The 72,089-nt window shown below is 35.5% G+C and overlaps 1 pseudogene; it reads right to left on the bottom strand.

The window, feature by feature from the left end:
* Positions 1-23,351: 23,351 nt before the first annotated feature.
* Positions 23,352-64,291, bottom strand: LOC111161335 (annotated as a pseudogene).
* Positions 64,292-72,089: the final 7,798 nt, after the last annotated feature.

The raw sequence follows: 72,089 nt of genomic DNA, 5'->3' as shown, positions 1-72,089 counted from the left end.
CCATTATAGTGAACCAGGAGGCGCTGATGATCCCCTAAGTCAAGGGGGGTTACATTAGGGATGGGTAGAATGGTCAGATCTGACAGATGTAAAGAATGATTTACTAATTATAATCTTTGGGGAATGACTGAATTTGGAGGTTGATGGAAAACAAGAATATGGTAGGATTTCTAGATTCCCATCTTGTTTTATAGGTGCTGGTGAAAGTAGGTGTGGATACCAACTGCTGAGGTATAAGATACTGAGGAATGAGCAGATTTGAAGGAAAAGCTAGTAAGTTTAGTTTTGGACATGTTAGTTTGAGATTTGTAAATGACAACTGAGTGGGAATCAAGTAGTTAGTTGAGTCTGAAATTTGGGAGAAAGATTTGAAGAAAAATCTGTTTAGGGACAGGGATCTTTCATTGTTAATATTTTTAACTAAAAGTACTTGGCATATGACTGTAATCAATGACTATTGGTTGGATGAGTGAATAAACATTACATTTTTACTTTGATAAGAAAAGAAATCTTAAGAAAATAATATGACTGGAATTTGTATTTGTCTTAAGTCAAAAGTAGATTTTAAACAGGAGTCCTGCAGCTGGCATAAGAATGATCCAGGATTAATTGTGTAAGGAAGAAAAAGTTGTGATCTTTGCTCACCCAGGCTTGCATCCTCTTTGTGTTACTGTTCATCTCCTCACTTCCAATACTGCCATGTGTCTACCTGCATTTTCTCTGGAGACTGAGTCATAGTAATCAGATGTAGAGTAGATAAGTGAATGAATGAAAAAATGGTGAAAAAAATAAATAACTAAATTGCTTAAGACCCCAAATCACATAAATTTTAGAATTGGAAGATTGTTAAACCACTTATTCATATTTCCATATGCTAAACTAAGATACCAACTCTAGGTTGACATTCTGTCTTTGGGTATTTAGTATATAAGATATTATACTGTATTCAACAAGTGGAAAAGATTTTTTTTTAACACAATTAAGGTTGTTTTACTTTTGAGATAGCATTGGTTTTCCAGACAGTACAATGCAGTGTTGCACAAAACAGGTCAAGAGCCCTGGACTCATTGAGCTTGGAATAACCATTAACTAAAGAATAACCCAACACAATATGTAGACATAGCTGTGCTTTGAAGGAGAGGCACATAGTCATAGGAAAGTGAATGTTGGTGAGAGCTATGGTGTAGAAAGCAAAACTGAGCCTTCCTTACACCATTACAACAAATGACAAATGTATTTCAAGACAGATCACTTTGCATTTCAAGATAAATCACACACACACACACACACACACACACACACACACACATACACACACACGCACATGCACACGTACACACAGGATGCCTATTTAATACCAGTTCCCCAAGTAAACAAAGCCTTGGTCCCCTTTGCAGTAAGTTGCTTACTCCTTAATAAAAACAACTTAATCACTGTCCTTTTCATTATTAACATATATGGAAGTGTTGCCTCTTGCAGGTATTATTATGTAAGGAAACATCTTTGGGGAACAATGAGAATAATTAATAAACTAGACTTTTTTCCTCTAAGTATTTGCTATATTATTTTTTATGAAGTCTGGTTCTCCTAATGGTTAGACTCTCTTATAAGCATTACAAGTCAAAATGCTTTTCTTAATATTCATATTAATCTCTGAGGTTTCTTTTGGTATGATCTAGTAAAAAATGTGAAGGAACTCTTTCTGTTTCAGAGATGTTTAAGCCAAGATCTGAAGGATAAGTAAGAGTTAACTTGAGAAAAGGGGTTGTGGAAAATTTTTGAACAGACTAAGACATTGAAGTTATGATTTAAACTGGACTTGACTTTTTAATACCTGAAAATGTAATAGTTCTAGTATCTGAAAATGATCAGAAAGATATGGATTTGGAAGAGGTATCACCTAGAGATAATCAAGAAATGGAGATTTGACATAGTATATTTGAAAGCAGATGTGGGAAAAAATGTTGATCATATTTTAGAGTTCACTTTATTCAATAAGCAAATTTCATAACAATAAAATTTCTCTTAAATCTAATAGGAAGATCTTGTTTATCCCAAAATATTTACACATGCAAATAGAACTATATTTAAATAATGTTTAATTGGATTAGTTTGAAGCATCAGATTTATTCCTAGAACTTTACCTCTGTTTAGGAATTGAAGACACTAGAGTATTTTATACCAAAGAGTTAAAGACCCAGAAAGCTTTCTACCAACCAATATGTATTTTGGGCATAGAGGATTACATTATCAGAAGAATTAGTGAAGCATTCCCGTGTGTGTGTGTGTGTGTGTGTATATATATATGTATATGCACACACATATATGTAAACAATATATTTTGTATATATATTTTATATATAAGTGTAGCTCTTTGCAGGAACTGGCATGACATTTTCATATTTGTGCACAAGAGTAGTGAAATTGTAATAATGTGCTTTTGTTAAAGCTTGTGAAAAATCTAGATTTGTTTCAATATCAATATGAACAGATTAAAAAGTGGTTATAGAATTTTTATATTGCAAAATGGCCCCATTATGGAAAACTTTAAATAGGAAATTGCACACATTAATTTAAAATGGGATTGAATTTACAAAAGATTTGTCAAGGATACTTCCAATTATTTGAAGTGAAATGTACTGTCCAGTGAGTAGGAAGAGTAAGGCCATGCTTCGTTTCTTTATGACTTAGAAGGGAGAGAATGCATCCATCTAGGCACTTAACTGCTTTCAATAGAGACATTTGAGTATGCCTTTGTCCTAAACAAAGGTTCAAATTAACTTTCAGAAAGATGCTAGTAAATGAATCAGAGTACTATTTTCTCCTATTGATCAGTTTCTCTTACTAATCAGATGCTCTTATAACCAGTTGCCTGTCTATATCACAACAGTGTTAATGCACAACATTTAACTATCATAGAATTTCATATAATTTACATTTCATAGAAACCTCCTTCCTGTTTTGGTGTTTTATTTTGTTCATAAGTAAAACTGTAATTTAATTAAACAAATTCATGATTATCTGTGATAAGGAAAAATGTTTTTCTTACCTGTCAAGCAATAAATTGATTGGTAAAGAATTCTATAACCAAACTAGGTGTTTTTTATAGTCACATATCTGCTATTATGTAGAAAAGGAACAGTAGAGACTGGTTGAATTGTGTTTCACATTTTATTCAGGCACAGTGACTTAATATATTTATTATTATTATTGAAGTATTATTGACATACAACATTATATTAGATTTCAGTGCTGACCACAAGTGAAGTCACCATTTGTCACCCATACAACATTACTACAATATTATTGACTGTCATTCCTATTCGGCACATTTTGTCTCTTGTGACTTACGTATTTCATAACTGGAAGTTTGTACTTCTTTATCCCCATCACCTATTTCACCTATCCCACCACACATCTCTCCTCTGGTAACCACTGGTTTATTCTATATATTTGTGAGTCTGTTTATGTTTGTTTGTTTTGTTTTGTTTTTAAGATTCCACGTATAAGTGAAATCAGATGATAGTTGTCTTTCTCTGTCTGATTTATTTCACTTAATGGTTTTTCTTTGTACTGTTCGGCACAGGAGGGAATCAGATTCAATACATGGTTTTTAACTTGACTAATTTAGAAATTGTCAAAGTTTCTGTCTTCCACTAGAAAAATCAGATGATGAACTTAAACAACTGTTCAAATAACTAGTTTCAAACACATTTTTATTGAAGACAAAATGACTTTAGGCCTGAATGGTCATGTTTGCAGCTCTTAAATCACTAGGTAAAACTCAAAATCCCATTCCATATTTCTTTTCAGTGTATGCTGGGAAATGACTATTGACTTTTGAAATATCATATAATACTACATCATATGTCAACAACCAAAATATTCCTAGAACTTTTATTAAAATACATTGCTTTAGAAAAATTCAAATTTTTGAGGTGGTGAAATGTAGTGAATAGCTCAGTATCTTCCCCAAATGTGTATAGTTGAAAATATAATCTATCAAGGATGACAGGGCAATTAACTGTGGAAACACAAAAGTGCTAAAATTAAGAACACTCAAGATATAAACAAACGTGAAAGCACAGGAGAAACAGTTTTGTTCAAAACATATTTTTATATAGATTTTCTATATTTTTTAAAAGATGAATGGTTTAGTTGTTATTTGCAGAGTTCAACCTAGCTATTCACAGAAGTTTTTGTTAAAGTCTGTTCTTTCTCATTCTCATTCCCTCTGGTCTGCCCCCTGTTTATTCAATGAAAAATAAGCTCAAGTTCCAAATCTCAAAAATATGCTTCCCTTATTTCTCCCTAAACTTCCACTCTCTATCCTCTCTCAAGCCTTGGAAGAATATTATATGTACATACATTTCCTCCAATTTCTAATCCCAGATAATTTTGTTAACCTCCACTAGCCTAATCTCTGCCCTCACATGTCACTTTAATTACTCTTTGAAAGTCAGAAGGACATTTTAGTTAATAGAGCTAATTGCTTCTTTGCAGCCCTGGTCTTTAAAGACCATACTTCACATACCCAATCCTTCCTCCTTGGTTTTCATACAATGCACTTTTGGACTTCTTTCTACCTTTTTGACTTCTCTGTCATTATTTCCTCTTCCTATTGCCTATCAAATTGACAAAGTTAATAAAATTTAATTATGATGCCAAGTGATGTAGTGGGCACTCTCATACACTTTGTGTTTTCAAGAAGAAAAATAATGGTGCTGACAACTTGGCCACTGAATTGGATGACAGTAGGAATTCGTGCCCTTCATCAATCATATTTTTACTGGAAGTATGCTTTAATGCAAAATTATGCCTGTGAAATATTACCTTTTATATTATTTATAATTTTGAAAAATTAGAAATTAAAATCTAGGAAGAAGACAATGATTTATGAATGTGTGGAATTTATTATATTTGATGGAATATTATTTTATCATTAAGAGTATTTGTGAAAGTATAAGATATGAAAACTGTTTAAAATATATAGTGTACAAGGCACAGAAATGACTTTCACACACATAATTATCATTACCATACAAAAATAAATAGATTGAATTAAGAATGGAAATATAGATCAACATGTAAAAATGACTGATGGTGAATACAGTTACATGGTGAGCCTTGAGTAATGTATAGAATTCTTGAATAACTATGTTGCACACATGAAACTAATATATTATGTGTGTCAGCTATACTTCAATAATAAAAAAGAAGTGACATTTGAGGACCTCTAAAATATTAAATAATAAACTATAAACCAGAATCTTCTTCCTGTTAATGTTTACCACTTACTAAATGTATACATTGGCAGTTTATTTAACCTCCCTGAGCCTCAGTTTCCCCATCTGTAATTTAGTGACAATAATACCTTCCTCAGGAAACTGACCAGAGAGTCAATGAAGTAATTCTTGAGAAATGTTTAGAACAGTACCTAATATAGTAAGTGCTAAATAACTGTTTCTTTTCTTCCAAACTTAGTACAAGAAGCCATAGTCATGATCCTTCCACTTTGTTCTAAAAGTAAGTGAACTCCTAAATCAAATAATTCCTCTAAAAGAATGAGCCATTGAACTACAACCTATGTAATTTAAATAATTTGCTGAACTTTTATCAAACAATGAAACAATGAACAGTGAAATAATTGATTTATGTAATTATTTATTAAGTATATTCCCTGGTTATTTTGTTAGCTTGGGGAAAAAAAAAACCTTCAGGATATAGCATAATGCATGCTTAAAAAATAATTGCAGAGTATAAAATGTTACTAAAATACATTTAGTTTAGCTAAAACATATATCACTTTCTTATGCACAAACCATTTTCATTAATGCTCGGTCCTTTTGTAATAATCCTCATTTACAGATGAGAAAATGAAAATTTAAAGAAGTTGGCAGTTGGTGGATGAAAGAATCTAAATTTGAGTCCAGGCTAAATTTTGTAGAAACTTTTTCTGATGAAGATCATAGAAATACACTGAATTTTAGAGATGAAGCTATAATCATATAGAAAGTAAAGTGTACTTAGAAGTATTAAATTACAAACCTAAGTCAGCATTTGAATAAAGAAAGACAAGATGTGATCTTGCTTACCAGAATTTTCTTTAACTTAATGTAACATAGATTCGTACAGTGTCTGTTACATGGGAGAACCTCTTAGATATTGACAATTAGTTAATAATTCTAAAAAGCTTTATAAGACTTTCCTAACTTTGGATTAATATCATTTGAGCAAATATTTTACATGACTGTATTTTTTACTCTTACCAGTGTCATATTCGTCTCCTTTCTGTGATGCCTGGTATAATGGGTAAATAAATGTGATGTATTTTTTTAAGTGAAAATTTAAGGAGCAGGATTTTCAATTAATTGTAATTTTAAAAGTCAGAACACTCAAGAGTGAACAAGTTCTCAGTTTATTTTCATTTCTTTTATAAATAAAAACAATAATTTAAAAAAAGATTTATTTTTTTAAATCAGGAAAAAATACAATGTTAATTTTTCAAAGTGGTTCTTAGAAGAATGGTGGATCTTTTTCAACACTTTCTTCAAAAAGAAGCTTTGAGGTTTTTCCCATTCAGAAACAAAGTAAACAAGAAAAAATGATAACCATCATGAGAGAACTATTATTTGAGGAAATAACTTGCTGGAGTCCATTGAATTGCAATAAAGTTACGTTATTACATTCTTTCCGTCTCTGGGTTAACAGCGGTTGTGGAAGTTGAAAATCAGGTTTTAAGAGCTGGGTCAGTGTAATTCATTTATTAAAACATTTTTTATCTGTGACTATTAGTTTTCGTTTTCTTTTTTTAACCATTGCTCCAGAGAACATAATTTAATGGCCTTATATTTCCTTTATTTTTTTCCCTTCTACTTCAAAATGATTTCTTAATTCAGAAGCTGTGAAGAAACTGATGGAAGGAATGACCCAGGTCAGAGTAGCGATTTTAGAAGACTGCACTCTTAGTAGATTGGAGTAAACCAAAGTCTATCACTAGGCTTTGAGCAATCTACCAGGAGCTTAATTCAGCTCCAAGTTGAGATCTGATCATTTTAGACCTTCTCTCAGTTTATTACTCCTCAGTTCATCGTTAAAAGTCCGTCTGTCTTTTTCTGGTTCAGTTATCTGCTTCTAGGAGGAGAACATTATTCCAGTGTCTTCTGCCCTCATAGGTGTTTACAATATATTTGGCTTAATGAAACCTTATTCCTAAAAATAAAACAAAAATAAAACACCATTGCATATTAAATCAAAACTTAATGGTATTCAATTTAATGATCATTTGATCCCATTTGTTTTATATGTTTACCTTTCCAGGTTGCTTTCAGTATTTTGTTTAGCAGTGATTTGTATATATTCAGAAATATTTTCAATTTTAAAACTTAACTTTCCAAATTTTAGTGATTTGGTGTCTACTAACTACTCTTTTAAGAAAAAGATGTTTGAGGGGCGCCTGGGTGGCTCAGCAGGTTAAGCCTCTGCCTTCAGCTCAGGTCATGGTCTCAAGGTCCTGGGATTGGGTCCCGCATCCGGCTCTCTGCTCAGCAGGGAGCCTTCTTCCCCTTCTATCTACCTGTCTTTCTGCCTACTTGTGCTCTCTCTTTCTCTCTGTCAAATAAATAAATAAATAAATAAATCTTAAAAAAAATGATATTTGAAAATAAAAGTTATTTGAGGAAAATGTCTAGTTTCTACTGGTTCAATTTGTATATAATATCACGCTTTATATCATACTTTCAGTGTTTCTATTAATGAATATTGGTAAAAGTCTTATTGAAATATGACCTCTCAAGGCTAAAGTGCAGTTTTTCTAATATCTGATACCAAGACCAGTTATAGGGATATATAATGAAAGAAAAGGTAAACATCTTTCTACATACCAGTTATTCAATTATTATTAATGGAGGACCGACTATGCACAAGGCACTGTAATAAACACAGAGGTAGATGTGTTTGGACGTTTTCTCTTTAATTTAAAATATTTGGACTAAAAGTAATATAATAAATAAGGATCTTTTACTCAAGACAATACAATGCTTTTCACACATTTCATCAAAATCTCTATATCATAATTTTTCTATTGAGATTTTGTACAATAACAGGAGCCAGTTTTAGAAAGGAAGTAATAAGGGAAATTTGTCATGGTAACAAAGATGAGATGTTCTTTACTTGGATTTTCATCCCCTCGGTGCCATTGTAATATTTTCCTGGTTGTTGTTTTTCTTTTGTTTTGTTTTTGCATTGTTTTGCCACAGTAGATAATTTGTGCCTTTTGTTGTCAACCCAGATAGGCCTTGATTTTGAAAGGTTTATAATTGCTTTAGCTTACTCCTTATTCAAAAAAGTTAAATTAAGCAGCATATGGCACTTTATTATTTTTTTTTGTCATCAAAAGACGTTTATTAACTGCCTGAACAGAACTTGGTACAGTATTTTAAATTGTAATCCTTTAAAATTTTAAGTTTAAATAAAGTTAAGTTGACTTGAAGATATGAATAGCAGTAAATGTAAGCAGTAGAATAACACCTTGACATTGAATGCAAACCAACAAAGGCACACCTTTTCGGGGGGCGGGGGCAAGATAAAGACAGCACTAAGTGGAGACAAACATAGAAACAGGGCAAATTCCACTCTGGAATAAGAAAAGAAAGGCAATAAAATATGTTTAAGTAATCCAGGAATACTACATGCAGTGATGTAGACTTCATGAGAGACTCTGTAGTGGTTAGGAACCCTACCCTATCACTTACTATTTGTGTTACCTTGGGTTTGTTACTTAATCTCTCAGTGACTCCGTTTCCCCATCTGAAAAATAAGGGTACTAGTGTTTACTGCACAAGGTAGATATGAAGATCAAATGGGCTGATACATGTAGAACAGTGCCTGGTACATAATAAATGTAATATAAATGTTAGCTTTTATCTTAATTATTAGATATAATGGTTTACCTATTGAAATTATTGCATAAGTAATACATGGTTTTGAGCATAAGTTAAATTAAATTAAGTTAAATTTTAGTTATATAAATTTATGATCTGTTTTTTTGATCTGTTATTTTGGCATTTAACTTTATTTTAAGCAACTTCTTATCCAGAAGTAAAGAAATGCCTCAGCATGAGAGGTCCCTCAACATTCTTTTTTTTTTTTTTCCAAATATATATTTATTCATTTGACAGAGAGAGGGATCACAATTAGGCAGAGAGGCATGTAAGGGCCTGCCCCTCCCCTAGAGGAACTGGCTTGTGGACCCCAGATGTAGGGGTGGTGCAGGCTGGGTGGAGATGTCCAATTGGTGGGGTGCGCGTATATCCACTGGGTGAATTGGGATTCAATTGGCCGCCTGTGTAGGGGTGGGGCTCAACCACCCCCATAAAGGTTGGTCTGTGAGGCTGTCGGAGAGGAAGGAGAGCTGTCGAAGGAAGAAGAGTCAGCGGGAGCAGAAGAAGAAGAGTCATCAGAGAGGGAAGAAGAAGAGCTCTAAGAGCTGTAGGAGCTGTAACAGCTCTTGTCAGAGCTATAAGCGCCGCCAGCGGCCCCGAGCCGCCAGCGGTCCCAGCGGCCCCAAGACGCCAGCAGTCCCGAGACGCCAGCGGCCTCACCACTACCGAGACACCAGCGGCCCCGAAGCCAGCAGCCCCGCCCACACACCGCGACCCTTGGCAGCGGCGCCTTGGGGAACGGCCTAGACGCCAGCAACCTCGCCTTGAACCCTGAGCCGCTGCCTCGCCAGAGCTGCGTCATTCCAGGGAGTGGCTTCGTCTGGGAAGAGGCCTCCTCGGTGAGCGGCCCTGCGGGAGCAGCATCATCAGAGAAGAGGCTTCCTCCAGAGCGGCCTCGCCAGAGCAGCCCTGTCCAGGGAGCAGCCCTGTCCGGGGAGCAGCCCTGTCCGGGGAGCAACCTCATTAGCAGCGGCCTCATCTGGAGCGGTGGCCTCCTCTGGGAAGCAACCTTGTCAGAGTGGCGTCACGGGGAGCAGAGTCTGTGTCATCGGTGTTGTCCTCCTTGTCATCGTCGCTGTCGTCATCGCCTCTTTGTTGTTGGGAGCAGCTTCCTCCAGAGTGGCTCTTCTTGGAAGTGGCCCTGTCTGGGTAGCGACCTCATCAGCAGCGGCCTTCTTGGGAGTGGCCTCTTCTTGGGAGCGGCTCCGACTGGGGAGCGGCCTCATCTACGGAGCAGCCTCGTCCGGAGCGGCCTTCTTGGGAGTGACCTTGTCGGGATCATTGTCGTCGTCTTTTCGTAAGAGACAGCCCTGACTGGTCAGTTTGATTCTTGATGCTTGGCGCGAAATAAAGCTTTGCTTGACCTTCACTTTGTATCAGTCTCGTTCCTTTGATCACGGACCCTAACAAGGCAGGCAGAGGGAGGGGGAAAGCAGGCTCCCTGCTGGGCAGGGAGCCCGACTCGGGCCTCGATCCCAGGACCCTGAGACTACAACCTGAGCTGAAAGCAGAGGCTTAACCCACTGAGCCACCCAGGCACCCTAGGTCCCTCAACATTCTTGAAAGGAGTATGTAGTCAACTAACATTAATGGAACTTTCTGAGCTGAGGCATTTTCCACAGACATTTAGTATTGTGTTTAATCCTTAAATTGTTTTTGAAGGAGGTGAAAAATGGCCCAGAAATGCCATTGGCACATTGCAAACTTCTAACACAACTAAGTCTCAATATGCTGGGTGAAATTTTGTCATGTGAAATTTCATTTTGCCATACTGAGTAAAGGTGTTGTCAAGAAAGTAGTTAAATGTGAAGCAAGTAATGGTTTGTTTTCATATATATTTTGTTCTGGTATTTTACATCTTTAGGGAAGTTGTTCATAAACTAACCTATTTTAGTTGCTAAAAAACTAAGTTTTCCGCATGTTTTTAATACATTTGTGTCTTTTTTCTTTTTATCAATCTGTCTAGAAGTTTACTAATTTTATTAATCTTTCAAAACAAATAATTTTGGTTTTATTTTCTTTTTCTCTGTTTATTTTCTATTTCATTAGTTTCTGTGTTTAACCTTATTGTGTTTTTTTCTATATTTTACATTTGGTTTAATTGGCCTTTCTTTAGCATCTTAAGGTACAAGTTTGATCATAAATTTGAGAACTTTCTTTGTTCTTATATAAGACTTTAATGCTATAAATTTCCCTCTAAGAACTGTGTTAGCAAGTTCCCAAATATTTTGGTGGGTTGTGTTTATTTTTACACAATTCAAAATAATTTCACTTGTAATTTCTTCTTTGATCTATGGTTTATTTAGAGGGTATTGCTTATATTTCAAACATTTTTGGAATTTTCCAGATAACTTTCTGATATTCATTTATAGTTCAGTACTATTGTGGTCAGGGAAAATACTTTGTATTGTTTTAATGCTCTTCAATTGAGTCTTGTTTTATGGCCCAGAATATGGTACATTTTGGTAATTTTTCGGTGTGTATCTAAAGGAATATGTAGTCTGCTATTGTTGATCCCAAAGTTTCATATGTTAGGTTAAGTTGTTTGATAATGTTGTTCAAGTCTCCTATATCCTAATGAATTTCTATTATAGGTGGTCCCTGATTTATGATGTTTCAACTTGTGATTTTTTTTTTTTTAATTTTATGGTGGTGCAAAAGGGATAACGTATCCAGTAGAAACCATACTTCAAGGTTGTTTTTTTTTTTTTTTTAAGATTTTATTTATTTATTTGACAGAGAGAGACACAGTGAGAGCGGGAACACAGCAGAGGGAATGGGGGAAGGAGAAGCAGGCTCCCCAGAGAGCAGAGAGTCTGATGCAGGGCTCCATCCCAGTACCCTGGGATCATGACTTGAGCCAAACTTAACAACTGACCCATCCAGGCGCCCTTATACTTCAAGTTTTAAATTTTGATCTCTTCTGGGCTAGTGATATACATTATAATACTTTCTCATGATACTGGTCAGCAGCAGCCACAGCTTCCATTCAGCCATGTGATCATGAGGGTAGACGACTGATACACTTATACAACCACTCTATACCCATACAACTATTTTTTTTAAGATTTTATTTATTTATTTGACAGACAGAGATCACAAGTAGGCAGAGAGGCAGGCAGAGAGAGTGAGAGAGAGGAGGAAGCAGGCTCCCCATGGAGCAGAGAGCCCGACATGGGGCTCAATCCCAGGACCCTGGGATCATGACCCGAGCCGAAGGCAGAGGCTTTAACCCACTGAGCCACCCAGGCGCCCCAACAACTATTTTGTTTTTCACTTTCAGTCTGTATTCAACAGTGAGATATTCAAAACTGTATTATAAAATGGGCTCTATGTTAAATGATTTTGTTCAGCTCTAGGCTAATGTAAATATTTCTAAGTATGTTTAACATAGACTAGGCTAAGCTAGGATATTTAGTAGGTTAGGTGTATTAAATGCTTTTTGACTTAGGATAATTTCAACTTACGATGAGTTCATAGGAACTTATCACTATTTTAAGTCAATGAAGATCTGTACTTGTTCTATTAATTGTGGAGAAAAGAGTGTTGAAATCTCTAACTGTAATTGTGGTTTTGTCCATCTCTCCTTTAGATACAGAAATAATCAGAGATGATGTCAAAGGATTAAGTAAAAAGTTGCTAAAGTCAGGGAGAAAGGAAGCAGAGTTCCTAGAAGTTTATATAAAGGAAACAGGAGGGTTATAATAGAAAGATGAAAATAATAGAAAAATAAGCAGATAATTAGAGCTTTCAAAAGAATAATAAGTAAAAGATCACTTAGTGCCAATGGCAAGACATTGATCCAAGAACAGAGTATGGAGAACTTTCCTCTTATTTCCATGAATTAGAGGAATAGTAGGAAGCTTGCCCACTCTTTACCCCTCACTTTTGGTAACTACTAATCTGTTTTCTGTTTCTGTGAGTTCTTCCTCTCCTCCTCCTCATCCCCCTCCTCCAGGATTCCACGTATAAGTGAGATCATCATATGGTATTGTCTTTCTCTGTCTGAATTATTTCACTTAACATAATGTTCTCAAGTTTCTTTCATGTTGTCACAAGATTTCCTTCTTTTTATGGCTGAATAATATTCCAATGTATATATGGAAACACATTTTCTTTATTGATTCATCCATCAGTGGACACTTAGGTTAATCTGTTTTTATATCTTGGCTATTGTAAATAGTTCTGCAATGAAAATGGAGGTATCTTTTGAAGTTAGTGTTTTCATTTTTTTTCAGATAAATACCGAGAAATAAAATTGCTGGGTCTTATGCTAGTTATATTTTTATATATAGTTACATTATATAAATATATATATAATTTACATATATTTATATATAGTTATATTTTTTATATACTTCATACTCTTTTTTATAGCGGGTGCACCAATTTATATTCCCATCAACAGGGGATGAGGGTTTCCTTTTCTCTACATCCTTGCCTTATTATCTCTTGTCTTTTTGATAATAGCTATTCTAACTGGTGTCAGGTGATATTCATTGTGGTTTTGATTTGCACTTCCCTGTTATTAGTGTTGTCGAACACTTTTTCATGTACCTTGTGGCCATCAGTATGTTTTCTTTGTAAACATGTCTATTTATATGCTTGGCCCATTTTCAAATCACATTGTTTGTTTGTTTGTTTGTTTGTTTTGCTCTTGAGTTGTATGAGTTCTTTATATATTTTGGGTATTAGCCCCTTATCAGGTATATGATTTGCAAATATTTTCTCCCATTCAGTAGGTTGCTTTTTCATTTTGTTGATGGTTTTTTGTTTTTTTTTTTGGTGTGCAGAAGTTTTTAGTTTGATGTAGTCGCACTTGGTTTCTTTTTACTTCTGTTGTCTAGCATGATTTTGATTTTTGATAGGGAAAATTTTGAACAATCTAAACATCCAAAGATAGAGAAATGCTATGTAATCTATGGCAAATTTTGATTCAGTGGAATCTCAAGCCATTACCAATGAGGTTTATGGAGACTATGGTAACAAGAACATGCTTAACATACAATGGGAAGTGATAAGATTTTCCCCCCAAATATCTTTTTTTCTCTTGCTATTGTGTACTGGCCATCCGTGTTTTGTTATTTTGTGAAGGTAAAATTGGTGAGTCACACTATTAAAAATTATTGTTGCAAGATATGAACCACTTTTTAAAAGGAATTAAGCATAATTTTTTTCTAATTTAAAAAAATTTATTATATACACAATGGGTAAAAGTAAAATGAAACACTATTTACTTATTTTTTCTAGACTTCTTAAGCTATAATTAACAAATAAAAATGATATATTTAAAGTATACAATGTGATGATTTGATTTATACATACATTGTGCAATGTCTTCCACAATCAAGTTAACTAAGACATTAATTTCCTCATACAGTTACTTTTGTTTGTGTGTGTGTGGGTGTGGTAAGAACATTTAAGATCAGCTCTCTGGGTTCCTGGGTGGCTCAGTTGGTTAAACGTCTGCCTTCACCTCAGGTCATGATCCCAGGGTCCTGGGAGCAAGCCTGGCACGGGCTCCCTGCTTAGCGGGAAGCCTGCTTCTCCCTATCCCTCTGCTCTTCTATCTGCTTGTGCATGTTCTCATTCTCTCTCAAATAAATAAATAAATAAATATTTAAAAAAATAAGAAGATCGGCTCTCTTAGCAAATTTTCACTATAAAATACAGTATTATGAACTTTAGGCACCATGTTGTTCATTAGCTCCCCAGAACTTACTCATTTTAAAGCTATTTACTTTTTTGTGTTGGGCTAATGATACATTTTCAGCGGAATAGTTTGTGTCATAGAGGGCACAGTAAACCTGCCACACTTGACACTATACGGATGACAAACTAGCTGATGCCTCGTTGCTGGAGGGAAAAAAATAGAAGCAGTGAAGTGAATCATGAGTACATTTAGCCTGAATGAATAGTAAGTGGAGAACACAAGGTGCCAGCGAAGGCAAACAATATTGTTTACTGCAGCTGTAAATTAGGAGACTCAGATACTTTATAAGCAAGAAATGGTTATTCTCTTCTTTCTACTCCAGAGTAGAGATTCCAGTTCACTCTGTTTGCCAAAAGCACAGACTTTGGCTGACTTTCATTTGCTTCCCATCTCTGCCACTATTGTTAAACTATATGATGTTGAGCAGGTTAAGTGGCTACTTTGAGCCTTATATCTTCAACTATAATAGAAGGCTCACATAACCACTATAGGGTTGTTATAAAGGTTAAACGATGTGAGGTTCTACTCTTGAGTGTTTAGTACACACAAAATATCCAATGAAAGTTGGATATCCAATAACTAAATCCAATAACTTTTGAAGCTATGTTTTAGTTGTGCCATTTTCTGATGTTAAACCAGTATCTTTTCTAGAAATCTGTGTTATTATCCGTTCTCTCAAAATTTAATATTGTAAACATGAACCGTTCATTTCTATTCAATGAATTTCTATCATAATATTTTTCCAATTTAGAGCATATAATAAAACAATAATAATTTTCAAATTATTTTAATGACCTCTACATTAATTTGAGAATATGAATTATATGGGCCAATAAAAAATCAGTGTATTACTTAAAATTACTGGTAAATAATAATAGAATAATTGAAAGTTATGACAGTGGAACTGACAAGAAATATTGTTTTGTGTTTTGATCATTATGTGGGAACATGAACAATATCAATTCAGAGGGGGGTTGTTGTGTTTTTTAATATCCACTTTGGAAACAATTAGATTTTAGTTACATTAAACAAATGGAATGGGAAACATAATTTCACGTCTCAACTTTTGGCAGACAATATTTGTTGATCATTTTGTGATATCTTGTTCTAACTGGCAGGTTTCAGACTATCAGAGTCAATGTAAAATAAGCAGTAACAATTTTGGGTGGGAAAACAATTTATTAACCCTGGATATATGTACTATTCTTGCACATGACAGGAGGCTCATTGAAATTCTAATATGAATTCCAAGGAAACTTATTTCTATATCTGCCATCATCTTTTAAAAACTGAAGTTAAATATCTGCTCAGATTTTCTTTAGGAACTGCTTTATAAAACTGCTATCAAATGGATATCAGTTACATGTTCTCACCAATCCTTTAGTTCCATCAAAATATAAATGTAATAAAGTTACTACATATATATCCCCATAAAATAAAGGGTTACCTTATAAAGGCAATACTAAGTAGAAAGATGTCTCTTTCACTGTTGGCTGGTTTGATGGTTTACCGAGAAAAGTAGGGTTTATTGAGTGTTCAAACTACTGATCAGTTAAAGTGAGTTACAATTAAATCGAGTTTTGCAATCAGACTCCTTGATATTAAACTTAAAATATTTATAAAACATTTGTTTCCCATTGTTGAATGGAAACCAATTCAGGGATTAAATTCTTGAAAGGAATTCACAAAGAAGAGAGCTCCATACCCATCCTGGTTCTCCTCTGGTTATTTTCCAAACTGTAACACATTAGAATGTTAGAATAGAGTCCAAGTAGAGAACAAAGATCTTGCTGGAAATTGCAAATGAAGTTGGAGTTCTAGGATAGTAACAAATATCTTTGAATGTCTTTTATGATGTACATGCACAGGTAGATGCCAGGCAGCCTGTAAGATGCTGGGAGGCTGAAGAGATGAGGTTTTTAATGCCACACAGTGCTATGGAAATACTGGAAATAGAGCCAGTTTGAGTGACAGTGTCTTGGTAAATATCCCAGCCTTTTAGGCAAGACCAGATAGACTATGCCCACCATAAAATTCAAGCTTCAAAATGATCAAGGCAATTTGCTGATAAATCAACTGCCTGCAAAAACATATTCAACACTTTTTAGTGAAAGAAGTTAAACACCAGAGCTTCCACAAAGTATCTTCAACAATATAAGGCAGAGAATAAAGCAAATTGCTAGAAATGTGAATAATCAGGAGAAAGAGTGACCAATGGCAAAGAGATAAAAGTGGTCAATAGAAACAGAAAGAAAGATGATCCAAATATTATTATTACCAGATAAGGATTTCACAATTCCTATGATTAATCGGTTAAAGAAAACATAATAAAGTGGGCATAATGAATAAAGAAATGGAAAATGTCAACAGAGGTTTGGAATTAATAAAATACTTGAATGGTTATTCTAGAACTGTAAAATAAATATCTGCAGTTAACAACTTATTGAACAAGGTTCATAGCAAAATGGATATAACAGAAAAAGGAAATAGTAAAGGCAAAGGCAGATCAGTAGAAAGTTTTCAAAATGGAACACAGGAAACACATGTAACCATGAATGAGGGAAATCAAGAAACTATTCAAAATGTCTATCATACATATTACTGGAGAACCAGAAAAGTAGGAGAAAACTAGGACAATAACACTCTTTGAAGAAATAATGGCCAAGAATTTTCCAGATTTAATGAAAGAGGATAACCCACAAATTCAAATAGTCAGTAAACACTTAGCAAGATAAAGATGAAGGAATCTACACCTTGGCACATTATAATGGTAAAACCTCTGATAGAAATAAGCAATGAGAAAAATCTTAAAAGCAGTAAAAAAATTATATATTGCTTTTGAAGGAGGATTAATAGAGTTACAGTTAACTTTTTTTAATAGCAAATATAGTAGATGGAATACAATAGAATGAGCTGAAAGAAAACCTGCCATCTAAGAATTTTAGACCCAGTGAAAGTATTTTTCAAATATGAAGGTATGATAACAACCTCTTTGTATGAAGCAAACAAAATCTCTGTTTAATTCACTGTAAGCAGACTTGCAGTAAAAGAAACACTAAATTTCTTCATACTAAAGCAAAGTAATCTCAGATGAAAACACAAGACTGCACATAGCAATAAAGAGTGTAATAAATATAGACTTAAACTGATTATTTAAAACAAAACAATAGTACTAATTCTTTTTTGATTTATATAATGTGAGAATAATATATATGAAAATAATATGTAGAGCTAAGCTTGTGTGAGCATCTTGAATTCTTTGGGAAATGATACAATTATTAATTTAAAGTAGAAATAAAAATTAAAAACAAAAAATTCAATAAAATTGAAAAGAGGTGCAAGGGCCTCATCCAACTCAAATAGGTTTTACTTTTCCTCCTAATAATATTTCCAAAAACTTCAACACTTTCAATTTTGTGGCCATTCCAGAAATAAATTAGGTGAATTCCTAGAATTATTTTTCTGTTCTACTTTGAACCTCAAGACCATATGCATTGAGGAGGCCTCAAGCCTCAGTGCTTTTTAGAGCACTGCAGATTTTAAAACTTAACCTAATGGGCTCCTTTCTTAAAGATTTTATTTATTTATTAGAGAGAGAGACAGAGACAGAGAGAGAGAGAGAGGGAGCGCAAGCAGAGGGGAATGGCAGGCAGAGGGAGCGGGAGAAGCAGGCTCCCCCACAGAGCAGGGACTCAGGGATCATGACCAGAGCTGAAGGTAGACACTTAACCGACTGAGCCACAGGTGCCCCTAACCTAATGGGTAAACACTAACCAATGTAAATAACCAATGTAAACACCTTATTAAAGAAATATGTGCTCCATTTAATTTTTTCTTAACAATTTAACAATGTCTAGTATAACTTATTTGTGGGAGGAACTGCGTATTCCCTCAGGTAAGACATTTCTGTTGTTTTGTTTTTGCTTTGTTGCTGCAGTTCTCATAAAAGTACTGATTTAGTACATAGCAGATAACATTCTTGCTCTTTATTTATTATTATATCAAGGTGAATGTACTGTTATATAAGTTTGTGTAATCAAATAGTATAGCATAGTATCCTCCATAGACACAAAATTAATACATTTCCCATGGCATAGATTCTATAATCTCTTCATACTTTTATTCTTAAATGTCTTTCACTTATTGTTTTCATTTGGAGTTGAATTTCATTATAAACTTCATTATAATTTCATTATAAAGTTTATAGTGGATAAACAATCTGTTCAACTTCTTTAACTTATTTTTCTTCGCTTGTAAACAATACATTAGTGAAACCATTAGGCAACTCCTCCCTAATAATTTGGAATTTCATTTGCTCTCAAAGCTAGACTGAATCATAGCCTCCCAATGGTGACCATGACCTCATTTCAGGAACCTGTAAATATGTTACCTCATAGTAAAAGGACATTTATATATATGTTTCAGGAAAGGATCTTGGAATTGGGAGACTAACATGGAATATCCAGGTAGAGCCAGTGTAATCACAAGGGTTCTTATAAGATGGGGCCAGAGGAAGAGTTGTTATATACAGAGAAGATGTAAGGTTAGAAGCAGATGTCAGAGAGGAGAGAAGAAGCTACACCTTGCTTCTTCTGGAGCTTCAAGCTGGCTTCAAGCTGGAGAAAAGGGTCATGAGCCAAGGAAGTAGATGCCCTCTAGAATTTGGAAAAGATCAGAAAACAGATTCTTCCGTAGAGTCTCTAAAAGGAACACAGAACTGCTAAAACTTGAAGTTAGACTTCTGACCTCCAGCACTGAAAGAGAATAAGTTTATGTCATTTAAGTTACTAAGTTTGTGGTGATTTGTTACAGAAGGAATGGGAAACTAATATTCTCTGTACAACTTAAATTACAAAGAATGCCACGGTGGGTCAAAGGACAAGTAAACATAGCTAAAATGGCTCTCAGGTTACAGTATAGTTGGTCATACTTACAGTATAAGAAAGTCAGGAAGACAATAAAAGTGCAGCTAAGTACCACATATGGCAAGGATTTTACTATTCCAATGAGACTAAACTGAAGCTAGAAGATAAGACTTTTGAGAAACATGCTAACTAGATTTGAATCTTGTCTTAATCTTTTTTTTTTTTTTAAATATTTTATTTATTCATTTGACAGACAGAGATCACAAGCAGGCAGAGAGGCAGGCAGAGAGAGAGAGAGGGAAACAGGCTCCCTGCTGAGCAGAGAGCCCCATGCGGGGCTCCATCCCAGGACCCTAGGCTCATGACCTGAGCTGAAGGCAGAGGCTTTAACCCACTGAGCCACCCAGGCGCCCCTTGTCTTTATCTTTTAATACCTATACCAGCTTCTCTGAAATCCAGTTTTTATTTCTATCTAATAACTGTTACTAGGCTGGTATTCACTGTTCAACCTTCTTGATTCTATGACTCCTAAACTACCCTCATCCAAAGTAGATTTCTCTATAGGTAAAATATATACTGACTAGAGGATTTGAGTATGTCTTCTTCCCAGCCACTAAATTTATCATTATTGATTATTGCATTTGCAGTATTTTAAATAGAATTGACCTTTAGGTAATTGGCTAATTTGGTTCATGCCTAAGAGACATAAATAGAAAATATTACCTTTTCATGCTTGGGAAGAACAAGACCAAGATATAGCTACAAATATGATGTCATCTACATCAATTTTCTAACGATATGCCACCCCTATGTCACAAACATGTGTTCTTTACAATGTGTAAGAGAAAATGCTTTTCATTTTACAAATGTCACCATTCTTCCTCCAGTCAGCTTAATGAAATTTTATCAAGCATCCATTACTTTGATGTAACTATTTTTCTTTCTTCAAGAGATTATATAATTAATAGTAAAAATAGTGGATACTTGGCAGGCATTGTGTCAAACTTGCTGTTAATAACTTCATTTGATAGATAAGGAAACTGAGGTTTGGAGGGAGTGAAGTGACTTGTCTAAGACCACACAGCTGAGGAAAATCAGAGCTAGGATACAAACTTGGTTCTGTGGGCTCCAGGGCCTGAGCTTTCATCATTGGATTATGCTCCCTAATTGTAGAAATCAACTACGCAGTGGGAAACTTGGGCGGCTAATTGTTTCTACCTATCCCCTGGTAAAATTGTTATGTACATTAGCTGTATTTTAGTAACATCAAAACTCAGAAAATCATTTGCCAGGGGAAAACTGAACATTTATTTTATTGCAAGAGGAAAAAATATCTGTTAGTCATAACTTTTATTATAGCCAGTCCTGAAGACAAAATTGAGGAAAAAGTGTTTGAATTTTCTTTAATATAAGAATTTAAGCCTCCTCTCTCCCAGAGATATTTTAGAATGAGCTTTAAGAAGTCAGAGGTAGTGGGGTGTCTAGGTGGCTCAGTTGGTTAAGCATTCATCTCTTGGTTTCGGCTCAGGTCGTGATCTCAGGGCCATGAAATCAAGCCCCACATTGGGTGCTGCGCTCAGGGCAGAGTCTCCTTAAGATGCTCTCTCTCCTCCCTCTACCTCCTACCCCCACTTGCATTTTCTCTTGTTTTCTCTCTCTGTCTCTCTCTGAATAAATAAATAAAATCTTAAAAAAAAAGAGAGAGAGAGATAGTGGGTTATCATTTACAAAACGTAAGTTCAAGAGAACTATCAGCAAACATGATCGTTTCATGGTCATAAGACACAAAATAAGTGTAAATTGGACAGGAAGAATTCTTCACCCCAACAGAAATTAAGATTTCTGTTCTTTGTCTTTTTAAAGCAATTTTATTCAAAAGAGCCCCAAACCTGTTGTCCAAATTTAATTAGATAGAAATGGCTAGCTCAGGGCCTTAACTCTTCAAAGCCCCTGTAACAACAGGTGTGCAGGATTCTTCATTAACCATTGCTTTAAAAAGCATGAAATCCTTGTTATTCTAAGTGTGGTCTTTGGGCCAGCGGCTGGTATCACCTGGGTGGGAGCTTATTAGAGATGCATCTCCATCCCCACCCACACATTTGAAAGCAGATTCTTTTTTTAAGCTCAGGCAATTGGCATGCATCTTAAAATTTGAGATTTCAGTCTCTGATTTTAATTTGCTCTCTAGCCAGAGGTACATCTAAATCTATTAGAGGAGGTATGATACGATTTTTAAAAATTATTTTAAAAATTAGTACTTTAGCAGAGGAAACAGGCTGAAGAGATGTATACAAGAATTCTTGTAAAACTAACAATTACCAAGGGAAGAACACTCAAGCAGTATTAAAACCTACTGAAAAACTTCCTTCTCTTCCATCAAATTTAGAATCAGCTGAATGATTTGTGTTGATCCTTCAGGAAGAACTACATGGCCACATTTCATTCCATTCAGATGTAACTCAGGATCCGTCCATTTAGCTAGTGATTCACTGGGAAGGAAATCATCAACTCTCTCTTTCATCCCTAAAAGAAAAAAAAAATGCACTCATTTCTTCTAGAAATTATTGCAGAGTATGGAGACCTGACCTCCAAAGCAGAGTTCCCTGAGGGCTCATAGCACATTTCTCAAAAGTGGAAAGATACAGAAAATAAAAATAAATTAACAAGATGAACCTTTAATTGTCCTTTATCATTCAGTTAGTCCATTTGAACTCACAGTCAAGAACTGCTTGTTTTATTAGTGTTCATAGGGGACAGTCTCCTCTTTTGAAGCTCTAAGTGCCAAATTCTTTTCTAGGATTTCTTGCAGCAAAGGCAGAAGAGTATAACAGATTCTACCAATCCAGGGTACCCTCATCAGAGTTATTCTCAGGAGCTGGGGGCACAAAAAGAAAGTGTGCTGACTTGAGCTCCTGGCAGAAAGTCAATATTAGTGAAAACCACAGTGTCTAGGCTCAGTAGTGATGGCTGTGGTTTCTTTATAAATTGGTGCTATACAGCAGTTCATGTCTTTCGTTATAGCCTCAAGTCTTTTGGGCAGCTTCTCCCAAATTTGTTTCCTTTCAGTGAGTCTAAGTAAGCTTCTACTGGCAGATGCTGTGGTAGTTTCTATTTGAATTAAACATTTTAAATAGTGTACACCTTCACTTTGCTCTGTCATATGTACTGGGACCAACTCTAGTTTCTTGGCTTTGGGTACTTTCCCTGTGGTGGAGAGCACCATCTCATTCTTCTGCTTAAAAGTGTGAATTTTCCTGGGGTGAGTCCTGATAGGACTAATGATGTGCTAACACTTGCTAAAATTCTATAGTTTGTGTAACAGGTCTTTTTCTGTAGGAAGGAGTTGGGGGAGGGGAGAAGAAGCACCTCATGAAGGTGTTCAGAATTTCAAAAAACATTTCTCTAATATACTGATTCTAAGGCCAAGTTGAATGTTCTTTTTCTAATTGACACCAGTGCCCATCACTTCACTTTAAAAAATTACAGTGTTATTTATAGTTGAGAGTTTTAAATGCTCTTTTATAAATTTGAAAGCCTCTCCCATTGTATTTCATCACATATCAACGGTTTTATCTGATTCTATAGCAAAAAAAAAAAAAATACATATCAGGTACTTGGCTTTGAAAATTAGAGAGAAATTTAGGAAATAGCATATAGATATGGAGTCATGGTATCATCAACATTACATGCTGTACTTTCTCAAAATATTTCCATATCAAAATGTCACACCAAACACAGTGAGGTATTAAACAGCTTAATATAAAACAATATTAAGAAAGTTTGTTTAATATTAAAGACTGCCATTAAATACTAAAAACCCTTATCCCAGGATTACTCATTGAACTGTAAGATCTGCAGAAGCAAGAATTTTGGTCTGTTTTGTTCACAGCTATATACAAAACAAAATATTAATGACAGGCACTCAAAAATATTTGTTGAATAAGTGTGCTGCTTGTCAAAAATATTGATCACTGAGCCTCATCTATGAATTTCTAAAGCAGAATCTCTGTGGGTAGGGCTGGATAATCTGCAGTTTTCACAGCCCTTGAAATAGATTCTGTCAAAACTTGAAAATGGCTCTGCTAAAATTCTTTCAATACTTGTTATCTAGGGAAAACAATTCATTGAACATTAAAGTAACTAGGCTTTTTGCCTTTGTAAGGTTATAGTTAAACCAACATTACTACACTGTTGCAAAAGGGATATTTTGACACAAATTAAGTTAATTGGAGGGAATGTTCCCAGTTGGTGAAATCTTTGTGTCATTGCTCTAGGCTGGAAGAAAGCAAGTCATGATACCAGAGGAGTGGCTTGGTTTCCTCTCTAATGTTGAAGCATTCGTTATTTCTCCATTTATTCTCATCAACACAGATGACTTTAGTGCTCACTGTGTACCTGACACAGACAGTGTGTAAATGAAAACAGATTCAGGTATTAACAGCAGGAGTTGCAGGGAGAAATGAGAAGATAAACAAAAAATACTGCAATGTGTAACCAAACAAACAAACTGAAAATGTGAACTCCTTTGAAAATTTCTCACAAATTTGACAGTGAGGTGGGAAATTTTTTATTAACAAAGATTCTGAGAAGTGGATAGAAAGAAGAAAGTGAAATGGAGTTTTGAGTATATTTTGTGATGGAGGAAAGATATGATCTGAAGAATGAAAGAGCATCATTTAGTAAAAGCAAGTAAGCAGAGGGGGAAAGTCAGAGTGCCAGTTTTGTCCAGGTCCCAGCTTATGCCTAAAAATGCTGTTTTCTATAAATGCCTGGGGGCACTCACCTGGCCCCAGTGAGCTCCCCAACAATCTCCCCTTTCCAAACCAATGCTACGACTGGACCATCCCTGGGGTTCTTATTATGATTGCACGACACCCTTCAGCAACAATCAGAAAACTGAAAATATAAACGTTTATAACTCACAAGACCAGGAAATCACACAATTTACCTGGAGCCACAGAACAAGGTTGGTGGGTGGGGAACTGCACACATGCTCTGGAGATTCTGCTTTTAGTGGAGGATTTCTTGAGCTCATTCTTTACTGATGAATTTATAACATTAGAGCAGCAATTTGTAAAGTGCAGAGAAGGTAAAAGGCGGTGGTCCAAAGGGTCAGTTACTGAAATCAACAAAGGAACCTTAGGGGAAGTAGATGGTCTGCTCTTTATCTACTCCTCTGGCTGGCAATGTGTTCATTGGAGATGGCTCTCCTCAAAGAGGATGAAATGGATGCTTCACCACCAAAGTTTACCGTAGTGTTTACACTGCGTCATAATAATGTTCTTTAGTTTGAATCATGGGTACTTGATTTAAAAAGTGAAATGGGGACCTAACTTTTAATTTCCCTTCTTGTTAATCATTGTCCTAACACAGTTTTTTATTATTTCATGTTTCTGCATTTGTTTGAAATGCTACTATATATCATATACTAATGTCTCATAGGAAAGTCTCTCAGTAGCTGCATTCAGCAATACGTTATTTATTCTGAGGGTGGTGTCAGCCTTCCAGAAGGATTGCTTTAATTTAAAAGTCTTGTATGGTGAGTCACTTCTGTTTACTTTACTTGATTATATTTATCCTAGTTATTGTCCTATGTTAATTTTTATAGATTAATTTAGGATTATTTTCAAATACCTGTGGGGTACAGATTGGAATAACATTAAAACTTACTCGTTGAACATAAGTTCATTTAATGAACTTATTCATTAATTAATCACTCATTAGTGCTTGTTTAAAACTTATTTTTCTATTACTCCAGTTTTTTCTTCCAATGATAAGAAGTCTTTACATTTATTCAGGTATTTTAAACTTAAAGCATTAGAGGGTAATGTTTCAGACATAGATCACGAGCATGTCATGATAGATTTATTGTTATGTATTTTCTATTTTTATTGTAATCATCAATTTATTTCAATTATATTTTCCCAAGTTTCTATTATTCTTATATAAGAAATACATTGATTTTGGATGTTAATTTTATACTCTACTTTATACCTTAACTATCTAATTGTATTTTCATTCAGCCTTATGTTTCTGAGATTTATCCCATATTCAAGTAATTATAGTCTATTAATTTTTATGTTATGTGGAGGCTCATTAAAAGATTATAACCAACTATTTATGAATTCTACAGTTGGTGGGCTTTTGTTCCTACCATGAATTTCCTTTGCTGTATATCCTTGCCAAGATTTGATATCAGCCTTCTAAATTTCTGTCTATTGGGGGTATGCAATGATAATTCATTTTGGTTTGTATGTTCATTATTATTAGTGAGGTTGAACAGTGTACCATATTTTTATTGGCCATTTAGGATTTTTGTTTCCAGGAAGTACTCATTCAAAAAATTTAGTCCATTTTTATTAGTTTTCTTTTCATATTAGTTAGTAGGGATCCTTTTAATATTCTTATACTAAGACTTTTTCAATAAGATGAATTGCAAATATCTTGTCCTACTGTATGCTTTAACTTCCTTCTCTTTTATTTATGTCATATTGAAGAAAAATTTTTAATTTCAGCATAATTCAATTTATCAATCATTTACTTTATGGAAGGAAGAGATAAGTTTTGTATTTTGTTAAAGATATATTCCTAACCTCAAATTCTTTGTTTTCTTCTAAAACCTGTATACTTTTGCCTCTCATTTTTGATCTCTGATTCATTTTAATTGATTTTTCTATAAAGTGGCAATCTAATTTCTTTCTTTCTTTTTTTTAATATATATAAATATCCAAAGATTTCAACATCATTTCTTGAAAACTTTCTCCTCCCTCTCTGCTTTATTAACTCTGACATGTAACAACTGCTCATATATACCTGAGTTTGGTTTTTTTCCCTGGGTCTCCCTTTGTGGGTTCCCCTGGTCTCTCTATTTATCCCTGTGCCAGTACACACAGTCTTGATTATTAGAGGCTTATAATTGGTTTTGATATCTGGTAGAGTAACTCTTTCCACATGTTCTTTTTGTTTATTGTATCTTGATTATTCTTGGCCCTTGGCATTTCCATGTAAATTTTGAATTACAATTAAAAAAAGGTGCTTGCATATATTAATTTATGAAGAATTAACATTTTAGAATATTGGATCTTTGAAACTATGGTCATAATATATCTCTCCATGTAAATACTTCCTCTTTTAATAATTCTTAAACTTTTATAATTTTTGAGATTTTTATATGTCTTCACATTATTTGTAACTTATAAATTTCACTTTCTAAAATTGTCAATCCTATATAGTCATAGATTGATTTGTAGATTCTTTAATATTTTGCTGGTTAGCTCTTTTATTAATTCTATTAATTTATCTATAGACAATTTAAGATATTCCTATACAATTATCTTCAAATAATGGCAGCTTTATTTATTCCTTTTCTATCCTTATAATATGTACAGTTTTTTTAACTTCATTGCATATCCAATATTAAATAGTAGTGGTAATAGAGGGCTTTCTTTCTTTCCTTTTTGGAGTTCAAAATAAGTTTTATCAGAAAGACCAAAGCCCATCATACTCCTTAGATTATTTTTGTTTCTAGAGATGTTCACAAAACTCAGGAAGACACTACACTACCTGATTAACAGTCTGTAAGACGGTAACCCAGAAACAGCCAGATGGAAAAGATGCATAGGGCAAGGTATGTGGGAAGGGGTGCAGAGAATTTTTGTTCTTTCCAGGTGAGCCACACTCCCAGAACCTCTTTGTGTTCACAACCCAGAAGCTCCTTCATTGCTTCATTCCTATACTCAAAAGAACATATTTCAACATGTATATGGTATTTACTGAACGCTTTTCAAGAGACTTTCCTTCATTTTTATTTTTGTTTTTCTAAGTGAATACCTATATATTTTATTGTATCCTTTTTCTACATTTATTGAAGTTGTCAAATGGTTTTCCTATTGGTTAATGTGGGAAATTATATTATTTGATTTTCTAAATTACACCCACTTTGTCTCTCTGAACTAAAATCTAACTTGTCTATATTTACTCATATCCACACAAATTAATGGATTTGGTGTGCTAAAATTCTGTTTAAGACTTTTGTGTGGGGGCACCTGGGTGGCTCAGTCAGTTAAGCATCTGCCTTTGGCTTAGGTCATGATCCTGGAGTCCTGGGATTGAGTTCCACATCAGGCTGCCTGCTCAGTGGGGAGTCTGCTTCTCCCTCTCCCTCTGTTCCTCCCCACACCCCACTGTCCATTCCTGCTCACGCTCACTCTCTCTTTCTCATTCACTCTCTCTCTCTCTCTCAAGTAAATAAAACCTTAAAAAAAAGATTTCTATGTTTATGTTAGTAAGGAAAATATATTTTCACTCTCATATTGTCCTTGCTGAATTATAATATTAAGGTTAAGCTAAATTACATAATAAATTGGAGACTATTTCCCATTTTTTAAAAAACTCTCTGAAAGAGATGTTGTAAGAAAAAGATGATTTTTTTTTTAAAGATTTTATTTATTCATTTGGGAGAGAGAGAGGGCACAAGCAGGGGGAGTGGCCATGGCAGGGGAGAGGGAGAAGCAGACTCCCCACTGAGCTGGGAGACTGACATGGGGACTGGATCCCACGACCTAGAGATCATGACCTGAGCCGAAGGCAGATACTTAACCACTTAACCGACTGAGCCACTCCTGTGCCCCAAGACTGAATGTTTTATAGAATTTACTGGAAGCTTTCTGACATTGGAAGGTTTTTTTTGTTTTGTTTTTTGTTTGTTTTTGAAAGGTGATATTTGGACATATTAATATGAGGAAATACTTGAACTATATTGATAGATTTTCTTATGGAAAGAATCCTTACATTCTTGGAATTAATACCACTTATCCAGTCTGTGTTTGAGCAGGGAAACAGAACAATTATGAATGACATAGAATAAGGGAATGGTTATTAAGGAATACATAAGGAAGAACTGAGGAACTAGAGGTGTGGAAGGATCAGATAAAAGTTACTAATCAGGAATCTTTAAAGAGAGAGCCAGTAAAGGAGTTCATGGGAGGCTATTTTTCTTCTGGCGAAGGGCCAGAAATCTCTGTATATTGACATGCTGGCAGTCTGAAAGAAAAATAGGCAAGAGTTGGGACAAATGGCAATCCATGAGTACAAGCCAAATCTTTCATTCGCCATCTTTAACCTTGATTATGAAGTGACTTGGTAAAAGTCTGCATCTGACCCAGGATGCAGAATCTGCAGGAGATCTAGCTGGAGCTCGGCGGCAGCAGGCCCAGTTGTGGCTTCTTGGCAGAAAAATAAACCAGCAGATGACATGTGGGAGGCAGCAGCACCTAGAGCCCTACTCTGACTTTCAGAGGGTAATGACTCCTGCTTTACTTCTGCTTCACAAATTTCATGCAGATTTTTCATATGTAGTGCTGGCCCAGAACCATACATGGAAGTGAATTATGGGAAATGTAGTTTCCATTTAATCAAATTAATAGTACAAAACCACCACAAGTCCAATTAGCTTGAAAAATACACATACAAATGTTTTACTTAATAGATTTTAATTTATATTTAGCAGTAATATTTGTGTGTGATTGGGGCGCCTGGGTGGCTCAGTGGGTTAAAGCCTCTGCCTTCAGCTCAGGTCATGATCCCAGGGTCCTGTGACGGAGCCCCGCATTGGGCTCTCTGCTCAGCGGGGAGCCTGCTTTCTCCTCTCTCTCTGCCTGCCTCTCTGCCTAGTTGTGATTTCTGTCTGTCAAATTAATAAATAAAATCTTTAAAAAAGAAAAAAAATATTCGTGTGTGATCTTAGAAGGGCCTTTTTGTCGGGTTTTATTATCAATATATGCTAATTTTATAAATAGAATAGAGGTTATTTTATCATGAGTCTCTAATTTTGCAAAATTATGCCAAGTTATGTATGCTCTTTGAAGATATGAAATCATTGCTGAATCAAATGAAGAAAATTGGCAGAGGATGGTGTTTCCTTTTTTGTAGTAGTTATTGGCAGCATTCTCAATTTTTAAAATTGTTCTCGTTGACTTTTTGATAATCCATTTTGTTCTTAACTATGTTAATTTATATTTTCCTTAAAAATCAGCCCTGTCCTCTAGATTCCTGATTATCCTGGAAATAACAAATTTAAAGTAATCTTTTATATCTTTGCTAATATAATACTCTATTCTTAATTTAATTGTCTCTTTTCCTATTTTTTCTAGATGAAGCTAGAAGTAAACAATCTCTTTTATTGATATAGTCAAGGTAGCAGTTCTTAGATTTGTCTAAATCAATTTTTGGATTTTTCTAGTTCATAAATTTTTCATGTTTATTTGTTCCTTCTGTTTCCTATGTTTTTATTTGAGATTGAGGAAGAAGACTGATGTTCTTTTTTTATAATCTCATAGTTTATGTTAGCTCATTTTTATATAGTAATTATAAGTTTTTATCTTTCAGCAATCCCTACATCTCATAAATTAATAAATGTAATATGCTGATGGACTTATGTCCTTTCTAAGTATTGTGAACATATTAATGTTACTGTTCTTCTTTACCCAAAAATGACCTTTGCTGATCTAAATGTTATGGTAATGTATTATAAAATAAATTGACAGTACTATTTCTGATTTTTAAAAAAGTCATGGTACAACTAGGTAAACTTCTTGGTTTCTTTAATTATTTATATCTTCAATTTAAAAATACTTATTAAAATGTTTATATTGAGACATAATGTATGAAGTACATAAATTATGAGCATACAGCTTTATACAATTTTTAAATATGCACATAATATGTAACCATCCTCCATATCAGCATATAGAAAATACTCTGTATCCCAGAAGGTTTTTCATGTCCCTTTCCAGACAATAACTACCACCTCTCCTGCAAAGAAGTAGCCCACTCTGATTTCTGTTACTGTAGTTTAATTTAGCCTACTCTTGAGCTTCTTATAAAAAGAATTATACAGCATCTTCTGATTAAAATCTAAATTGCATTCTATGTAGTCTTTTTATTTTGGCCTTCCTTCCTTTGTTCAACATTTACCTTTGTTGTCACCTTTGGTCATAATTTGTTCTGTTACATTACTAACAGTTATTTTATTTATATAATATACAATTTATTAATCTACTCTAGAGTTGATAGGTATTTGAATTATTTTCAGTGTTTGGCTACTATGAATAAAGCTGAGAATACTACTACTATGCATGTTTTTTGGGGGGAGCACATATACTCATATCTCTTAGTTCTATACCTAAGAGAAGAACTACTATCATAGGCTAGAAGTATATTTAACTTTGGTAGATATTGCCAAAGGGTTTCCCAAATGGCTGTACCAATATATGCTCCCAGCAGCAGTATATCAGATTTCTATTTGCTGCATATCATCGACAAAACTTGGTATTGCTCATCCAGTATTCATTGATTTTTACTATGTGGCAGGTATTATAGTAAATGCACTTTTATTAATGAATTTCCATTGAGCCCCCAAAACAGTCTCATGGGGTAGTTACTGTTATGCACCCAGAATTTACTTCGTTTTTGTTCTTGTTTTTGGTGATATTTTATTGAAATTCAACTCACATGGAGTTATATTAAATACATGTTTTTTACATTTAAAATAGAGAAAATGTCATTACCTTGAAGGATTTATTGTGCCATGGTCCCAACCAGTCAATACCAAATTAACCCAGTAAGCACCATGATTATTCTGATTTCTATCACTAAAGAATGATTTTGCCTATTTTTGAACTTTATATTATTGGAATCCTAGAGTACGTACTCTTTTGTGCTTGAAGCCTTTTTTTTTTTTTGTGCCTAAACCTTATGTCTGTGAGATTAAACATTGTTGCTAAGCTCATTCTCTTGTAGTATACATGGTAGCCCATTTTTATGCTGTGTGGTATTTTACTGTATGGATATTATCCTGTAGTTTATTTACCTTTTCCACGTTGAAGGAACTTGGGTTTATTACATTATGAGGCCATCGCAAACAAAATTGCTATAAATGTATTGACCATGCCTTCTGGTCAATATCATTACTTACTTTGGGGATTATAAACTCAGCAGTGCAGTTGCTGAGTAGAGGGCATATGTATGTTTAGTTGTATTAGATAATACCAAAGAGCTTTTAATATGGGTTAACTCAGTTTGCACTACCATTGACAAAGACTTCTAATTTTTCCAACTCTTTGCCATTACTTGATATTATGTCTTTTTTAATTTCAGTAATTCTGATGGGTGCATCGTGTATTTACACTGTGGTTTGATTTTCATTTTTTCTGATGACTAATGTTGTATACTATCTGTGTATATATTGACTGGCCATTTTGGTAGAGTTTTTCATGAAATGCCTGTTCAAGTCTTCTGCCCAATTTTAAACTGGGTTGATTTGTGTTGTGAATCTTTTCTCTCATTTTGTTGCTTATCTTTTTGCTATCTTGGTTTTCATGAAATGTAGTTCACCAGTCTTTTTTTTAAGGGTTAGTAAAAATATCATATCCTATTTCATATTCTATTTAAGAAAACCTTATGTTTGTGAAGATATGTTCCTATGTTTTCTTCTAGAACTTTTAATATTTTATCAATTATGTTTGAGTATATCATGTCTCGAGTTAATTTTTAATGTGTAGTATAAGGAGGAGGTCTAGTATTGGTTTTTTCATATGGTTATCCAGTTGTTCCTGCACCATTTATTTAAAAACAAACAAAGAAACAAACAAGCAAAAAATGGAACTGAACTGTAGTGGCATCTTCCTGTAAATTAGGAAAATGTATTTGGGGCGCCTGGGTGGCTCAGTTGGTTAAGTGTCAGCCTTTGGCTCAGGCCATCATCCCAGGATCCTGGGATCGAGCCCTGGATCAGACTCCTTGCTCAACAGATGAGTCTGCTTCTCCCTCTCCCTCTACCCCACCTCCCTGCTCATGCTCTCTCTCACTCTCTTGCTCTCTCTTTCAAATAAATCTTAAAAAGAAAGAAAGAAAGAAAGAAAATGGATTTGTATTGGTCTTTTCCAACACTATTCCTTTCCATTAGTGTATTTTTTTTTAAAAGATTTTATTTATTTATTTGACACAGAAAGAGAGAGGCAGAGAGACAGACAGAGAGGGGGGGAAAGCAGGCTCCCCGCTGAGCAGAGAGCCCGATGTGGGGCTTGATCCCAGGACCCTGAGACCATGACCTGAACTGAAGGCAGAGGCTTAACCCACTGAGCCACCCAGGCGCCCCATCCATTAGTGTATTGTAATAATCTTACAGTAATATCACACTGGCTTAACCACTGCAATTTCACAGTAAGTTTTGGTATTTGGTAGCATGGTTCTCCAACATGCTCCTCAAGATTTTCTCTACTATTCTTAACTACTTCGTAATTCTTTTGTTATCAGCTTGGCAATTTCATAAATAAATAGACAAATAAATATTAAATTTAGAAACCAAATAAGTTAACACGGTAATAAAACAAAATCCAACTTGGCTTTTGAGTAGAATTGCATATGTGTATCTACAGACAAATTGGGGAAAACTGATAACATTACTGAGTCTTCTAAGCTATTGGGATGTTATACTTCTCTATTTATTTAGGTTCTTTTAGAAAGTATTTCATCTTTTATAGTTTTAAATGCAGAAGTATTGCATATGTTTTTAGATTTATTCTTAACCACAGAATTATGCTATGCTTTTTTATACTATTGTAAACGTTTATATTTTAGTTTTCCTTTTCTATTTTTTCTTTTATATATAAATACAATTAGATTTTGTACATCAATATTCTAGTCTAGGATCTTGCTATAATCATTACTCCTAGGAGCCTGTTTAAGGATTCATCTTGATTTTTAAGATGCAAAGTCATTATTCTTCCTTTCCAATCTCTTCAATTTTTGTTTCTCCATTTTTGCCTTATTGTACCAGTTAGGACTTCCAAAACATTATTGAATAAATGTATTAAATAAATACATGTTTTTATTCAATAAATGTACCTACTACAACTAAACAAGTATTGAATAAATAAATAGTAGAAACCTTAGTAAATGTTCCACAAAAACTTGAAAAATTATGTATTCCACAGTTGTTGGTATAAATTAGATTAAGTTGGTTAAATTGTGCTACAGAAATCTTTATGTTTACTGACTTTTATATCTGCTTATATTAGAGTTTCCAAGTATAATTGAGGATTTGCCTATTTTCTCTTTTTATCTATCAATTTTTTTTCTCTATCAGATGAAAAAATAAATACTTAATGATATAGGTGCCAGGCTGATATTAAGCCTTTATAGCTTCATCCCTTCAGCTTTGGTGGCCTACTGATCTAAGATAGGAAGAGAGGCATCAGGTGAGATGAGTCTTTCAATGTGCTCAGATACCAGCACACTTATACCAGCACCATTCCTCTAAACCAGGGAATGTTAGTACTACTTCTTGAATATTCAAAAAATGTCTGATGAGACATTTGAATGAATGTCAAAATATATTCACCTTTGAAAAACCATAGAAGGGGGCAAGCATTAGTGGTATCTGTTAGCAAGTGATTGCCAGTAGTCAGTCAAAAAATGATACTATTTAGTCTGTGATGGTGGCAGTGAAGAAAGAAATGGATAGTGTTAGTATAATGTGGATATGGCAGAGACAGCATTTTATAATGCATGAAAAGTAAAGGCCAAGTGAGTGAGGAAATTGAGAAATATGAAATGAATCCTTATTTGAGGCAGGAGATTTAAGAATTTAAGTTCTTTTTGAGTGTACTCTGATTTTCTCTTGTAAGCCCCACTAAAGGAACTACAAACAATCTTAAGGACATCTGAAATAAGTTTGGAGAGCTAATTCAAAATGTATTATTTCATTGTATTCAGTATAATTAAACCCCAAATCTTTTGATATCCAGTTATGTGAATGAAATGTAAGAAGACTATTTTTTGATAATATTAACCACTAAAGAGTTTTTTAGCTGCACTAATAAATGAAAGTGAATATTTATACTGTGATATACACTGATACTTGCAATGCTAACAAAAATACTTCCAGAGACTTAAATTACAATATTTTTAAAATTTAAAATTTTCATTCAAATGCAGATCTTGTTTACATTGTGAAATAATGCTGATTTGAAAATGTGCTTAATTACGTGGGATTTCAAAATGAGTACTGAAGAATTGATAATGATACACAAAGTTAACTAGAAAAACATATCATTAAAGGCCAGGTTAGAAAGTAAGGCTTTAACATTTTGATATTTAGATGAAAGATGTGGAAGCACAGAATAATGATTTATTTGAACTAGGATATGAATGAATGGAAATTGCTCTATTATCAAGCATCAAGATAGATACCAATAACTGGAATGTTAAGTACTGATTGTCATTAAATATAGAGGCTGAAAAGTTGCTTTGACTAGTGCCTTAAATATCAGTTTTCAAAATCGTTTAATCACTGACTAATGTTCTTAATATATACCATTTTTATCTGAATCCATGATATACTATACCAGTAAATGGCTTGAAATGTCAAATGCAAATGCTACCTGACAAGTTGCAATGAACCCTTATGCCCACATTTTTTTATAAGTGATCTCAGTAGCATGAACATTGTGTATTCTACACATATTCCCTGTTCAAAATGTCCATCATGCCAAATTGTTAATGAGTAGTTTTTGTTTTGTATAGAATGTATTGATTCAAGACATTTTTAGAATGAATTATTTTTCTTAATCCTCCTTTCAAAGATGCTTGTTAATAAATTTACTCTACCCTGACATCTACTTATTCACAGGACATTATATCAATGTCTGAACGACCATTCATTTATTTCATAAACATTTCTTGAGCATCTACCATGTGGGAACAAAAGAATAAGTTATGACCAATACTCTCAAGGAGCTCTGGTCAATGGAGGGTTGGGTAAAAAAGCGGGGGGGGAAGTCATGATGAAAGTAACAAGTGTACAAACAGAGATAAAATAAAACAGAATGAAAGCCCAGAAGAAGGAATTTGGAGGATTTATCAGAGATGCCCTAGAAAAGGAGATATTTGAGTTGTATCTTGAAGAAGGAAAATACATTTGGCCAGTCCACAAATTAAAGGACATTGATGACAGAATAATCAACTTAATAATGGATAGATGTGGTTTGAATGCTTACCATCAGCCAAACTGGATAGAAAGTGACGTTTGGGTTCCTGTGTGGCTCAGTCAGTTTACTTGACTGCTTTCAGCTCAGGTTATGATCCTGCAGTTCCAGGATCGAGTCCTGCATTGGGTTCCCTGCTCAATAGGGAGTCTGCTTCTCCTTCTGACCCTACCCCTCTCATGCTCTCTCTCTCTCTCTCTTTCTCCCAGATAAATAAATAAAAATTTTTTTAAAGAAGTGGCCTTTCTTCCCCTATATTACTGTGATTATTTCCACACTACAGATTAAGAAATTGAGTCTCAGAATTGTCTTATAGCTAGCCAAGGATAGAGCTGGGATTCAGACTCAGCCGGTTTAAGTTCAAGCCCCATACTCTTCATTGTCATGTGCCACTTAATGGCACAGGAAAAGATGGAGGTGGAGAGTGGAAGACTTGGAAGGCATGGTAATGGAGTTTTAAACTCCCCAAGGCCAATTTTAAACACCAGAGATCATAATTCCAAGTATGCCCTATGCCAAGAGTACAGATACATTTTTTATGTGAGTGTATTTTTTAATGGCCAGGTGATTCAGAACTTAAAGTTATGGATTTGTTCTACTGACTTAATAAATGGGGAGCGTAGACCAAAAATTGAAGTCCTCTCCAAAATTTTCCAAATTGACCTTCTTCCTCTTTATCTTGTTACAATGGCCACGGAAAGAAATAATCACAAATATGCCTCTGATGGTCTTTTTACCTCTTAAAATATATGGAGCTTCTTTTTTCTTCAGAGAAAGATTTTTGGGATTCTTAACACTTCTTTCTCACCATTATTTTTTTTTTTTTAAGATTTTATTTATTTATTTGACAAACAGAGATCACAAGTAGGCAGAGAGGCAGGCAGAGAGAGAGAAGGAAGCAGGCTTCCTGCTGAGCAGAGAGCCCTATGCAGGGCTCCATCCCAGAACCCTGGGATCATGACTTGAGCCAAAGCAGAGGCTTTAACCCACTGAGCCACCCAGGCGCCCCTCTTTCTCACCTTTAATAGCATGTATTTAACTAGTGTTTGCTTATAACCTAGTCTACCTTTTTTTTTTTTCCCCTCTGAGTGAATTTTTGGAGATTAGTCCTGAGAAACTAATAATGGTCCTGAGCTAGGACGGTGTATCCAAAATAACATTCCAGCTGGCTTGGTTTTTGTTTGTTTTACAGGAATGTTCTGCTTTAGAAATGCCCGCTATGTAACCCTTAATTTGAATATATATTTAGGGCAATAGTTGGTACTGTCACATAATAATTGACTGCAAGCTTTACTCATGAAGAGGTGTTTCTATGCCAAGCATGAAAACTGGCAAGGGGTGGAGGGAAAACTAAATGCAAAGCAGCAGTACGAGGGTAGTTGATGACACTTACCTAATTAAAATCCCTTCTACTTCCTATTCTTCCTTGTCATACAAGAGAGTAAATATAGGTGATGATAAAGAAAACAAAATTGGATTGAGTGCTCATATCAGCTGTGATGATTACTAGGGGTCTCCTAAGTTTCTTTTCATGTAACTCCATGGGATGAAAACAGTTACATGGTGCTAGGTTGGAGAGTTCTCCTTCAGCTTAAACCCTGTTCAAACACTCTTAAGGGTTGTTTATTACAGTTCCCACATAATCCACTCATCATATAATATTCTCTATGACTTTTTATTCTTCACCTCATTTAGAATCCCTAAGTTACAGATGTTTTGGTCTGTGGCAGGCAGCCTCTTAGATAGTCCCTACCTCATTGTTTTCATGCCCTCATACTATCCCCTCCCTTTGTATTTGAGCTCAGCTTATTGACTGCCAGTGAATAGGATACAACAGAAGTATTTAGCTGTTACTTTTGAGACTGAATTACAAAAAGACTGTGGCTTTCCTTTTGGGTGTACTCACTTGTTCCCTAATTCTGAAGGAAGGAAACCAGCTGCCATCTTTGAGAGCTGCCCTATATTAATTTGCTAGGGCTGCCATAACAAAATACAATAGACTGGGTGGTTTAAATTACAGACATTTGCTTTCTCACAAGTCCAAGGTCAGGGTGTCAAGCAGGGCTGGATCTTTGGCTTGAAGATAGGTATCTCCTTGCTCTGTCACTATGAGCTTGGTGAGAACCCATGCATTTTCCCAGAGTTTCTGGCTTTCCAGAACTTCCCAAAGGGTCCCTCATAAATGGGACTAAATCTAAGGCAAATATGGTCATAAGTTGCATCTCCTCTTTCCTTGGTGTTCTATACACCCTTTGGGATTCAATCCTTGCTTATCCTTCAGCATGTATATAAGATTTAGGGGAAAAAGGCAGAAAAATTGCTTCTAGGAGAGATGAATGTTATTCCTTGCTCTACCTAGAGTAGCAAGATAATAGGGCTGCTTTTCTTGATCATCCCTTGTGAAGACATTATTCAAAACAGGTAAAAGCAATTGAAACTGGATTACTGGCATCCATCTCAATGATGATCACCTTAATTTTGATTCTCCTTCCCTAAAGTAAAATAACAATAACAATAACATAAAACCAACAAAACTTCAAACAATTTTTGAAGATCTACGCTTTCTCTTTCATTTGCCTGGAAAGAAATAGACTTTTTCAAAAAGTGCCATAAGAAATCGAGACTTGAAGTCATATTATCTGTGTTGTCAGAAAAGCTAGGTCCTTGGAAATACACAATTACTTTCATTCATGAGGTCTGTGTTCATGACTATCAGTACTCCACTGTCTCCCTTTTGGAAATGTCAAGGAAGAATGTTCACATATTAGACCTGAATTGCAAATGCTTAGCTGTATCAGTGAGCTGCAATCTAACCGGTAAAACTGATTTTTAATGACATGATCTCCCAATACTGTAATAGATTGGTGTAGTCTGAGGAAGTCATCAAATAGTGCTAACTACTTCTGTGATATGTTAGGGGAGTTGTTTGAGTGCTGATAAAGGCAGTCAAAATAACTCTGGGTATTTGGATAAGAAAAAGTATGTTTAAATATGTTCAGCACAAAGAAAACAAAATATAACGCAATTCTGAAACTCCTTTCTTTTATTCACATTTTAGAAGCATATAATATTTATCTTACCAGTCTACAAATGGGTTTCAAACTGTGTAGTCACCAACTCTCTGTGCAATTTGTATTAAGCCTAAATGAATTACAAGCAATCAGAAAGTCTTCTCTATTTCTTACTAGAAAGCTGATTATTAGGGACCCAGATAATTCAGGCCATAATTTAACCGGATACATTATTTGGAATTAAGTCTGAAGCTGGTAGTGATATTAATGTGTGTGTGATATGTGTATGTGGGGGCGGGGGGAGGTGATGGCTGATTGGGAAGCAAAGATGAAATTATTTACCAGTATAAAAATCACTGAATAGACGGTGATCTAGCTTTAACTCTGCCACTAGCTATATAACTTCATTTCTTTGTATCTTTGACTTTTATTTGTAAATTGAAGCAACTGGAAAAAAAATTCAAGTCATTTCTATTTAATCTGTGTTTTCTATTTCAGGCAAAATAATGATAAGTTGACTAAATATTTTGTTAATTTAACTAGAGCATGGGTTCAGGTAGATAAATCTTAGGCAAAGTGATATAATTTAAAGACCACATAGTTCTCAAGTAAGTTTCACTTCACATGTTAAGAAAACTGATATTAAATAATTTGTGATGATTCAATTTGTATTTCAAAGAATGAGGAGATGTAACACATTATGTTGGGAAAGTTTCCATGAGATTATTTAGATGGTGTGTCCTCAGATATCCCTAATGTTCCATAACCCTTTAAGACAAGGATCATAAATCTATCCAAGAATTTTCCCTGAAAATATCAGCCATCTATTGGATTTTTTTTTCTTGGCCCTCATAAACATGCAAATACACATTAAAACCTCTTAAATTTATGTAGAAAGTCAGGGACTAGACATATTTCCTCTTAGGCCAGAGTGTAGGTTTACATTTTAATGAGAAATTAGAAGAAGAAAGCTTCTTGATGCCCAAGGAAAGGGCAAAGAGGACAATCAGACTAAAAATAAGTGCATTAAAAATCATTCACTACATTAAATATGTGTGTTAAAAACACGGTCCTAAGCTATATTTCCCCCTCAACTCTAAAGCAAAGCGTGTCAATTAGACATATTTATACTAGCAGTGATGCTGAGGGTAGCAAAAGAGTCCTCTGAAATGGATTTCTCAGGCAAAGGGACTTAGAGTTTAAAGCTACATTAAAAAGCCAGTGAAAAAAAATTAAAAAGCAACATAGCCATCTCTTCTGCCTCTGGTAGGAAAGTAAACATTTTTCAGCTAAAAATGATTAATCTTGATATATTAAGTGCAGTGTTAAATGTTCAATTTATTTCAAGAAATTTTGAACATTATGGTGTCATATGCAAGATGCTGCACTGTGGGAATAAAAGAATGAAAATGCATGCTAACAAGTCGCTTGCAATATTGTAGGAGAAATTACACAAATGTTAAGAACCATAATGCAAGACAACGTGTTCTAAAAGCTCTAATACAAGCAAACACCCAGGAAGATCAGGTAATGATGTTATTTCAATTTCAGCAAAAACATCTTCATCTTTTAGTGAAAACACTGGATGGAATAAGTAACATTTGCTCAGCATCAGCTGTGATATTATGAAGTTCTTACACTGTGCCCTGGAATACATGTACAAGAATATTTATAGCAGCTTTGCTTGTAACTCCAAGCTGGAAACAGCCAAGATACATATTGTCAGGAAAAGTTATAAATATCTTGTGAACTATTACATAATAGACTACTTGGTATCATTAGAAATGTATAAATTGCAGCTACACATGTGAACACAGGTGAATATTAGAAATGAATTTTGAATAAAAGTTGCAAAAAAACCTACATGGCACAGTACTATTTTTTTTAATAAAGACCAAAAACAAGAAGAAAACTAAAAATGTATTCATTAGAAGTTCATACTTATATAGTAAGTAAAACACAAAGAAACCCAAGAGAAAATTTAGAATAGGTGATCCAGGAGTGTGGTTACTTTTGTTGAAGAAACACAGGATAGGATTAGGGGTGATGTAAACAAGAGACTGGATTATAGTGTGCTCTCCCACAAATATTTATAAATATTACACTATCATTTAACAATATGGAGATGTGGAGATGTCTGAGGCTAGCAAAATACTGATTTTTTTTTTTTTTTTTTAATATGAACTGCTTTGGAAGCCTGGATGTTGGTAACCCATCTTCATCTGCTTTGATATTCAGGCATTTGTCTGGGTATTAACTTATTTTCATGAATTATCTCTGGTTCTCATTGAACCTTCCATATTTGCAACTCAGTCCTTTCCTTAGTTCAGGTATTGCTTCTGCCTTTTCCTCTGTGTGTGACAGTTACTCTCCACCCACTTGATCCTCCACTACTCCTCATCTAGAAAATTCTGCTCATGAAGACCATTCAGATAGCAATGCAGCTTCCTCCCTGCCCTCCGTATAGGTGAGTCCCCCCATGACATGCTAGTGTTAGCATGTAGAAATCTTCCATGGCACTGACTTCATATGCGCTTGCAGCTTCTTTTGAACAATTATTAAATCAGTGTCTTTTTCTGTCAGTAGTCATTAAGCTAAATGAAGACAGTGGCCATGGAATTTTTTTATCCCTATTTTATTTCCTGTGTCTAACATGTATTTGAATGAAATATTATATTTCTTGAATAACTGTCTCAGTGAATTTATTTTTATTCTTTTTTTTTTTTTTAGATTTATTTATTTGACACGGAGAGAGAGATTACAAGCATGCAGAGAGAGAGAGGGGTGAAGCAGGCTCCCCGCTGAGCAGACAGCCCTACGCAGGGATTGATCTCAGGACCTTGAGATCATGACCTGACCCGAAGGCAGAGGCTTAACCCACTGAGCCACCCAGGTGCCCCTATTTTTATTCTTCATTTGTGCACACACACTCTCTCTCTGTCTTTCAACTCCGATTGTAAATAGATTCTCTTATGACTATGTTTCATGGTTCTTTTACTTTTTTTTCTTTATTTCTTTTCTGTAAATTACACAAGCATTTATAAGTTTTATAAAATTACATAAGCTTGTGTTCTCCTTTAGTCAATTTCCTGCCAAATAGATCAATTTTTTATATACTTGTAATTATTAAAATCAAGGTTTTAATCTATATGGTTTTTGTTTGCATTTTGCATTTTCCTCTCCTCTCCTCATTATTGCCTACCCTTGATTTGTTAGTGGAATGTTTTCTTGAATTTTAAGTAAGTGAATTAAGTATTATTTAAACTTGTCTCCTTTTCCCCCTCTTATTTCTCTTCTGTTTTCACCTCTTTTTAAGGAGTCAATGATAGCATATAGTGTTTTTTTTGAAGTATTTATTTAAAATCCAATTAGGTAACATAATGGTGTAATATTAATTTCAGGTGTACAATATAGTGATTCAAAACTTCCACACATCACCCTGTACTCATCACAACAAATGGACTCCTATATCCCCATCACCTATTTAACCCATCCCCTATCAGTTTGTTCTCTAGAGTTTAGAGTCTGTTTTTTGGTTTGCCTCTCCCTCTTTTTTTTTTTCCTCTTTGCTCCTTTTTCTTGTTTCTTAAATTCCAAATATGATTGAAATCATATGACATTTGTCTTTCTCTGACTTATTTCACTCAGATAATACTGTCTAGTTCCATCCAAGTCACTGCAAATGGCAAGATTTCATTCCTTTTTGTGGCTGAGTAATGCTACATTATATCTATCTATCTATCTATCTATCTATCATCTATCTAATTTCACCTCTTCTTTATTCATTCATCAGCTGATGGACACTTGAACTGTTTCTATAATTTGGATATTGTAAATAATGCTGCTATAAACTTTGGGGTGCATGTATCCCTTTGAAATCCCAGGAGTTTATTTTTGCCTTGCTTCAGGAGACATAACTAGACAAATGTTGCTATGGCTATTGTCAAAGAGGTTACTGTCTCTTTTCTCTAGAATTTTTATGGTTTCATGTCTTACATTTAGGTCTTTAAACCATTTTGGATTTATTTGTGTATGAGGTATAAGAAAGTCATCCAGTTTCATTCTTTTGCATGTTGTTGTCCAATTTTCCCACCATTTGTTGAAGAGACTGTCTTTTTTCCTATTGGATATTTTTAACTTCTTTGTCAATAATTCATTGACCATACAGTCAGGGAGTTCATTTTTAGGTTTTTTATTCTGTTCTATTGGACTATGTGCCTATTTTTGTGCCAATACCAGACTGTCTTGATCACTACAGCTTAGCTTTGTAATATAATTTGAGATCTGGAATTTTAATGGTTCCAGCTATGCTTTTCTTTTTCAAGGTTGTTTTGGCTATTTAGGGTCTCTTGCAGTTTCATACAAATTTTAACGTTGTTTGTTCTAGCTCTGTGAAAAATGCTGTTGGTATTTTGATAGGGGTTGCTTTGAATGTGTAGATGCTTTGGGTAGCATAGACATTTTAACAATATTTGTTCTTCCTATCCATGAGCATGGAATGTCTTTCATTTCTTTGTGTCATCTTCAATTTGTTTCATCTGTGTTTTGTAGTTTTTTTTTCTTTAGCATTCTTTTTATTTTTTTTATTTTTTATTTTTTTATTTTCAGCATAACAGTATTCCTTGTTTTTGCACCACACCCAGTGCTCCATGCAATCCGTGCCCTCTCTAATACCCACCACCTGGTTCCCCCAACCTCCCACCCCCCGTCCCTTCAAACCCCTCCGATTGTTTTTCAGAGTCCATAGTCTCTCATGGTTCACCTCTCCTTCCAATTTCCCCCACCTCCCTTCTCCTCTCTAACTCCCCTTGTCCTCCATGCTATTTGTTATGCTCCACAAATAAGTGAAACCACATGATAATTGACTCTCTCTGCTTGACTTATTTCACTCAGCATAATCTCTTCCAGTCCCGTCCATGTTGCTACAAAAGTTGGGTATTCATCCTTTCTGATGGAGGCATAATACTCCATAGTGTATATGGACCACATCTTCCTTAGAGTACAAACCCCTCACCTCTTTGGTTAGGTTTATTTGGAGGTATTTTATTGTGTTTGCTACAATTATAAATGTGGTTGATTCCTTAATTTCTCTTTCTGTTGCTTCATTATTGGTGCATGAAATGCAATAAATTTCTGTATGTTGATTTTGTATCCTGCAACTTTACTAAATTTATTTATCATTTCTAGCTGCTTCTTGGTGAAGTTTTTGGGTTTTCTATATGAAGTATTATGTCATCTGCAAATAATGAAAATTTTACTTCTTTCTTGCTGATTTGGATGCCTTTATTTCTATGTGTGGTCTGACTGCTGTGGCTAGGACTTCCAGTACTATGTTAAATAATAGCAGTGAGAGTGGACATCCCCTTCTTGTTCCTGACCATAGGGGGAAAGCTCAGTTTTTCCCCACTGAGGATGGTATTACCTACAGGTTTTTCATATATGGCCTTTTATAAACATAAAAGGGACAATCCAACAAGAAATATAACAATGGTAAATATATATACACCCAACATGGTAGCACCCAAATATATAAAACGATTAACAGCAGGCATAAAGGAACCAATTCATAATAAGACAATAATAGTAGGGGGCTTTAACATCCCATTTACATCAATGAACAAATCATCTAAACAGAAAATAAACAAAGAAATGATGGCTTTGAATGACGCACTAGACTAGATTGACTTAACAGACATATTCAGAACATTCACTCCTTAAAAAGCAGAATACACATTCTTTTCAATTGTACATGGGACATTCTCCAAAAGAGATCACGTATTAGGCATAAAACAGTCCTCAACAAACACAAAAAGATTGAAATCATGCCATGTACTTGTTCTGACCATGCTGTGAAACAAGAAGCCAGGGCCCCTGGATGGATCATTTGGTTAGGCATCTACCTTTGGCTCAGGTCGCAATCTCAGGATCCTGGGATAGAGCCCCACATCAGGCTCTCTGCTCAGCAGGGAGTCTCTTTCTCCCTCTCACTCTCCCTCTGTGCTTTTTCTCTCTCTCAAATAAGTAAATAAAATCTAAAAAAAAAAAAAAAAAAGGAAAAAAGAAAAAGAAAGAAACTAGGAGTTAACCACAAGAAAAAATTTGGAAAGACACAAATACATGGGGTTTAAACAACATGCTACTAAACAATGAATGGGTCAACCAGGAAATCAAAGAAGAAGTTTTAAAAAATACACAGAAACAAATGAAAATGAAAACAAAGTGGTCCAAAATCTTTGGATGCAGCAAAAGTGGTCTTAAGAGGGAAGTATATAGTAATACAGGCCCAACTTAAGAGTGAAGAAAAATCTTGGGGCACCTGGGTGGCTCAGTGGATTAAAGCCTCTGCCTTCAGCTCAGGTCATGATCCCAGGGTTCTGGGATCAAGCCCTGCGTCAGGCTCTCTGCTCAGCAGGGAGCCTGCTTCCCTTCCTCTCTCTGCCTGCCTCTCTGCCTACTTGTGATCTCTCTCTCTGTCAAATAAATAAATTTAAAAAAAAAGTCAAGAAAAATCTCTAATAAAGAACCTACCCTTATAACAAATGGTGCTAAAAAAAGGACAACAACGCCTAAAGCCAGCAAAGGGAAGGAAATAATAAAGATAAGAGCAGAAATAAATGATATAGAAATGAAAAAAAAACAATAGAATAGATCAGTGAAACCAGGAACTAGTTCTTTGAAAGATTTAATAAAATTGATAAACCTCTTGCCAGACTTACCAAAAGAAAAAAGATCCAAATAAATAGAATCATGAATGAAAGAGAAGAAATAACAACCAACACCACAGAAATACAAACAATTGCAAGAGAATATTATGAAAAACTATATGCCAACAAATTGCACCACCTGGAAGAAATGGATAAATTCCTACAAACATATAAACTACCAAAACTGAATCAGGAAGAAATAAAAATTTGAACAGATTGATAACCAGCAAATAAATTGAATCAGTAATCAAAAACTCCCAACAAACAAATGTCCAGGGCCAGATGGCTTCACAGGCAAATTCTACCAAACATTTAAAGAGTTAATACCTATTCTTCTCAAACTAACTCCAAATAAGAGAAAAAGAAGGAAAACTTCCAAATTTATTCTAGAGACAGCATTACCCTGATACCAAAACCAGATAAAGACTCTACTTAAAAGAACTATAGGCCAATATCTTGATGAATATGGATGCAAAAAATTCTCAATAGAATATTAGCAAATTGAATTCAACAATACATTAAAAAAATTCATTCACCACAATCCAGTGGGATTTATTCCTGGGTTCATGGGTGGTTTAATATTTGCAAAATCAATGAATGTGGTACACAACATTAATAAAAGAAAGGATAAAAATCACATGATTGTTTCAATAGATGTGGAAAAAGGATTTGATAAAGTACAACTTCCATTCATGATAAAAAACTCTCAACAAAGTAGGTATAGAGGTAACTTACCTCAGTAGTTTAATTATTATTGTTATTTCTTCATATTGGCTCTCTTAACTGTATTATCTATTTTGATTTTCATTATCTTACTATTTTTTATTTATGGTTAAAGAAGAAGGCTTACACCTGCCTGACTCCAAAAGTTGACTCAGTCATTCAAAATGAACCAGTCTAGGGAAGATAGTTTTCTCTCTTACAACAATAAGCAAAGGAAAAGTATAAGTGGGACACTTTTCTGCCTCTGCGATGTGACTCATTGGCCAAAAATATTTATAGCTAACTGTTCTATGCATCTCAATTCAAATGTCCTTGTGAATGCAGCCCCAGTCATGAGTAGAAAGAATGATATTTTAGAAATCTTCTTTTTAATAATAAATTATATGGTTTCTCAAGTAACTTTTGATTTTTGAGTATGGGTGAAACATTTAGGATCTTTTGAGTAAAGATTTTAATTTAAAAATATTCTAACTCACAGACTACTTTTCTAAACTTTCCTTATTTTCTAATTTTTTCCAATATTAGAGCAGCAGGTTTTTCATTTTTTTTAAAGTGTTTTAACAAGTAGGTAAATATTTTGCCCTAGAGAAGAGGCAGCATTTTGGTCCTAATAATGTGAGTTATTATAGACTGCATATGGTACCAATTCATGCCAGGAATAAAATATCATTACTTTCTTTAAATAAAATATGAATTCTCTAAGATTTCAGTCTATCAACTTTAAAACCAATGCTGAGCCAAAGGCGGACACTTAACTAACTGAGCTACCTAGGTGCCCCCTCATTGACTGTTATTTAAACAACTTATACTATTAAATTTTAGATTTTTTTCTGAAGTTTAATGTTGATATTATTTGCATGGAAAGCATTTGATTCTAGCCTTAAGCATCTGAATAATGAATAAATACTTTCCTGATACAAAGTGATATGACACCCACTAATGTCATAGGTATACATGTCTACTGAGCAGTTTGTTGAATTCACTGTATTTAAACTCAATATGGAATAGCATGAAAATAATAATACAAATAAATGAATTAAAGAGATTGTTTGAATTGCATTGGGTTATTATAAATGCCAATTATACTTTAAAATTTGCCTCATTTATAAACCCCCAAAAGTAATTGTGTAGCAAAAAATGATAAAATGATATGCTGTATAATGGAACAGCTCATAAACATATATATAATGATTGTACAGTGAAAAAATTGCTTTGGCTAAGTAAAAGTTTTCCTTGTTATCTTTTCCTGTTTTTTAAATATGCAAGTAAAGCAATTCTCCAAGTATGGAAATAGCTTGGAGTAGAAACTGAAGGAATTTTAGCAGGAGTTTCACTTTTGATTTTGAATCATATATTTGGTTATATAATATTTATGGAGTTAAGGGGCAAGTCATACCTAAATGAAATGACACAAAGTGCATTTTAGTAGGAGACAACAAACTGTCAACTTGTTCTGTCTCTGGAGACTAAGCATTTTCTGGAAATTGAATTCTAGGTAAGTGATAGAATGAGGATTCAGTAACGGGAACTATCACAGGAGGAAAGTCAATAAAGCAAAGCCAGTTTTCCCAGGAGAGAAAGATGGAAGCAAACTAAGAAAGAGCCAGGAGTCCAAATCCAGAAAGTAAAGGAATCTAAAGTTTTTGTTAGTAATACAAAACTGAATTTGAAAATAGATGCTCAACTTTTCCAGCATTTATAGTTGTTTCACTTGTCATAAACTTCATATAGTCATAATACTACTTATTTTAGTACTACCTACTTTAGAAAATGTTCTCTTTGTCTCACTGTTATGTCAGTCTGTTTTGTCCTTATCAATTCAAGGTCCACCAGGTTGCATAAAATGGATGAGTGAAGCCATAATTTTAATACTCACCTTTGTCTCAAGATTATAATTCAGAGAATATCCAGATACATTAATATTTTTAATCTTAGGTAGTTGGCACAACATTTGAGCCTTGAAACTTAAAACAACAAAACCCTAAACTTAGTATCTTATACAAAGCAGATCACTTAGGTGAAGAATCTCAACAATTAGAGACCGTATGAGACAACCTTACACGTCTTCTTCAAATCTATTCTTGAGAAAAATGCCAGCCCTGAATTATGAATGAACTTTCCAGACTTACTCCATGGATGCAGAGGAGTAATTCTGGGCCTGTGACTACAATATGGTAATGGGACATCACAGACACACAGACCTGGTGATTGGCAGCCTTATCCCAAGTGAGGAACTGAGAGATGGCCAACACTCATGCATTTTTGAAAAGGGCTATGATATTTAATGGATTATGTTTGTAAATACCAAGTTTATATTAAAAAAGTAAAGACCTTTGACATTAATTCAAAGCATGCATTAAATTTTAGGACTTATTTTTGCACTTCATCTAAACTTTAAAAAATTATATATTCTTCCTTAATTTATAAATTTGTAGAAATCTTTGCTTATCCCATAGCCATGGCAGGACTTGCTGTGAAGTTCTGAAACTTTTCAGTGTTCTAAATTACTTTGTTTATATTTTGTAATTTATAAAGTGCATTCAGATAAGTTAATTCATTTTGATAATGTTTTTACATGTTGGTTGTTCAATTTCAGGGGTCATTAGAGCTATAACCTTCTTGCATTGGATCCTCAGTTTGAAAATGGAACTGAAAAAGTAATGACCCTGAACCTGACAATTATATGAAAACTCTGTGCTTTTTTGAATGTATTTTTACCCACCATAGAAGACCTTCCCTCTCCCTCTCTGTTTCTCAGAATGTATTATGTACACATGCAGTTATATAAAAGGTAATGGCAGGCAATCCATTGATAATCACTTATATTTCTAAGGAGTATATATTTAAAAAATAATTTTAGAAAAAAATAAGTATATTGAGTCCACAGTTTTAAAGACATCACAACTTAAGATTTTAAAAAAAAATTGTTACACCCAAGTTTTTGCATCGAGAGTCCATCAAGGAGCCAACACCAATGCAATCACACGAGGGTTTATTTGACAAGCTTAAGCTTGGGCCCAAGTATACCTGACACAGCGGAGTAGGGACTTGGACCCTGAACCAGATTACAGTCAGAGTTTTTAAAGGCAGAGTAGGGGTGGACTCGGGGTGGGTGAGGACAAAGGGGATATTCAGAAGGGCTATCAGGGTAAAGAAGACTGTCAGGATATTGGAGGCCTGGTTATTATCAAGCCAAGGCTGTTTTTTCCTCTAATGAAGCACTAACATGAAGACAATTGGGAGTTTCCTGGTGGAATGTCACATTCCTCCTATCAAGCATTCTTGTTAGTGAGATTTAGGTTTAGAAGAAATTTAACTTTATTTCCATTTCCTTCCGCCTCAGCCTCCTTCAGTTTTATGGAGGGGTGGGTGACATTAGGGCTTGAGGAACTGAGTTATTTGCCTCTGGAAATTGGGCTATTGATAAGATAGCTTCTTTGTTGTAAATCACTGGGACATTTATAAACCGAGGGAGACTCCTGTCTTGCAGGATTGTGATCTCTGCAAGTTAACTATTTGTATTTCTTTTAGGGCAGCCAGGGATGGGTGAGGAATGTCACACATACTACCGAGGGGAGGGGAGCGGGTGGAGAGGGGGTGCAAGGTGCCAGCTTTTCTTTGTCAAGATGGCTGTACTTATGTCAGGGCGAGACTCGAGGTGGGTACAGCCTTGTTTTTCTTGGCCTCCGTAAATTAGTAACTTTAATATTAAATTAAACTTCATAAATACATAAATATGACATAATTCTACATAAATAATAGTACAAGTAGTATTTATGACAGCAAAATGATATAAATTGTAGGAGAATAAAGACTGAGAAACACTATTCTACATGTCTGGACTACTGGCAGCTCTCTATCCATTTTGTGGTCATTCTCCAGGTTACCTCTGTGTAAACTGACAAAAGACAGTACCATTCTAATTCTTATGCATGATTTGGAGGCCCTGAATGGTAACGTGGAAAGGGATTCAGTTATAATTCCAGCTCTGAGAGTTGTAAGATGTGTATATTAGAGTTGTCAGAGCAATTATTCCAAATCTAATAAATCAAATATATACATGGAATAAATCAGCTGCATACCAATAATCAAATTATCTAATACCTTACAAATTAAGATATCGTGCCTCAAATCAATTATATATTTCAAATTGAGATCACTCATCTTGTAGGAAAAAAATACATACTTCAATTATGCACCTCTGGAGGACACCCTTCCAGATTACCTGAATCATCAACTCTTTCATTGTCTTTGATCTATTTTGTAAGGCTGTACACTGCAGGTGACTGCCATATTCTGAAGGTGTGTGTGTGGTGTCCTGACCTGTGTCCCCTGCCCCCAAATTCATGTGTTGAAATCTAACCCTCAAGGTGATGGTATTATGAGGTGGGAACTTTAAGAGGTGATTAGGTGGTGAGGGCAGAGTCCTCATGAATGGAATTAGTGTCTTTACAAAAGCAGCCTGAAAAAGTCTTTGCCTTTTTCATGATGTGAAGTTACAAAGAAAAAATGGTGATCTAGGAAGCTGGTGCCTCGATATTGGATTTCCTGGACTCCAGTACCATGAAAAATAAATTTCCATTGTTTAGAAGCTACCCAGTTTTTGGTATACTTGTTAAAGAAGCCCTAATAGACTAAACAGTAACTGATTGCAATGACAGATAATTGTCTACAGACATGCAAATTATGTTCTGCTCTATAGAGGTTCAATTGTGTGCCCTTCTTGGGGGGGGTGAACAGTTTTTATATATTTCTTATCTATAAACTAAATATAATATCTGTCTGGTTCCCTCATGATTAAGAATTAGAGTAAAATTTTTAGTATGTGTGCATTTTTGTATCTCTATGAGAGTCCTGGTTTTATCTGTTTTGAAAATCATCTTTTTACTAGCTACCTATATAAACACAGAGATTACCCCATGAACTCAAAATTTATTCTCAGAAATAAAATATTTAAACAGTGGCTTAAATCAGTGTCTCAAATGTTAGTGTGCTTGAGAATTGTTGAGATGTATATACAAATAAAAATAAGGGGCTTAATTCTCCTTGTGCAAAATAAGGGAAGAGACTTCTCTCCCCCACCCTTCTCTAAGAGTATTTATTTTAGAAAACTTGTAAGTTCTTTCTCTATTTTCTTTTAAATATATATACGATCTTTTTAAAAAGCTGAATAAACATCTTGCTAACTTTAAGATCAGGAATGTCTTTCCTGGAGCTATGGTCTTTGAAATGTAATCCTCAAGGAAGATAACATCCTGTCTTCCAGTTTCTGTGCCTAGAGTAAGCCCCTGACTTTAGGAGCATTGCTCCAAAATGATAACTTGTCATAAAAAATGTGACAAGTTTATTGAGTCTTTTGTTTGTATTGAACATTCTGCCATGTCCATGGGGGCTGCTTAAATTCATGCTTATTTCGCTTTTACTTTTGCAAACTAGTTTTTGTGAACCAGCCCATTTCAGTTAGGAAATATATAGCTGTTGAGGACTCTTTTTTCCCTTTTCCCACCTCTTCTCCTTCTCCTTTTCTCCCTCCTCTTTCCTCTTCCTTTTTATTCTCCCTTACACTGTCACTACTACCTTCTAATGAGAACAAGCCTCAGAATACACTGGAACACACAGTAAGTATTTATTAGGTAGCCAGAAACAAACAGTTTCAAACAACAATTGCAGTAAACTGAGTGACGACCAAGTTTTCCACCATTTCTGGATTATTGGAAAGCCTTGCATGAAAGGTTTATCTGGGCAAATATGACAATGGTCTGGTAATAATATTCTGGTAGCCACTTATTGGAGTTGGAGCCTCTTAATCAGCAATGGGTACACTAATCTAGTTAAATAAAAGCACAGCAATATTTTGCCAATCAAAGTTCCTTTCTAAGGCTGGTGGATAAAGCAATGCGTAAGTATTCTAACTTTTGTTATGTTAATAAGTGTAGCTTCAGGTGTTGATGGAAGATCAAGATAGTGGAAACGCCTGTGAGAGCTGCCTTCCCAGGTGGCCTTTTAGATTACTGGAGAGCAGATCACCCCCAGAGTGTGAATTCTTAATTTGGGCAACTGCTGCCTCTAGGCCACAGTGGAATTGTAAAGTAAGTTTCTTACATCATAACACCAGTTAATCAAGCTCTATCTGGGCATTTTTAAGAATTTCACCATTATCCAATTTTTATCCTTTTCCAACTTTTTATTTCCTGATTTGGAAAAGATGGTATTAAACGTTCCTTGGTTGTGAAGTTAGCTAATTTTCTACTTCATTCTTTATTATTCTATCAGGTTCCGTATGGCCTCCCCCCACCCCCCAATTTACCTCCCTGCTTTGGCCTCTGTAAGTATTTGATTTTGTCACTACAGTCATTCTCATATCTGGCTACAGCCAGAAATCTATATTGCAGGGGCTCATGTTTAATGAACAGGTTTTATGAAAGGATTAAAAGGGAAAAATGATATCACTGGTAATTTATGGTAAAGGCAAAGGTATCAACAGAGAGTGGGGGTGAGAAATGGAGGGGAAGACAGGCTGAAGGAGATGGTGTGATAGAACCCAGAGTTCAGGTGGCAGATGCCAAAAATAAATTTACCTATTAAAGAAATTGCTGACAGCTGCTTCTAGATTTACGTTTCAATTAGGGACATAAAATTTTTTTAAAGTAAAAGCCGGAGAAAGAAATTAAATAAGCAATGATGCTTTCAGAGAAGTAACATACTAATAGTTTTATATCATGATTATACAATTATGTTATTACTCTCAAATCGTATTTGATGCTGGACAAAATAGAATTATTTTGTGGGTAATGGCTATCTGCCATATGAAGGGATAGATATTCCAAACTTTTTCTGTTTTTCTTTATTGTGTGCATGCTAAAATGTATTATTTACTATAATGTATTTTTCAAAAAGGACAAAATGGCAAAAGGGCTATCCTTTGTCCACTTAATGTGAATAATTGTAACTGATTTAAAGGTTCTTTGTGTAAAAAGCAACACGTCATGCAGAGAGCAATTCTGATAAAAATTAATATAATTTTTACTAATTTCTAAGTTTTATAACTTACTGTTCTTATGCAAAAATATATATGTCAATCTCAGCTTTTACGGACTTCAAAAAATAGAATTATTTATTAACAGGAAAATAATACCCTTGTGGTACTTTGTTGAAATTAAAAGAGGCCTGGATGCTGATTTTTCTCTTTTGTTTTGTCACTCATTGGTTAAAACAGAACCATCATCCCCCCCCCCACCCCCGCCCGCCTTGTAATTATATAACAGCAACTTTTAATACCAGGTGACTAAAATCTGACAAAACAAAATGAATATTTCCTAACCAATTCTATTAGAAGATAGCTTTCATAAAAATGAAAAATCATGAAAAAGTGTTAAAATGGGACTTTATACAGACTGAAGCTAAAGCCTAAAAACCCAGAATTTTCATTAATGGGGGCAGGGGGGAACCTCTTAAATCAAGGTGCCCAAGACTCCATTGTTTTTATCTAGGGTTTTTCCTGCAACAAACAAAAATAATGTTAGTCAATTTATCTTTTTATTGTTTCTAATAAATATGATGACACATAATCCTGATAAAAGATATTATATAATAATAAATATTTTTATTTTTTCCTGTATCCTGGACAGATGATACAATGGCAAATAGTTGATTTGCATACTTAGTGCTAAAAAATATGGAAAGACCCATTAAAGATAATGGGTTCAAAGGGATAGTTCAATAGAATACTACTAATTTAACTAGGGATCAATTCTTTTAAAGATCTTATTTATTTATTTGAGAGAGAGAGACAGATTTAGATAGTGACATAGATAGTGAGAGAGAGCACAAGCCTGGAGGAGAGGGAGAAGCAGGCTCCCCAATGAGCAGGGGAGACTGACATGGTTTGATTCCCAGGACTGGGATCATGATCTGAGCTGAAGGCAGACAGTTAACCAACTGAGCCACCTCAGAGGCCCTAGGAATTGATTTTCTAAATTATAAAATTATAAAAGAAATTATTGTATATTATAAAATTATAATTATATAGATCATAAATTCATATTAGAAATTAATTATAAAAGAAATTATAAAAGAAATAAGTAAAAGAAATAAAAGAGAAATAGAAAATTTATAGCATCAAAATATAAAAAAACACCCAAAAGTTAACATGAATCTAAAACACACATATAAGTACTAGTGATATTTTTATGTATTTTCTCTTCACATGAGTATCTGTAGAATATTCATATATATACAAAATTATATCACATACTTATATGAGGTATATGTATATATATATATATATATATATATGCACACAAGCATAAAAATACAAGAAATCTTCAAAATTATGATTTTACCTCTGATAATTTCTTTCATATAGATTTAAGTGAAATAACTAGATCAAGCAAAATAAATATTTTAAGTCTACTGATAAATATTGGCAAATTAGTTTCAAGAAAGACTATACCAATTTACTATCCAACCAGCAGTTTCCCAGAGGGTTAAGCAGTCAACTATGCCAGTTTAGTCGTAATGTTACATGCAAACTATTTCAGAAAACTAAATGTACATAATCATCCCATTCTCTAATAAATACTAAAGATAAAAACATAAATTTCTTTGGAAAAAATTTCTGGCATTTAAGAATCCTATTTGCAAGAAATGCTTTTTTTTTGTTTGTTTGTTTTTTAGGAATTCTAATATTTATTTCCTAACTTTCTTTTTAAAATTATATATCCCCAGTTAAGAAAATCTACATAAGTGTATTACATTTGAATAAAAATTGTAATTATTTCCAGTACTACAGTGCCATTGAATCTACTGAACAGGACATCAAAATACAAATTACCAAATTAGATATTGTAGACCTTATCGTTTAGAACACTTCAGTAGTCATTAGTGCTATTCCATAAATGTTTCCAATTCTCCTCTTTATGGGACACATAGTAACATTGAACATCTTTGCTCTGTGAAGGTAGGTGTGCCTAAATTAATTGCTTTAGCCAATTGAATATGAGCAGAAGTGAGGGATATATCTCTTTTAGGCAGAAGCTTTAAATGTCAGTTCTTGATTCACCACATGTATTGAAATGAGTTCTCCATCAGCCTAGCTCCTGAGTGACTTAACATTAGCAGAGCTTCCCTGAGGACCTGAGTTGGACAGGACATGTGTATAGGAAATAAAATTTCATGTAAGCTAATTTACTGAATTTTTAAAGTTATTTTCTATAACACATAATAACTATCCTAATACACAAAGTGGCTTAACATATGGGAAGTTGCCTTAATAAGGGGGTGGAAAGAGCATTGAGGAAACTGATATTGGTAGTCTAGAAAAAACATTACAATCTATTATGTAGTGGCAACATATTTAACAAAATTCTCACAATTATTTGTTTGGGAATGATAACTCCTATGAGAAGGTGTTGGAAAAAGAAATGTTGGGGGCACCTGGGTGGCTCAGTGGGTTAAAGCCTCTGCCTTCGGCTCAGGTCATGATCCCAGGGTCCTGGGATTGAGCCCCACGTCAGGCTCTCTGCTCAGCGGGGAGCCTGCTTCCCTCCCTCTCTCTATCTGCCTGCCTCTCTGCCTACTTGTGATCTCTGTCTGTCAAATAAACAAATAAAATCTTTAAAAAAAAAAAAAAAAGAAATGTTGGTATTGTGTTTTAGTTGGTAGAATTTGGGCAAGGGACTATGGGAGATAGTAGCTTAGGATAAAAAGAATGGGGGTGACTGAGTGGTTCAGTCATTTAAGCGTCTGCCTTCAGCCCAGGTCTTATGATCCTGGGTCCTGGGATGGAGCCCCACGTGGGACTCCCTGCTCAACTGGGAGCTGGCTTCTCCCTCTCCCTGCACCTACCCACTTCCTCCACCCCTGCTTATTCTCTCTCTTGCTGGCTCCCTCTCTCTCTTTCTCTCTCTCTCCCCTCTAATAAGTAAGTAAACAAAAAAATTTTTTAAGTAAAATCTTTTTTTAAAAAGGATAAAAAGAATGACTGGATTGCAAGCAAAGAAGAAAAGGGACTTTCAGAAATTTGGTGAATTGCAGTTCTAGAATACAGAACTCCTTCACAAATCTAAGTAGAAAATGACATAGCGAAGGCTTTTAATGACAAAGGCTAATTTAAGCTGAGCTTTGTCATGAGGGCAGCACTCTTAAAACATAGTCTCAAATTCCTCGACACTCTTCCTGTTGAAAGGTAGGGGCTACTACCCAACCTCTTCAATTTGCATGAGTTTGTGATCATTTTAACCAATACATTGTGGCAGAAGGTATGCTCAATGACTTGCAAGACCAGGTCAGAACCCTCACTGTCTGGAGGCTCCTGTTTGGAATGGCCCCTGCAGATCACAGCCAACATAGTACGAGAAGCCCAAGCCACATAGGTTGGGTGTTAGTGCTCCAGTAAACATTTCCACCTGAGCCAGCTTTTCAGTCATCTTAGCCCAAGCACTAGCCCTTTTTTTTTTTTTAATGTGTTAAAATATACATAAAATGAAGTTCACCTAAACTGTTTTTAAGTGTGTAGTTCTATGGCATTATATATATTCATACTGTGTGCAACCAACCTGCCATCCATCCCCAGAACTTTGTCATCCTTTCAAATAGAAACTGTTTCCATGAAACAGTAACTTTCCATTTTTCCCCTCCCACCAGCCCTTGGCAACCACCATTCTACTTTCTATCATCAGCCATCTACATAGGGACGTTATCTTGTAAGTGCATCCATCCTTCAGCTCCAGTTGTTCCAGCTGAGGCCCCAGAGACCTTAGAAAATGGTCTTCCCTGCTGTGCCTTTTCCAACTTCCTGACCCATAGAACCCATGAATATAATCAAATAGTTTTTGTTTTACACCACTGATTTAGGGATGATTTATTTCACATCAAAGACAATTGGAGTAGTATGGCTGTCACAGTCATTGTTAAAATCTCTGAAAGTATTAAAAGGTCTCACACGTGATGAGCACTGGGTGTTATATGCAACTAATGAATCATTGAACACCAGATCAATAACTAATGATGTACTATATAGTGGCTAACTGAACATATAAAATTTTTAAAAAAATCTTGTAGTGGGAGGGTGCCTGTGTGGCTCAGTGGGTTAAGCCTCTGCCTTTGGCTCAGGTCATGATCTCAGGGTCCTGGGATCGAGTCCTGCATCGGGCTCTCTGCTTGGCAGGGAGCCTGCTTCCTTCTCTCTCTCTCTCTGCCTGCCTCTCTGCCTACTTGTGATCTCTCTGTCAAATAAATAAATAAAATCTTAAAAAAAATAAAAATAAAAAGTCTCGTGGTAAAGAGCCATCTAAGGGTGTGACATCTAGTAAAGTATTTTTTTAAAAAGATTTTATTTATTTATTTGACAGACAGAGATCACAAGTAGGCAGAAAAGCAGGCAGAGAGAGAGAGAGAGAGGAGGAAGTAGGCTCCCTGCTGAGCAGAGAGCCTGATGCAGCGCTTGATTCCAGAACCCTGGAATCATGACCTGAGCTGAAGGCAGAGGCTTTAACCCATTGAGCCACCCGGGCACCCTTCTAGTAAAGTATTTTAACTGTACAAAGTGGTTCAATAAAAAGAGATTTAAGGTTTAAATTTTATTAAAATATTCACATTTAAGTTAAAATAAAAAGAGGGAGTGGGAGGTAAGAAATCCAAGGAGAATAATTGGTACCAGAACTAACTGGAGGCAAACAGATATGGAGGTCATTGAGTTTTTAAAGAAGATCTTAAGGAAGATTTGGGGAAGTTTCTCAGATTTAGGAATGAGATCTATCACTGAAAGTGTGCATTTCTTTGAGGTCCGTCATTCTCTAGGATCTTAAAGACGGCACTTTCTCCAATGCTCATTAGAGATGTAGCCACGCACCATAAGGGAAAGAAAGAACCCCACAAAGAGCAGAGTCCATGGAGTAGAGGACCCACTTACAGAAGAGGGGCTTAACTAGAGAACATGCTGGCTCTCTGCCCAGCTGATTTCACCAGGTCATCCACAGCACTCATCTTTCCTTTTCTGAAAACAGGTGTTTATTGCATTATCTCATCCCTAATACGCTAGTGTATATTGAGTTTGGGGGTACATATATAACTTGCCCCGTATTTCATAAATGAGCAATAGGAGACATAATGAGACCTAATATAAAGACCATTATATCTATTACACAGAGATCCTGAACTTTGAGCTTGATGCTATAACTAAATGGAATTTTGATTTTCTTTCTTGGGAAGTTTGTGAATGTATTTCACAGGTAAAGGGAAGTGAAGTGAATATTTAGTGGTTAGAAAGTTGAATTATCACCACCATTTATTTGTTCTCCTTTATGAATGTGTGATGTGATTGTGCTTTCTACTCCTTTTTTTTTTTAGATTATTTTTTATTTTTTTAAGGAATCTCTGTGGCTAACATGGGACTCAAACTCACAACCCCAGGAAATCAAGAGTTGCATACTCTATTATATGACTGAGCCAGCCAGACACCCCTTTACTCCTCTGAATTTAAATAGTCCTATTTGACTTGTTCTGGCCAAAAAAAAAAAAAAAAAAAGACTGAAAATGGTAAAAGTTTTAGCTTTGACATCTGTAAGAGTCAGTGGATGATTTGCCAGTTTTCCCCCTTACAGGATACATGAATCAAGGAAGAATTTTTATCAGCCCGAGTAATTAAAAGAGTGTGATGTACACAGGCCCCCCCACTCTCCTGATTTAGACAGGTAACAGGAACAAAAAATGAACTTCTGTTGTGTTAGACTTCTGAAATTTGAGGATTTGTGTTAACACAAAATAACCTCACCCATTTGGACTCATGCGGGTTTTCACTGTAAATCACACTTCATTTCTGATTTAGCTTTTAAAGGGAATATTTAGGGGCGCCTGGGTGGCTCAGTGGGTTAAGCCGCTGCCTTCGGCTCAGGTCATGCTCTCAGGGTCCTGGGATCGAGTCCCGCGTCGGGCTCTCTGCTCAGCAGGGAGCCTGCTTCCCTCTCTCTCTCTCTCTCTCTCTCTGCCTGCCTCTCCGTCTACTTGTGATCTCTCTCTGTCAAATAAATAAATAAAATCTTTAAAAAAAAATAAAGGGAATATTTAATTACATATATGTATAAATATGATATAGAACAATTAAAAAAACATTCCATTCAGAGCAACTTACTAGAAATTCTTTGCTGTATTTTTAGTAGTCCTCCCCAAATTTAATTATGTGTACAGGATATTTTATATCACATAATATTGTCTTTCAGTGCTACTTTAGTAGTAATTTAGGAAAGGCTCAGAGCATTAAGGCTACACTTTTTTTAAAGATTTTATTTGTTTATTTGACAGACAGAGATCACAAGTAGGCAGAGAGGCTGGCAGGGAGAGGGCAGGAAGCAGGCTCCCCACTGAGCAGAGAGCCTGACACGGGGCTCCATCCCAGGACCCTGAGATCATGACCCGAGCTGAAGGCAGAGGCTTAACCCACTGAGCCACCCAGGCACCCCTGGTCTATTCTTTTTAATAAGATTCCTGCTGTTTTTCTACCACATATTATAAGCTTCTGTACATTTTTCTTTAATTACTTGCTATTTTATTTCTAGACTAGTTTTTAAGTCATTTGTGGAAGGAGCTCAATGATCAATATTTGCTTATAAATTCTTTAATCTTACTGTATTTGTATGGAGTGTTATTGTGTGTGTGTGTATGCATGTATGCATGCGTGTTTGCATGCGTTTTTCACAGTTTGAGCACCCTCTTTTATTTAGTTCCTTCAGAAACTAAAATATTTTCAGGGTCATTTTTTTTTCTAACTGGATATATACATTTATAATAATGTTAATGTTAGCTATTTCAGCTTTGACAGAATGGGCTTCCAAACCGGATGAGATAAATCCAACTGTTTTTTATAGCTTAATGAATTTATTGTTCGAAACATTTATAAAACTGATACCATGTAACTACTTGAGAAAAATCTACGAATAGCACCAACACAGTAATAGCTATCACTTCATTTCTTTCATGCATTAAAAAAACTTAGAATAGAATTAGTCTTGTTCATTTGTTTGGAAAAAAAGTCTTGCTTCAAAGAGCAGTACATAAACATAACTTTTTTTAAAAATAATATTTTATTTATTTATTTGACAGAGATCACAAGTAGGCAGAGAGGCAGAGAGAGAGGAGGAAGCAGGCTCCCCGCGGAGCAGAGAGCCTGTTGTGGGACTCGATCCCAGGACCCTGGGACCATGACCTGAGCCGAAGGCAGAGGCTTTAACCCACTGAGCCACCCAGGTGCCCCTAAACACAACTTTTGACATTGCATGTATTTAAATTATCATATTAAGTATCTGTTTAATGTAAAAATAGAGTTTGAAGTAGATCCACTTGCTACATTAGCTGAATTTTGTGTTCTGTTCTTTAATATGGTCAGTGATTAACTATGGCCCTCCAGGTGAATGGTAAAGATAACCATTTAATGTAACTTACACATTTATCATTAACCTTCTTGATGCACAAAAATTCAGTGTTTAATTTGTTACCAAGAATTTACCTGTTTTTTAAAAAATGCCATGCTGCTAGAAGGGCTTATTGCATACTTTGAAAACAGTAAATAAATAGGTGTAGATTTGCATCATACAATAATGGCAACAGGGAGGCGGCAGCAGGCAGCAAGGGTGCTCAAACAACTCTCTACACATAATTACAGGACTGCTTAGCCTTTATTTCTAACCCTTTCAAATCCGCCCCACCTATAATTTCCTTTGTTACCCACTGACCTCAATCATTAAAGGCTTTATACCTCTCAAAAACCACAAAATTGTGCTTCTGTTTTCTTTCTTTCCTTTTTTTTTTTTCTTTTTAAGATGTTATTTATTTATTTGACAGAGATCACAAGTAGGCAGAGAGGCAGGCAGAGAGAGAGGGGGAAGCAGGCTCCCTGCTGAGCAGAGAGTCTGATGTGGGGCTAATCCCAGGACCCTGAGATCATGACCCGAGCCAAAGGCAGAGGCCTAACCCACTGAGCCACCCAGGCGCCCTTGCTTCTGTTTTCTGAGTAAGCTAAAGAGAAAGAGGATTAGCTGAGAATGAGAAAAAGAAAAGTATTTATTTTCAACAAAAATTATTGAAGACTTTAACTTGCATTAGCCAGACTTGACCACTCCCATACTGTTCACCTTCTTTTAGTAGTTTTGAGAAAAAGGGGTCTTATCTGGGGACTAGTCATGTGTTGTCACTTTGTATGCTACTTCTCTGTAACACATGATGATCACCGCCCCTCCTAGTTCTGTCTAGGCCCTACATTCTTTACCTGTCTGATAACAAAAAGAAGAGCTTGAACACTCTGTCTTCTTTTTGCTCTGCTACAAAATCTTCACCGTCACTGCCCACACAATTCTTTAACACACTATAACCTAAGACTGAACAGCTATAGCGGACTCCACTGAATGGCAACATACCTTGAAATGAGTTACTGCTTAGGAGAAAATAGATGTCACCTACATTTGACTGCTTTATGTTCTAAAGGAAAAGAATAAACAAGGGGTTCTTTTTGTTGGTTAAGCTTGTTCTTAGATCCTCTGTCTTACAGTCTACCAATTTTCCTTTCTCAATATTGGGATTTTTTTCTTAGAATACCTTGGAAAACTCCCTTAATCTTCCATTTACTTGTTCATTATTTATTCATTCAGTAGAATATGTATTGAGTTTTTACTGTATGTCTAATAACAGCAAGTAATGAGATAGAAGAGTAAGGAAAAAATTGTTGTAGATCCCCACTCTTGTAGAGCTTACAGAGAAGAGGTAGAGCAGAAAATATTCAAATAAATACATAAAACAAATTTAAATTAAAAATGGAGGAAAATGCTGCAAGGAAGAATAAACTAAAGTGTTAAAGTGGACCACTGGAAAATTGTACCATGTCAACTAAGCTGATGTTAGCATATGTGCAGAATATTTAACAAGGGAAATGGAATTTGCAGCTAAGCGGATGGAACTAGAGAGTATTATGCTATGTGAAGTAAATCAGTCAGAGAAAGACAAATAACATGATTTCATTCATTTGTGGAATTTTAGAAACAAAACAGATAAATATAGGGGAAGAAAAAAGAAGAGAGAGGCAAACCATAAAATAGATTTAATTATAGAGAGCAAACTGAGGGTTGTTGAAGGGGAGGTGGGTGAGGTAATGAGTTAAATGGTTGCTGGGCATTAGGAGCGCAACTTGTAGGGATCCCTGGGTGGCTCAGTGGATTAAGCATCTACCTTCAGCTCAGGTCAGGATCCCAGAGTCCCAGGATTGAGCCCCACATCAGGCTCCCTGCTCAGTGGAGAGCCTGCTTCTCCCTCTGCCCCTCACCCTCCTCATGCTCTTTCTCTCTCTTTCATGAATATATAATTTTTTTTTTTAAAAAGGAGGGCACTTGTGATGAACACTGGGTGTTATATGTAAGTAATGAATTACTGTATTCTACTTCTGAAACTAATATTGGATTATATGTTAATTATATTTTGTGTGTATGGGTGAGAACTAAAATTATATTTGACATTTTTATTTTAGGGTACAAAAACAAAAACAAGCAAACAAACAATAACAATAAAAACCTGAAATAGGCTTATCAAATGATCTAAATTCATCCTTTCCAGGGAAGCAGAAGGTAGATCATCTTGCTTCACTGCTGGCTTGCGTTCTGCTGGGTTTTGATCCTTCTTTGAGGCATAGTCTGGATCATTTTCCTCATCTCCTTGTTCTTCTCCTTCTCCTTTCTTCTTTTTCATCATCACCGTCGTCGTCATCATCATCATCATCTTCAATAGCTTCTCCAGTAAAGTATAACACTGACCTTGGTATTAAACACGTACATAAAAAGTGACCAATTTCAAAGTCGGCAGCAAGGATAACTTCAGTATCATCGCCCAAATCTCCACTAGCGGGAACTTCAGGAAGGGCAAAACAAACAAACAACCAACCCACCCCCCCCAACACACACACACAAAACCAAAACCAAAACCAAAACAAAACTAAAGAAAGAGTCATTGGAAACTGTTCTGGTCACAGTATGAAGTGTCCCAAATCCCTTGCGATTCTGCTTCTTAATGGTTTTCAAAGTGACTTTCTTTCCTTTTTTCCAGTCTGACACCCTGTACAACCCATAATTTCTGGTCCATCAAAAGAAAAGGGGTAAGAATCATCTGGTTCTGACCTCATCCTGTATGTCTTTGTCAACGTTTCATTTGTGAAATATTTAGTGGGTTCAAGGGGAAATTCTAGGGCAAAATTCATGAACTGGCCAGTATTTGAGAACTTCGCTTTAAAAACTCTCAAGTGTTTCCGAATAGATTTGTCTTGTTCCTGAGACATATCACTGAGCAAGTCAACATTCTTCTTTATTTTTTTTTAAGATTTTATTTATTTATTTATGAGAGAGAGAGAGAGACCTAGAGAGAGATTATGTGTGCGAGGAGGAGCAGAGGGAGAGGGACAAGCAGACTCTGCATTGAGTGCAGGCCCCATGCAGGACTCCATCACCCTGAGATCCATGACCTGAGCCGAGAACAAGAGTCCAGTGCTTAACACACTGAGCCTCCCAGACACCCCACAAGTAAACATTCTTAAAAACAGTCTACCAGAATTCATGAATTCCCTTGGGGTCTTCTTTTTCTTCATCCTTTTTCTCATCTTCAATCTTGTCTTTTTCTTTTAGTTCCCCTGAAATTTCATCCTCCTCATCTGTTTTTCATTCACATTCTTCTTCCGTAGGTTCATAAATTGCCTTAATGATCTCAAGTTGCTTATCAAATAGAGGCTGATGGAGAACAGCATACTTTCTCTCAAGATTGCGAGCTTCCTCATAGAATTTGGTTTCTATCTGTGCACATTTAACTTGCTTCTCATCTTTTTACTGCCCTAGGCAAACTTTCAATGTATCTTGGTGTTTCTACCAGATATCAAGTCTCTCTCTTTTTTTTAAAATATTTTATTTATTTATTTGACAGACAGAGATCACAAGTAGGCAGAGAGGCAGGCAGAGAGAGAGGGGGAAGCAGGCTCCCTGCCAGCAGAGAGCCCGATGCCAGGCTTGATCATAGGACCCTGGGATCATGACCTGAGCAGAAGGCAGAGGCTTTAACCCGCGGAGCCACTCAGGCACCCTGATATCAAGTCTCTCTTGAAGGGCTGGAAGAATCTGAGGATTTTGTGTCATCTGAACAGGTAGAGGACGTGCTTTGATTACTGTTTCTTTACCAGCTTCTTCTGTTACTTCTTCAACATCATCCAAATCTTGATCAAATTCATACTGTTCTTTGTTGTCAATGTCTGCCATATTGTAAGAACTCCAAATATTGGTGGCTAGCACAGGAAGCCAGGATGCCAGAGCTGTGCAGGCAGTGACTCAGGATGACGGTGGCGGCGGCGGCGGGGGGAGGAGCAAGAGGTGGTGTCATGAGCAGATGGCTCTAAAAAAAGCAACAAACTAGAATTTAAATAAAAACCTGAAATAAGGGGAATAGCAGAGAGAAAAAAAGAAGTCATATTGGGGTCAACAACATATGTAATATTCCTATACTGGGAGGTAGAATAAAGAGTGCAAGCCTACAAGAGAATCAATATGGCTAATTGAAAATCAAGATAGTATAGTAAGAGGTGAGGCTGGGCTGTAGGTAGGTGCCAGTGGATGCACAGTTGTCTGTAATATTTGCATTCACCCAGTTAACTGGAGCATCATTAAATGATTTTGAGTGGAGAGAATGGCATGGTTTGCATTTTGAAAAGATTACTCCATAGGCATTATGTAAAAGAGAGGACAGAAGCTGCAAGGTAGATGGAGGTAGAGGCTCTTGATTTCAATTATCCTAGCATCCTAGCATGGCCACAAGTTGTTATTATATCACAGGAGTTGGGCATGGAGAGAAGAAGGTGGATTTACAAGATATTTAGGAAGCGAAGTGCATCAAAACATGAGGGACAGGTGTCAAGAATAATGCTTAATTTTCTACCTTGTCCAGTTGAATAGGTGATAAGATTTACCTGAAATCAGAAGCACTATAAGAGAGACAAATTTGAAACAAGATATTTTTCCACTTAATTTTTAGAACAGTTTTAGATGTCTAGTAAAATTGGGCAGACAGTACAGAGAATTCTCACATACTCCCTCTTGCTCACACACAGTTTTTTTTCTATTATTATACCTTTAGTGTGGTACATTTGTCACAGTTAACGGATGAAAACTGATACATTATGAAGCAAAGTCATAGTTTACTTCAAGGTCCACTCTGCGTTTTACAGTTCTATGGGTTTTGACAAATGCCTAGTGTCACATATTTGCCATTACACTATTATATATAATAGTTCCATTACACTATACTCTCATTTCTTTTTAATCACAGAATAATATTACATTGTATGATTGTACCAGTTTATTTATCCACTCATCTACTGAAGGATATCTTGATTACTTCCAGTTTGGGGTGATTATGAATTAAGATCTTATAAACATTTGTGCACAGATTTTTGTGTGAATGTAAGTTTTCAGTTCAACTGGGTAAATGCCTAGGAATGTGAATGCTGAATTGTACAGTAAGACTATGTTTAGCTTGGTAAGAAACTGCCAAACTGCCTTCCAAAGTGGCTGTACTATTTTGCATTCCCACCAGCAATGAATGAGTACTGCTGTTATTCCATATCTTTGTTAGCATTTGGTATAGTCATTTTGTTGTTGTTGTTCAGAAGATTTGTGTAAGCACAAATTGAAATATAACTCTATGAATAATTGACTGGATTTCCAATTTAAATGGCTTATATTTTTCTCAGTAGCATATGTTATTTAAAAAAAAAATCATGAAGTTGAAAAGCATGTAAAAACTAGGATTGTGGAGGATAAATGGAAATCTAACTCATATCAGGACACTTCTAATACATAAATAATTAACAATGAAAGTGACATATATTTTAACATATATTGCAAACATTAGATATTTTAAAACCATTTTAAATATATTTGGAGCTCAGACCATTTAGTTTTGTTTTGTTTTGTTTTTTTAAAGGAAGTTGTAGCTGAAACTCTAAGAATTAGTGATAGAATATTCCTGCTGTCCCCCTGGTGCTATGATCTGCATAGTGTTGCATTTCACAGAAACTAGTCAGGTCTCAAGCAAAATGACAGTGTTACCTGGTAGGAATACCTAGCTTTGTACCTCATGACCTGAGTGGGGAAGGATGAAATCTCACTTGGATACAGTTTTTACTGGAATAGCAGAGAGAGCCCTCTAACATCTGAATACATGCATAATGAGTTCAGCAAAGAGCAGTAACCACAAAACAGCTCTTAGAATGTGTACAGTGTGATATCTCTTTGAATGCTTAGGGGCAAAAGTTATTTATCATAGGAAGCCATATGAACAGCCAGAGAGAGAGCATTTACAAAAGAGATGATGAAATGTGAAGAAAAAATATATTCCAGAAGGTGAGACAAACTTGCCAAAAATAGCTATGACTGTATCAGAGGGAGACATGGGAACCCTCAGGCCAATTTCCTGGTCCACAAATGTGCTTTATTTCCTATATAATGTTCAAAAATAATTTTTTTTTTTTTTTTAAAGAGAGATCAGAAGTAGGCAGAGAGACAGACAGAGAGAGAGGGAAAGCAGGCTCCCCGCCGAGCAGAGAGCCCGATATGGGGCTCGATCCCAGGACCCTGAGACCATGACCCGAGCAGAAGGCAGAGGCTTAACCCACTGAGCCACCCAGGTGCCCCCCAAAATAATTTGAACTAACATTTATTTTGTTCCAGCTTATTTTAATATAATTGTCATGTAACATTTTGTAAATTTAAGGTATGTGTTGTTAGGATTTGATACATTTATAAATTGTGAAATGATGACCACTGTAGGGTTAGTTAACTGATCTATCACTTCCCATAATAACCATTTCTTTTTTTTTTTTTAATTTTATTTTTTATAAACATATAATATATTTTTATCCCCAGGGGTACAGGTCTGTGGATCGCCAGGTTTACACACTTCACAGCACTCACCATAGCACATACCCTCCCCAATGTCAATAAACCCCCCCCAACTCCCCTCCCCCCATCAACCCTCAGTTTGTTTTGTGAGATTAAGAGTCACTTACGGTTTGTCTCCCTCCCAATCCCATCTTGTTTCATTGACTCTTCTCCTACCCCCTTAACCCACCATGTTGCATCTCCTCTCCCCCATATCAGGGAGATCATATGATAGTTGTCTTTCTCCGATTGACTTATTTCGCTAAGCATGATACCCTCTAGTTCCATCCACGTCGTCGCAAATGGCAAGATTTCATTTCTTTTGATGGCTGCATAGTATTCCATTGTGTATATATACCACATCTTCTTTATCCATTCGTCTGTTGATGGACATCTAGGTTCTTTCCATACTTTGGCTATTGTAGACATTGCTGCTATAAACATTCGGGTGCACGTGCCCCTTCGGATCACTATGTTTGTATCTTTAGGGTAAATACCCAGCAGTGCAATTGCTGGGTCATAGGGTAGTTCTATTTTCAACATTTTGAGGAACCTCCATGCTGTTTTCCAGAGTGGTTGCACCAGCTTGCATTCCCACCAACAGTGTAGGAGGGTTCCCCTTTCTCCGCATCCTTGCCAGCATCTGTCGTTTCCTGACTTGTTAATTATAGCCATTCTGACTGGTGTGAGGTGATATCTCATTGTGGTTTTGATTTGTATTTCCCTGATGCCGAGTGATATGGAGCCCTTTTTCATGTGTCTGTTGGCCATCTGGATGTCTTCTTTGCAGAAATGTCTGTTCATGTCCTCTGCCCATTTCTTGATTGGATTATTTGTTCTTTGGGTGTTGAGTTTGCTAAGTTCTTTATAGATTTTGGACACTAGCCCTTTATCTGATATGTCGTTTGCAAATATCTTCTCCCATTCTGTCAGTTGTCTTTTGGTTTTGTTAACTGTTTCCTTTGCTGTGCAAAAGCTTTTGACCTTGATAAAATCCCAATAGTTAACTTTTGCCCTTGCTTCCCTTGCCTTTGGCGATGTTCCTAGGAAGATGTTGCTGCGGCTGAGGTCGAAGAGGTTGCTGCCTGTGTTCTCCTCAAGGATTTTGATGGATTCCTTTCTCACATTGAGATCCTTCATCCATTTTGAGTCTATTTTCGTGTGTGGTGTAAGGAAATGATCCAGTTTCATTGTTTTGCATGTGGCTGTCCAATTTTCCCAACACCATTTATTGAAGAGGCTGTCTTTTTTCCATTGGACGTTCTTTCCTGCTTTGTCGAAGATTAGTTGACCATAGAGTTGAGGGTCTATTTCTGGGCTCTCTATTCTGTTCCATTGATCTATGTGTCTGTTTTTGTGCCAGTACCATGCTGTCTTGATGATGACAGCTTTGTAATAGAGCTTGAAGTCCGGAATTGTGATGCCACCAACTTTGGCTTTCTTTTTCAATATTCCTCTGGCCATTCGAGGTCTTTTCTGGTTCCATATAAATTTTAGGATTATTTGTTCCATTTCTTTGAAAAAAATGGATGGTACTTTGATAGGAATTGCATTAAATGTGTAGATTGCTTTAGGTAGCATAGACATTTTCACAATATTTATTCTTCCAATCCAGGAGCATGGAACATTTTTCCATTTCTTTGTGTCTTCCTCAATTTCTTTCATGAGTACTTTATAGTTTTCTGTGTATAGATCCTTAGTCTCTTTGGTGAGGTTTATTCCTAGGTATCTTATAGTTTTGGGTGCAATTGTAAATGGGATTGACTCCTTAATTTCTCTTTCTTCTGTCTTGTTGTTGGTGTAGAGAAATGCAACTGATTTCTGTGCATTGATTTTATATCCTGACACTTTACTGAATTCCTGTACAAGTTCTAGCAGTTTTGGAGTGGAGTCTTTTGGGTTTTCCACATATAGTATCATATCATCTGCAAAGAGTGATAGTTTGACTTCTTCTTTGCCAATTTGGATGCCTTTAATTTCCTTTTGTTGTCTGATTGCTGAGGCTAGGACTTCTAGTACTATGTTGAATAGCAGTGGTGATAACGGACATCCCTGCCGTGTTCCTGACCTTAGCGGAAAAGCTTTCAGTTTTTCTCCATTGAGAATGATATTTGCGGTGGGTTTTTCATAGATGGCTTTGATAATATTGAGGTATGTGCCCTCTATCCCTACACTTTGAAGAGTTTTGATCAGGAAGGGATGCTGTACTTTGTCAAATGCTTTTTCAGCATCTATGGAGAGTATCATATGGTTCTTGTTCTTTCTTTTATTAATGTGTTGTATCACATTGATTGATTTGCAGATGTTGAACCAACCTTGCAGCCCTGGAATAAATCCCACTTGGTCGTGATGAATAATCCTTTTAATGTACTGTTGAATCCTATTGGCTAGTATTTTGGCGAGAATTTTTGCATCTGTGTTCATCAAGGATATTGGTCTGTAGTTCTCTTTTTTGATGGGATCCTTGTCTGGTTTGGGGATCAAGGTGATGCTGGCCTCATAAAATGAGTTTGGAAGTTTTCCTTCCATTTCTATTTTTTGGAACAGTTTCAGGAGAATAGGAATTAGTTCTTCTTTAAATGTTTGGTAGAATTCCCCCGGGAAGCCGTCTGGCCCTGGGCTTTTGTTTGTTTGGAGATTTTTGATGACTGTTTCAATCTCCTTACTGGTTATGGGTCTGTTCAGGCTCTCTATTTCTTCCTGGTTCAGTTGTGGTAGTTTATATGTCTCTAGGAATGCATCCATTTCTTCCAGATTGTCAAATTTGTTGGCGTAGAGTTGCTCATAGTATGTTCTTATAATTGTCTGTATTTCTTTGGTGTTCGTTGTGATCTCTCCTCTTTCATTCATGATTTTATTTATTTGGGTCCTTTCTCTTTTCTTTTTGATAAGTCTGGCCAGGGGTTTATCAATCTTATTAATTCTTTCAAAGAACCAGCTCCTAGTTTCGTTGATTTGTTCTATTGGATTTTTTGGTTTCTATTTCATTGATTTCTGCTCTGATCTTTATGATTTCTCTTCTCCTGCTGGGTTTAGGCTTTCTTTCTTGTTCTTTCTCCAGCTCTTTTAGGTGTAGGGTCAGGTTGTGTACCTGAGACCTTTCTTGTTTCTTGAGAAAGGCTTGTACCGCTATATATTTTCCTCTCAGGACTGCCTTTGTTGTGTCCCACAGATTTTGAACCGTTGTGTTTTCATTCTCATTTGTTTCCATGAATTTTTTCAATTCTTCTTTAATTTCCTGGTTGACCCATTCATTCTTTAGAAGGATGCTGTTTAGTCTCCATGTATTTGGGTTCTTTCCAGATTTCCTCTTGTGATTGAGTTCTAGCTTCAGAGCATTGTGGTCTGAAAATATGCAGGGAATGATTCCAATCTTTTCATAACGGTTGAGACCTGATTTAGGACCGAGAATGTGATCTATTCTGGAGAATGTTCCATGTGCACTAGAGAAGAATCTGTATTCTGTTGCTTTGGGATGAAATGTTCTGAATATATTTGTGATGTCCATCTGGTCCAGTGTGTCATTTAAGGCCTTGATTTCCTTGTTGATCTTTTGCTTGGATGATCTGTCCATTTCAGTGAGGGGAGTGTTAAAGTCCCCTACTATTATTGTATTATTGTCGATATGTTTCTTTGATTTTGTTATTAATTGGTTTATATAGTTGGCTGCTCCCCCGTTAGGGGCATAGATATTTAAAATTGTTAGATCTTGTTGGACAGTTCCTTTGAGTATGATATAGTGTCCTTCCTCATCTCTTATTATAGTCTTTGGCTTAAAATCTAATTGATCTGATATAAGGATTGCCACTCCTGCTTTCTTCTGATGTCCATTAGCATGGTAAATTCTTTTCCACCCCCTCACTTTCAATCTGGAAGTGTCTTCGGGTTTAAGATGAGTTTCTTGTAGGCAACATATAGATGGGTTTTGTTTTTTTATCCATTCTGATACCCTGCGTCTTTTGATTGGGGGCATTTAGCCCATTAACATTCAGGGTAAGTATTGAGAGATATGAATTTAGTGCCATTGTATTGCCTGTAAGGTGACTGTTATTGTATATTGTCTCTGTTTCTTTCTGATCTACTACTTTTAGGGTCTCTCTTTGCTTAGAGGACCCCTTTCAATATTTCCTGTAGAGCTGGTTTGGTGTTTGCAAATTCTTTCAGTTTTTGTTTGTCCTGGAAGCTTTTAATCTCTCCTTCTATTTTCAATGATAGCCTAGCTGGATATAGTATTCTTGGCTGCGTGTTTTTCTCGTTTAGTACTCTGAATATATCATGCCAGCTCTTTCTGGCCTGCCAGGTCTCTGTGGATAAGTCTGCTGCCAATCTAATATTTTTACCATTGTACGTTACAGACTTCTTTTCCCGGGCTGCTTTCAGGATCTTCTCTTTGTCACTAAGACTTGTAAATTTTACTATTAGGTGACGGGGTGTGGACCTATTCTTATTGATTTTGAGGGGGGTTCTCTGAACCTCCTGGATTTTGATGCTTGTTCCCTTTGCCATATTGGGGAAATTCTCTCCAATAATTCTCTCCAATATACCGTCCGCTCCCCTCTCTGTTTCCTCTTCTTCTGGAATCCCAGTTATTCTAATGTTGTTTCGTCTTATGGTGTCACTTATCTCTCGAATTCTCCCCTCGTGGTCCAGTAGCTGTTTGTCCCTCTTTTGCTCAGCTTCTTTATTCTCTGTCATTTGGTCTTCTATATCGCTAATTCTTTCTTCTGCCTCATTTATCCTAGCAGTGAGAGCCTCCATTTTTGATTGCACCTCGTTAATAGCTTTTTTGATTTCAACTTGGTTAGATTTTAGTTCTTTTATTTCTCCAGAAAGGGCTTTTATATCTCCCGAGAGCGTTTCTCTAATATCTTCCATGCCTTTTTCGAGCCCGGCTAGAACCTTGAGAATCGTCATTCTGAACTCTAGGTCTGACATATTACCAATGTCTGTATTGATTAGGTCCCTAGCCTTTGGTACTGCCTCTTGTTCTTTTTTTTTGTGGTGAATTTTTCCGCCTTGTCATTTTGTCCAGATAAGAGTATATGAAGGAGCAAGTAAAATACTAAAAGGGTGGCAACAACCCCAGGAAAATATGCTTTAGCCAAATCAGAAGAGATCCCAAATCGTGAGGGGGGAG

The sequence above is a fragment of the Enhydra lutris genome, unplaced genomic scaffold, assembly GCF_002288905.1.
Source record: "Enhydra lutris kenyoni isolate GAN:26980312 unplaced genomic scaffold, ASM228890v2 scaffoldscaffold84, whole genome shotgun sequence".
In the NCBI taxonomy this organism is placed as follows: domain Eukaryota; kingdom Metazoa; phylum Chordata; class Mammalia; order Carnivora; family Mustelidae; genus Enhydra; species Enhydra lutris.
This window is presented reverse-complemented; position numbering and strand designations above follow the sequence as displayed.